Source organism: Centruroides sculpturatus, unplaced genomic scaffold (assembly GCF_000671375.1).
Source record: "Centruroides sculpturatus isolate CEXI.00-Female unplaced genomic scaffold, Cexi_2.0 scaffold95, whole genome shotgun sequence".
NCBI lineage: Eukaryota > Metazoa > Arthropoda > Arachnida > Scorpiones > Buthidae > Centruroides > Centruroides sculpturatus.
In genome coordinates this window covers 996,000-1,068,088 of record NW_019384621.1, presented here as the reverse complement: position 1 = coordinate 1,068,088, position 72,089 = coordinate 996,000, and the positions used below count along the sequence as shown (strand labels likewise).

Below are 72,089 nucleotides of genomic sequence, written 5' to 3'. Positions count from 1 at the left end.
ATTTTCAAAAAAATATACGTATTTTGGAAATGTTGAGTCGAATTAGTCTAGAATCGATTAATTTTATGAAAGAAAACCTTTCAAACAGCCGTAGTCCGTAAACTATGATTCCTACAAAATTGATTCATAAAGAACGGAACGTATCTACCGTCTTATAGGGGGATCTACTGTATAAAAATTGTTTTGGTGTTGTTTCACACAAAAGATAATCAAATTTATTTTTATTTTTTAGTAATGTAATTAATTTTTTTTAAATTTACAGCTTTTTAATTTTTAAATTTTAATTATAAGCAAGTTAACATTGGTTAAACTATCGGATTACCTGTTGATTTTCGAAAATGTAACTACAGAATATTTATTTCAAGTATGATCAATCTTGCAGTTTTTAAGCCCTAAATTTGCCAAAATCAGTGATATTTGTTACCCAACGTCATTTCAGTTAAACTAATTATTAAACTATGTATCGATGTATCGATGTTGCAGAAAAAACGGAAGAGAGGGGAAAAATATGCTTGTAGCACAGTACATTCAAGGAAAATCATAACAACAAATATAAAAAGCTTGTGACAACAACAAGTCAGCGCCAGTATTTTACTGTAAACGTCGGGTAACTATTTACAATTTTTTTATGTTGTGTAGTAATGTTTTAAACATGAAAAACGATTAAATTACAGATTTTTACTGATCTATTTAGCTATTTTGAAATGAACATTCTAATAAATTACGATTTCAACTTTTAAAAGTTTGCAAACAAATTTTTAATTAGTTATTTTTTATTCTAATAAACAATTTCATATTTTTATAATTACTGAATTATTAAAATTAAAAATTAAACATTATTACATAAAAGTAGTTTATCCTGTTATTAATCCACAACTGTAAAATTATATGGTTTCAGAATGGTGAAAAAAACCATTTCAAAATGGATTCTGGTGTATTTTCTTACATAAAAGTAGTTTATCCTGTTATTAATCCACAACTGTAAAATTATATGGTTTCAGAATGGTGAAAAAAACCATTTCAAAATGGATTCTGGTGTATTTTCTTATTAAAGATTACAGCATTACTTCTTGCATAGCCTGCAGATGGCTATGATTGATCATTCATATTCAGCAAACAAGATCAACAATGCAGTTAAGGAGACAAATTCCTTGACTTTCCCTGACTTCTTCCAAACACTAATGAAAATCCCTGACTTTCCCTGATTTTCCAGGTGCATAGGAACCTTGTGTATAAACAATCTTAACATTAAAGAAACAACAAACAAGTTTAAGAATTAAACCAGGTATGTGGCCTTATTAATATGGAACATATTATACACATTTAACTCAGAATTTTTATTATCTCCATGTCTTATTATTTATGAAAAGAAAAGAAGAATTAAGAACATTGATACAAAGTCAAGTATCAGCAGTGCATCTTCCCTTTGGGTGAATGAATAATAAATACTGAACTTAAAGGAACAACACGCGACAGTATGTTAAAAAATGTGTTTAAGAGTTAAATTAATACGAATACTGATAAATATTTGTTTATTAGAAAGTGAAGATGATTATTTCTGTAAATTATACACTGGTTACACAAATGTTTAAAGTAGACTTTTTAAAAAGTGATTCAGATTTTGAGGTATGTGTAGTTTGATATCTAAAATGTCTATATATGTATATTACATTTTATGATTTGTGTACATTTTATTAATTTTAGTTGACTGAGGAGGGGCTATTAAGCCCGAACATGTACAGTACAAATAACTTATACGCATATCAACTAAATAAAAGTTAATGATAAAAAATGCCAAGTGGTCGAGCAATTGCACTACATCGTGTTTGAACAAAGGGAAAAAAAAAAAAAAAATCACTTTCAGCATTCCAAGAGTATTTTACATCATTAGAAAGAAGACAAAATGCAGAAAATAAACATAGTTTTTGATGTGATGCTGACAGTTTCACAGTTTTAAAATAAAAACTCATTATTTTTTTTACAAGCCTTCTAGAGAGGGATATATAACCTCAATTAAACCACATGCCAGCATTCCCCAGGATGAATTGGCAGGCCAGTTTTTATCATAAGGAAATATCTGATTTTGTAATCTCCCCTGAATAGACAGACATGCTGGACAATCTGAAAATTACCAAAATGAAATGAAATGAAAAGATTGCCACTATAGGACAAAAATGTTCTACAAATATATAAAAAAAAAATTAATAACTGTCAGCTGAAACTTAAGAAATAAGTTCAACTTTACTGCCAGAAGATTGTTACACTGAAAATCTTTTTGCTGATTGAATAGTGCAGGAAAACTATCTCCAGGGTGGTGTCAAATCATCTGGAGCCCAAGTCTTAACCATTTTCAATAATATTGAAGATTTAATATCCAAGAGGAATGAAACACTTACATTGCATATTCAAAGTCATACCATGAGTAAATTTATTGGATGTTAGTCTCTTAAATGTTTACATGCAATTTGATGCGTCCTTTGGTATTGGATACCAAACCTTCAGTATTATCTAAAGTCACATTTAAAGGTGATATAGACAGGATGATTAAAGTGCTTGCAATCTGTCATGGAATACTATGGCATTTTTGTAAACACATCTCAAATTGTTTTATGCTCCATTTCCCTCCCACTAATTTTCAATCCCTCAGCAATTACTGTTTTCCCATCTGGTCCTTGGCCGCACCTATCCTTCTTGATAAAATTTATTTGATGCTAAACAAATGTTGCTAAACCTTTCAGTCATACCAAATTTTGCTAGGATCAGACAGCCTTTTCATATTTAATGTGACCATATTGCTGACAATATGAATAATATTGAACACATGTTCCACATTGAATAATCATGTTATAAAAAAAAATAAACATATTCTTTAGTTTTTAATTTTTTTGAAATCATTTTATTTTTGCTGCTGTAAATTTTTAGTATTTTATGAATATAGTATTATAATAATCCAACGATCGCCTAAATATTCGAGCTATAATATGGCTATAATCAAATAATTAATACAAATAAATTTGGTACTAGACGTGCCATCTCTTATCTAAATTAATAATTATAATTTAAATAATTTATTAAATAATTTAGAATCATCTGGANTTTTTTTTATTTATAATAAATAATTTAGTGATAAATAAAGATTTAAATAGTAATACACATACCAATAGTACAATTTTTGTAATTCCACTGGGAGAAAGCTAGCTAATATTTAAACAATACTTAGAATTGTCAACTTATTTTTAATATACTTTTGATAAATGGCTAATTCTAAAACATTTGTTTCTAATGTTTCTTACTGCAGTTACTGCAGTAATTGATTGTACCAAAACATACATTATTGAGACTTCTTAGGTCAAAAGCCTTGTGTACTACAAGGATTTGGATTAATTCTTTTGTACAGGAAAGCTGCCATTCTTGGTTCATGTTTCAGTCAGATAGTAAGAGGTTTACTTGTGTGTTAATTGTTCATTTTGACAGTTTAAATTGATAGTTTCTAAAAATAACTCAACTATAGTGTTGATTTATAACTCTCATTTTACTTTAATGTTTTATGCTCCAATACTTTTTTAACATTAAATGTCCTACATTCTATGTTTCCTATCAGAACTAATTCCCAGAAACTTTTCATGTTATCTTAAAACTAAACATTCTTATATAATCACTATGTCAGGTAAAGGCGGAGCTTTTCTTTAATAATTCTTCTTTGGTTATCTAATAAATGCAATTCCTTGTTTTTTTTAAGAATATGAGCAATTTAGGATGGAGATGAGATAGGGGAAGATAGTGTCCCTTGGAGAGTCAATTTAAGTACTGCATTTTAAAATCTCATGACTTAGTACTCACTTTTGACATGCTTGATGTTAATCAAATGATCTCAAATTCGATTCTTGATTCCTTGATATCATGTGATGAGATTAATGAGTCAATAAAACATTAATTAACATTTTGAGAAAAAGCTCGCATTTTACGCGTCCCTTTTAGCGTCTTTATATGAATACCGTCGCAATTTTTTCGCTGTGTTATAGGAATCCGCATTATAGGAACCCGCGTTATAGAGGGTCTACTGTAATAGTTATAATTTTCATTGTGAGCACCTCTTGCCTCATACATCAACAAAATAGAGCTGTAACCACTATGCCTATTCTCTTTTTATGAGATCTGGATATCTGTCTTAATAGTTTCCTTGCTTTTCTTAACCTTGAATACATGCCTTTGTGGACTCTTTCTTCAATTTTTACAATTTGTTCACAAGATAACACTCCACATCTTTAATATAATCCATTTTTAATTAGTCTTCTCTTGTCATTCTCTTTTAATTACCTTCTCTAACTATTGCTTTATTTCTCTTATTGCACTTCTTATTTCTCTCAAATTCTAACCAATAGATGTAGGAAATGATAAATCAAATTACAAATGATGCATGTTTTACTTCCATAGTTTAAGCAGAATTCTGTAAAAAATCTAGAAATTGAACAATGTTTTCAGGAAAGTGATGCATCCAGAAAAATAGATCAAGGTTTCACTATATATAGTAGTCCTTATTACTAACTAGCAAAACATGAGACATTTTTGGAGTAAAGCAACTTTGGAGTACTCCTAAGTGTGTATTATGTAATAAATAAACAAATGACAGATATGTAGTTAAAGATGATTTTATAGTCATAACACCAATCAAATTTTTCCAAAATAAGAGCATTGATACATCTTATCTATTTGGCCAAGAATATGTTAAAGTAACAGCCATGAGTGGAAAAATGTATGGAATTCAAGCCTACATTTAAGCAGTCCTCTAAGTTTTGTGTGCCTCTTGTAGCCTTAACCTTTTCTAGTATGCTTTCCGTAAATCAATATCATAAAATCATGCTCTCTCATTTCATTAAAAATGCCTAATTTTTTATAATAGCATACTTTTTGAATGATTCTTTTATCAATAATACAGTAGAACCTGGTTAACTCAAGTCAGTCAAAAGGAAAAAAAAAATTGGATTTAGAGTTAAAAAGTTGAGAAATTCGAATTAACCAGTTTCATTTAACATGTTATGCTAGATGATTGGGAAAAGAAAATGACTGAGTAAATGCAACTTTGAGTTATCCAGGTTCCACTGTAATAAAATTATACTTGTTATATATAACAACTCAATTATTTTATATGATTAGTAGTCCAATAATTTTGGCAAGATCGTTTGGCTTTAATTGACTAAAAAAAATTAAGCAGTTTTTAATGGTGTGAAAAAGTGTGACCTGATGACCTATATTTAGAAAGTATTACTGGAAAAAGTTAACATATTAATTTATGAAAATAATATATTACACATATTCTTGTAAAATTGATCATATTGAAATGGAATGTTCCAGATGTAGTCAAGAGAGAATACAGTAAAATCTGGTTAAAACAAGCCAGGGTTACAATATATTTTCCAATTTTTCAAATTTTTCTTTACCCCACCATTGGCCAAGCAGTCTTCATACCCTGAACACTGGGAGTTCAGTTGTGGGTTCGCGCAGGTTTGGCCACGTGGAGTTTTCCGGATTTTCTCCATGTCTATAACTAAATAAGGGAAACTGGCCTAAACAGGGGGCCAGTTTTCCTTAAAAAGACCTTTCAAAAGGCATCCCCTAGGCAGATCAAACACAAATTTTATTTCATATGATTATTTGCATTTAAAACTTTGATATTAAATACCCTTGATACATCACACATTTTGGTATAAACATACATCTCTCTCTTTCCTGGAGATAAAAACTTTGAATGTAATGTACTATTCTGCTGAACTCAAGTATTTTACCCTTTTATCTGTAAATCTGACAGATGCATTAATAAAAGGCTTTACAATGTTCTTGAAATAAATCACCTCAGAAAATGCAAAATTTGATTCCATCTATAAAATTGTACAAAAGTATTACATTCTAAAAATTTCCTAACAATGGAAGCATTAGCCTATCTAGGAACTCATCAAGCAATTAGGTCAAACGTTAAACAGAATTCCTGCTCAAGGGGCTTCGTGTGCCCAAGTTTGAGAATGCCATCAAAATCCTCTAAGGATGTCTTATAGTAATCTTATTGATTGTTTCCAGCTTTGGAACGAGATGAAAAAGGGAATGGACCAGAGAGCATTACATGCTATGATGAAAGGCAGTGGGATCAATGAGATATCAAATCTGGTTAGTTGACTATATTGGAATTGGCAATAAATCATTTAGGCCTACCTCAACCAAGGAAGATAAGCTAGGAGAAACCTGTAGAACAACAACATAATACTCAATTCTTAAGTACTGCAACAAATTTAGACAGAACAATTACAAAGATAGAATTTTTTCTTTATTTAGAACAATTTATTGCTTTTTTTATGAGGCTATATTTTTCTTTCAACAGCTTGTTTGCCCTATGTCAAAAAGCATTAATTTTATTAAGAAAAATCACCAAATGAAAAGCTGTTTTGCTTGAACAAAAGCTTGCCATTTGTGATATAGTGAAGAACAGAAAGTAATATGTTGGCATTTTCTTTATTAAATTCCTCACTACATGCTTTATTTATAATTTTAAATATTTGCTTCTTAACTTGTTAATTCTATAGCTGGAACTATCTTCTAAACACTAAAATTTATTTATTAGAGGCATATTATTATTTTTATTCATAATTATTCATTTAATCTGTTAAAACTATATTAATCTCTACATAAATATAGTATATTTTAATTCAAAGAATTAAATCAAAGAAAAATGGCATTATCCAAACTTTTATCCTGCTGTAGANTTATGACTGAAAGTGCTTTAAATTATATTTCTAACTTAGATTTACATTTATGATTTGTGTTCTTACTTTTTCTGCTTTCTGTTCTTGTTAACAATTAGATGTGTAGCCATACGCTAAATAAATCAATTTACATTGATGACATAAAGGCATCAGATATTGATTAACAAGCAAATACATTGATTAACATGCAAAAACCATGTTTAAAAACTGCATTTACTCATATCATTAAAACTCACTTTCTACAAAGACAGAGTTGACACCATTCCCTGGGGCAAAAACCAATTTTCTGCACTAGTCGCTGCCTTCTATCTTGAAACCAAAAACGTTTTGCACATGTGCTGTATGAATGTATTAAAAAATAACAACATATTCCAGTTATCGGCTTTTCTCGTCTGTTTTTGAAAATATTTTAACTGAGATTTGTCAGTATCACCAATTATTTCTATCAATTCTTGTCTCCTCTTTTTTTTTCTAGTAACCACGTTGTTATCAAATGGAAGTTGCCAGCATTACTACTTATGAAACAACACCATATCCCTTGGCTGTAAACATGGAAATGCTAATGTTTAATTTGGGAAATTTTCTGTTATAAGATGCTGACAATTAAGAAATATATTTGAAATAAATTCAAATTATATTTAATTTTTAAATTATTTCATTTGTTTATGCTTGAAATAAACACCATTTATAGAGAGTACTTTTTATGTACAGGATAGTAAGAATACATTAAACTGATGATATGTAAAATCCTGTGCAAGCACAGTGTTTTTGGTTTCAAGATACTGTAGCAGGCATTAACTATAGTCACTTAGAAAGGAGTTTGCGGTGAAACTAACTAACTATCAGCAGTGAAGCAAAACTTCAAATTACATATCTTCAATTTTGACTGAATTATTAATTTTTATGCACTTATGAAATTTTTTTGTGTCCTATACTAGTAATATATTTCATTTCTTTTCATTTTTCAAAGTATTATGTAATTAATAAATTTATTTTTTCAAGTGTATGATATATTACATTCTTGTTGCCAATTGATATGACATAGTTACCAATGATTAGCATTTGGCACTAGCCAGCAGAATTTTGTATGCTCCGTCAGTGGACAGACCACTTTTCCCTTTTGTCAGCATTTTTAAAGAATTTGATATTATCACAAACAGTTCATTTAACAAGTCTAAAACCAACATATATGCTGAATACATTCTATATTTTTAATTACAAATGGCTGAAGTGAACCAAGATTGATATTTTTATTTATGTATAAGGGCTATTTTTTAAATAAGGTCCGTTTGTGAATGAGAGTAAGAATGACGCGTGATCACAGCAGTACGTATGTGCGTCTGCTCCAAGCATGCTTTGCGCACATTTAGACACCATTTGCAGCCATATCATCTGTCATGTGTTGAGCTGTAAAAGTTTATAATGTTTAAGAAAATTGAATCGCCTGCAGACTGTGAGATACGATCTGTTATTCAATTCCTGAGTGCAAGAAAGTTGGCAACAGCAGAAATTCATCGTCAGATTTGTGAAGATAATGCTATGAGTGACAGTAAAGTTCGAAAGTGGGAGAGAATGTTAAAGGACAAGCAGGTTAATGTGCAAGATGAACCATGCCCTGGCCGACCTTCTCCGATTTCTGAAAATTTGGTTTGTGATGTGGATAACAAAATTTGAAAGGACAAATGATTCACAATTTCAATGTTACCAATTGAATTTCCACAGGTTTCAAGATCAGTTTTGTTTCTGAGAAACTGAATTATCGAAAATTGTGTTCTCGGTGGGTTCCAAGACTGCTTTCTGACAATCACAAACAAAAAGACTGGGCAGTGCTTTATCTTTTTGACTCGATACGATAAGGAAGGAGATGAATTGTTGGACCATATCGTTATAGATGAGACTTGGATGTCTCACATGACTCCTGAGTCCAAGCAACAGTCAATGGAATGGCGACATACATCTTTGTCAACCAAAGTGAAAGGCAAACAGTCCATTTCAGCACGAAAAATCGTGGCAACTGCCTTTTGGGACAGGAAAGGGATTTTGTTAGTGGATTTTATGCCAAGTGGCACAATAATCAGTTCTGATGCATATTGTGTGATCTTGAGAAAATTTCAGCATGCCATACAAAACAAACGGCATGGTCTACTGTCTTCTGGTGTGATATTGCTCCATGACAATGCAAGTCCACATGTTTCTACACAAACACAAGGACTAATCAGTTCTTTTGGATGGGAACAACTGTATCATCCACCTTACAGTCCAGATCTTCCCAGTGATTTTCATTTGTTTCAATACTTAAAGGAGTTTTTTGGTGGCCAACGGTTCAATGACGATGAAGTGAAAACTGCAGTCGTGGATTCGGCTTTTTCACAGGTGACAGATTTCTTTGAAGTCAGAATTCAAAAAATTGTTGAGCAGTATGACAAATGTTTGAACAAAAATGGAAATTATGTAGAATATTTTTGATATTTACAGTATTTTTCTTCTTATTATAAAATGGACCTTATTTTAAAAATAGCCTTCGTATGTTGATATATATATATGAGAATTTTATTCAAATGTGATAATTTTAAATGGTAGATAAGATAAATTACACCTTCAAGTCTGGCAACATTAGTGCTATTACAGTTAAATCAATTATGGTCGACTCATCAGCTGACGGAAAAAACAAGTTACTTTTACAGTTAGTACAAATTATTGAGCAGTGCTACAGTTTCTCTGCCCAAAATGAAAAAATATCTGATTTGTCACTTAAGAATATACAAGCCGTATGATATGAACTTTCTCAAGAAAAGAAACCAGATGGTTCTTTGAGATTTGTGGGATTTTACAAAGATTACAAATCTTTGTAAAATTACTATTTTACAAAGATTTTACAGTCTTACTATTTTACAAAGATTACAAATCTTTGTAAAATAGTAAGACTGATGATGGTTTCGCCATACAGCAATGTATTAGAAGCCCTGCACTACTGTGTGGAAAAAGGAAAAGATATTCAATATAATAAAAAAAACCAAGATAGGAAATAAAACACAACAAAAAAAATCATTGTCCTTAATAACTGCAGTGAAAGTCAATAAACTGATTGATAGCAACTGTAATGAATACTGTAATAAAAGAAATTATTAGCAATGCAAAACATCGCACAAAGGCCATAACAGCACACACTCGTCATGCAATACCATGACTCATAGACAACAAGATGGAACACAATAAATCTGGGTATAAATTTATGAAAGGTCAAGTATTTTACAAAACACTTTTAAATTGTGATGTTAAAGAGTATAAAGCTTGACATGCTCTTGACAGCTTGAAGTTAATGCCATACTCTTGACAGTGTTTGATAGCTTTGTTAGATATTATATGCAAAGATAATATTAAATTTTGTTAATTAAAGGTATTTAATATAAACATTGTGCAATATCAATGTTAATAAATATATATTTGCTTTTTCTGTTGTCAGTGTTTTTATTCAAAAAACAGCATTTTTCTACCAACATCCTAGCTATTCTTCAATCTAAAGGTTAGCAAATAAGCTATAAGCTAACTTTTGCTTTAGAATACATAAATTTATAACATCTCACAAATAATGCAATTGTTTTCGTTATAATAAATATAAAGCAGGAAAACATCAGAAACTAATACAGACAGTTTCACATTCAAATATTTAGTCTATATCTATAACAGTTTCACTGTTATAGATATAGACTAATATAGATCAATTTCATCTTTAGTAATGCCATCTAGTATCAACAAACTTAAATATTTCACAAGAAATTTTACATTACCCTGACTTCTTGTTCATAAACTCTAACCAATAATAAAAATTTTAAAAAAAATTGTAAAAATGAAATGTTTTTATAATGGCCAAAAACCTATCAGTTGCAAAGATAATTATATTTTAAATAATTAATCATAATTTGATAGAAATGGATGTAATCACTAATAACAATAGAAAAACTGATGATAAACTATTGCAGAAACAGCAATTGGACACAAAGTGAAGTTCTGTCATGAATTCTTGACCACAATGTGAAAAAGATTAAGGTTTCCAAGCGAAGATCTTGCTATGAGGTTTCCAAGCACTTTCAGAAATTGTTTGGAAACCATTGAATCCTTATAAGACTTTTTCAATTTTCCAAATGGCAGACTACTCTGCAAGAATAGTCTGTCATTTGGGAAATTGAAAAAGACTAGATAGCAATCTTTTTGCTGTCAGAAAAATTGTTCTCTATGTCAACTAAAACCATATCTTGGAAATTACAAGTTTGAAGAATGACTGGATAGCTTTGCTTTGTTAAACATCCACAGATATATTAATGTCTAGTAAAAAGATCATAAATAAATTGATACTGTATTCTTAGAGATCCAGGGAACATATCTGGCAGTGCACCACAAGGTAAGCAGAGTATGCGAGTTCAAATCTTGCTCCGTGCCGATTCTTTTCTTCCAGACACACCATTTACTGCTACATAGAAGACAAGATATCAATAACTGTACCCAGATGATGTGGTGTCTTACAAATGTGTTAATTTAATGATATGATGAGTATATTTAAAATAAATGTGTAAATATTTAAATATTTTAAACCTTTTATCCCATTTGAATTTTTATCTCACTTAAACTTTTGTTCCAATTTATCTCAATTGAATTTACAATAACAGACTTCTTCTCAGAAACACTGATGTGAGAAATGAACAGTCACAAACAAAACCTTTCTACCAGTGATGAACTTAAACTTCCAAACATTTTTAGCCTTCACCAAGGCCTGTTTCAGGTGCTTAACTAAACTGGCTTCCCACTTGGACCGTTAGAACGATGCTGTCTGGTTTTTAAACATTGTACACATCAAATTTCACCCTTCTGCCTGACTCCATCCAAATTCCTCAAACAGGTATCTCCACACATGCGCAATGGTGCCCCCAACTTTAAAGATAATGCAGTTGCCGTGTAAAGTATGGTTTAGTACTTTACATGATTTTTAAGATGAACTACAACAAAACAGAATGCACTGTACTGAAGAATGCCTTTCATTGCCTTCTATTCTATTGTAATTCATTCTGTTGTATTTCATTCTATTCTATAGTGCATTCTAACCTAACAACCTTAGGTTAACAACCTAACAACAAGCCTTAGGTTAGGTTAGATTAGGGTAGAATATACCCTAATCTAACCTAACCTAAGGCATAGAATGCACTGTGAAAGGCAAGAAATTCTTAATCTGATACCTAACTTTCTGATAACTTTCTTATCTTTGGTCTCCAGTCCATAAGTAGAGTATTGTTGAACTCGTCTCGGTCCCTGAATTCAGATATATACTCAAAGTCCCAAAATTCAACTGGGAGTAATCTATATAACATCCATTTAAACTACCATGTGAAAATATCAACTAACATTTAAAACACCATTTAAAACCGATAATGATTGCATATCAGCTATACATTGAAGCCAATAACATACAAAGAACTTAAAAGCATACATTTACCCAAAGATAACAACAATAGCCAAACTCTAATTATAACAAGTGAAGTTTTATAAGTTTCAAGCCATGCCTATTTAATAAAATAAACAACTAATAAAAATCTACATAAATACAATAAGTGAATTCTATAGTAATATGTTTATCGTGAAAATTGCTTATGATTAATAAACACAGTCTTATCTTTAATCAGTAAAGTTTATATGTGAAAAATCTAAGCCACAGATTTTATAATACTTAAAAATACTTTAATAGTGCATTCACCCATACACTTCCATTTATGCAAATGTTAGTCGCATCACATATCCCACTTTTATCTCCACATACACCATAGTACATCAGCACGCCACATTATTTATCCACATTCCTCCGAAAAGAATCGGTAACGAAGCCGACAGACCACGTCACTCTTTGCCTTCGGGCAGGATTTAGATCTATAGTCTCTCGTAATCTGGCATTCTCACTAATCCGAGCAAAGAAAGATCGGATTAGCAATCGACAAACATACCGAGACGCAATCGATTTTAACACCAAAAACTTTAGTAATGCCACCGTGACAAATTACTCGGCTTTAAAATAAAGTAAAATCGACATCACGCCACAGCTCTATGGCGACCCGAGCAAATTCGAATTAGAGGGCCCCACGTACTGCATCCACTTCATTTTTCTTCGGGAGAATTTTTCGGCATATTGTTTAAAATACCAAAGATTGGTTTGGGGGCCCCTAAACAATTGCCATTTTTGTCCATAGGCTAACGCGCCAGAGTAAAATATCAGAAAATTGGCAAGATTGGCTCCGAACGAGGAGGGTGGAGACCTCTCAGGTGGTCTCCATTTAAATTTGGAGTATCCTCTTAAATTTCCATTTGAAAGATGAAAAAAAAATTATCATAATTGCTTTATCATTAAATTAATTATGATTTAGAACTTTAATATACTCTAAATAAATACTACATACACAGCTTCAGCAAAACAAATTGACAATTTGAAATATAAAATCACAATTGATTATAAGCCATCAGATAGAAACTTTGGTGATTTTTCTTTTTTTTCTTGAATATCGTAAAGTCCCGTGCATTAAAAACTTCATAAAAACTCAAATAACTGGAAGGGTTAGTAATAAATTAAGAATGTACGTTTAAAGTGCATTTTAAATTTTAAAAAAAATATGAAAACAATCGTTTTACCTCTGCAGCCGATCTTCAGCAGTGCAGACAACTAAACACGCATCAGCGCCACCTCGTTTTCTTTTATTTACTTATTTATTTGTATTTTTGAGAAAAATTGTCGTCTGCTATCGTCCGATATTATTGTGATTTAGCGACTCGTATGTTGTTTATACGAAGAAGATTTAATAAAAATTTTTTAAACTGAAATATAATTTATAATATCATTATTTTAAAATTTTGATTAGTAAAACATTTACATATCGTTATCCTATAGGCAAAACGGAATTTGACGGCCGGATGGCCGAGCGGTTAAGGTTCACCGCATAGAAAGACCCGGGATCAAATTCGGACGGGTGGAAAAATCCCCAGGAATTTTTCGGGGGTGGTTCTTCCGGATATGTCGGATCCCGTCCCTCACCACCTGGCCGTTCCATTGTGGGCCTGGCCGAACCCATAATCAGCTTGCTAAAAGAGGTCCTTAGTGTCCACTGGGCGAAAGAAGTTTAAAAAGAAAAAAAAAAGGCAAAACGGGAAATTGTTTGTGGCCCCACCAAACGTTGGTCCCAAACTTGTCTGTTATAAACTCGTTACTGTAAAAAGATTATTGAAATTTAAATTTGGCGCCATATCTAGCCACTCTAGATTGCAGGTGTGGCGCTAGATTTTTTAAGTTCTGCACTCACCGGTGCTCCCTGCGCCTGGCTCGCCGCTGAACTAAATATACCGGAAGAGTATGGTAACTGTATTATAAATTTACTAAATACCTACTTAGATGACATCGACGGATAAGGGCATACTATTTTTAAGGAAGAATTGACAGTTTATACAATTTGCAAACCAAGAAAATTTAAACTCTCCTTCATTGATAAATAGAGGGATTCGAGGAAGACTAATGTTCTACCTTTCCTAATGTGGACATACAGTAATTTTAAAAAATGTATTAGTCAATTCCTCTTTCCGATGCATCAATGTAGCGATCGTTCAATAACCTGAAAAGAATTAAAAATTATATTCGAAATTAAACCGAACAAGAAAAATTATATAATTTTGCAATGTTATGCATCCAGGAATGAAATTTCAAATAGAGTTGATTACAATGAAATGTTGACAATTTCTTGACTCATAAAGCACGAAAAATAAACATATAATAAATTTTGTTTATTCATTCCTTTATTCTGTCTTGTAAGTTTTCTTTAAACTTTTGTTGTAATTGAAAGTTTTTCATGGACAGTGTTGAATCCAATAGGCTACCGAAGGATCCCCTAAAAAATCCTCGAAGAAAAATGCTTGAAGACGATATTGTACTGTACATGGAATCCCTAATATAAATTTTCCTTGTCTCCGTGAAGTTATAACTCGCCGCTGTTTTTAATTTTTGAAATGGTTCTGTGGATTTCATTAAGGTATGTTGTCACATAACGATACTTTTTAATACAAAACTTTAAAAATAAGGCTTACTTCCCACAAGATACGAAGTAAGCGTTAAAGTATTATTTGTCTTGGAAGCAAAAATTATATATCATTTGATGATAAAAATTTTTAAAGGAATAAATTTTATTTTATTTATGAAAACACTTTATTTTTGTTTAAATACCTTAAATTTGAATGCTAAAATATTATTTTAAAATTAATTCCAATGCATTCCATTGATTTTGAGGAGAAAAGTACTAATATACATATTTAAAATTTTTAATTTATTTATTTGTGAAAGATTAACTGAAGCATATATCATTACATTCTATAAATACAAATTATAATTTCGTCTTGTGGAATCCAAATTCGAATCCTGTCCAGGTCCTCATAATTTTATCATAATTTGTTAGGATCAAGGTGCCATTCTTAATCTTTAATTAATGCTGACAACTGTATTTTGAGAGGTAATCAATCTGGAATATATAGGCTCTCGATCTTCACCACACGATCGCCTCATTGCGAACCTGGCGAATCCATAATGGACATAAAGAAGAAGATGCTCCTAGTGTTTATAGGCGAAAAGGAATAAAAATAAAATTATATTTGGTAGTTATATAGTTTCTTACCATCATGCATTTTATTTGTAATTCGTTTTTTAAAAAATACATAATTGATAGAAATTTCTAAAGCGCATAGAATCATTTGGTGCCGACCATATAAAAAACGCTATAAACAAAAACCGATAGGACAACTTATCGACTCTGCACCGTTCGGGCAGCATTGCCTACGCTCGGTTTCTTCGTAGTTTCAAATATTCCAAATTCTCTGGAATATCAAAATAATGTAAACATAAGCTATAACGTTTCATGTGCGAAAAGTCACGCGATTAGCACTTTGGCGCTTTAAACATTAAGACTTCACATAAATTCAACTTCAAAATACAACCACTTACACCATCACTATTGCCACAATATTTTTTGCAGCAGAAAACATTGCGCTTAGAATTCAGTTCTTCAATAAAACGTATTTAGAGAAAAATGGCATATACGTTATGACATTCGCACGCTTCATATACAGTACAGTATATATATATATATTTATTATTCGAAGATTCATTAATTTATTTAATAAAATTATTAATCTATTAAAACTTTTTAATTTAAAAATTAAAAATCCATTTATTCATTTTTAATGATTTTAATAGTTTAGTTAATTTTTCCGATTTTTTCAGATATTTTTCTTTTTGACCTAAAGGTGGCGTTTTCGCTAAAATGGCGTCTGCGAAGAAGATAGATGAGGGTAACGAGTGCATTAGAGAAGCAGAAAAACAGTAAGATCCGTTTTATATTATTGATTCATCCATATATTTATTTTAAATTGACTATGGTAATAATTTAAATAGATGTATGAACAGAAATGCCAATGTTTAAGCTTAGTTTTGCACTATGAACTTTCATCATTATGTCAACAGTTAGATGAAAGATAAATTGATTCTAAAATAAAATTTGATTGAAAATGATTTTTAAAAAACTCTTTTTGAATCATTTTAAATGATTGAATACGCATTAAACGATAGAAGTTAACTTTAAATAATCTGTATTTACATACATGCATATAGAAATTATCTAAAAGTCACGCCTACTTAATAAAGTAATAAACTGATTTATAAATTTTATTAACTAATTTTCATGCTTTCAGATATTTTTTTACGATTGTAGATCCGAATAACACTGTTTAAACTTTAACGGAGCTGTAGACCATATCTGTAGGAGCAAAGAAGGCAAAGAAACCGTATCTCTGTGCGACCCTGAGTGCGATATGGCTTCCCAAAATTGCCCTGCCTTTGGGGTGAAATTGGGAGTTGTACGGTACCATGCATTCCACTAAGACCGTCACATTTAACTATGTGTCCGCGTGAATGTGCCGGCTTTGAGTGGCCCGCTTAACTGTTTGTGAAATACTTGATGTTATATAGTCTTAGGGAGTGTGGAGACTGGTCCCATTCTTGCAAGATACGAGCGATAGTGAGCACCAAAGTGTGTGAGTGGTGTAGAGCGATGGCGAGCCTTGACCAATACGGACTGTGGAGAATAGACGGTGGTACTGGTTGAAGGTAAAAACAGTTTTCAGTTGGTAGAAGTTAAAGCATTTATTATTTATGTTATAGGTATGGCAACCCGTGCCTGTAACATAAATACCCGTGCTTGTAAGAGTGACGTTTACAAGCAAGATGGCGACTGGATCTGCTGCCACATTTGGAGGCAAATATCTCACGAAGAGTTACATGTAGAAGTGTAGTTCCTTTGACATTTTTGTTTCTTTTGATATGTCTGTATCTCTGTTAAGGTCCCAGTGGTGTCATTCACATGTGAAAGTTTACCAATTTTTCAATAAATTCAAATAATTTTCTGTAAACTTAATTTATTACTTTCCAGGCTGTTATATATATAATGGAAGGAAAGTATGGTAATCAGTAAAAAAAATGACCTCCCCAAGATACTTTGCATTTTTGCACTTGGGAAAACCTGGAAACATCAAGAAATGCAAAAAATTTTCATGGCTTTTGTATGTATGGATGTTAGTATGTGTGGGGGGGGGCATGATTTTGTTTGCCCTCTTCGAAGCTTAATAATTCCTGTGCTTTTTGTCAAAAATTGCTGAAATTTTGCAGGGAGGTTTATGTATTAAGATAATTGATGGTATTAAATTTTGGTAATTCAAGGTCTAAAGAATGGGGAGATAAAGGGGGTTGTGTGTTGTACTTGAGTAGGGTTGGACTTAATGATGATTTTACTTGTTATTAGCATTACAATTTTTTTTATAAAACCCATCCCTATCTTCTAAATTAAACTGCCTAAATTGCCATTTTATAATAATTAAAAGTATAAAAAGTATTTAATAATAAAATAAAATATAACAGGTGGTAGGTGGCACACATAGTGTTAAATTTTTCCAGGAAAGTTAACCAAATAGTTGCTTTGCTTTATTTTTTTCAACATTTAGGTAAGATTTCCAATACCAATGAACTAAAATCATTAGCTCCTCAATAGGTTTTAAGTCTTCTGTAAAATAACTAAACACATTTCACACTTATATATTAGAACACCTTAATTTTGCTGAGAATTATATATTTTAAACACAAACGCTTTCAACCTGATTAACAGGCCATCTTCAGGTCCAAAAAACGAAAATGGAACAGATACGTTCCATGTATAGAATATACATATTTAAATCAAAATTTAGAACAAAAATTTTAAAAAATATACAAGAGAAACGGAATAAAATATAAAAATAACACAAAATAAAATTAAAATATACAAGAGAATATATAAAAATAACACCAAATAAACTAAAAAATAAAAAATATATAATAAATATAATAAATCTTCCAATAAACTAATTCTAGCTTGAGTTTTCAGTGAACTTTTTAATCATGTATTTCCACGCCGACGACAGGCTCTCAGCATCTCTCGCATTTAAACATCCCTCACGTAGCCTACTCCTATATATTTCAATCTTCTCCGCCGTCATTGATAAAGTGGGGGAAGACACTGGTTTTATAATTGTTGCCTCGTCCCATTTCACCACCGAACCTTGGACTTGCGACATTTGTGACAAAACCGTGGCATTGGATCCTTTTTTTACGTTATACCGATGTTCTTTTAGTCTTACTCCTAAGCTCCTGTTGGTGACGCCGATGTAGTCTTTCTTAACATCTAGTTGGATGTTTTCATAAGGAACTTTATAGACACCTGGTTTTTCTTCTGTCTTTATTCTATCCTTATCATTTCTCAATATCTTATATAAATTTGGGGCTCTTTTTAAAACTATTCTTGCTTGTTTCTTATTAGCAACTTCTTTCATAATACTGTTCAAATTACTNCAAGTCCAAGGTTCGGTGGTGAAATGGGACGAGGCAACAATTATAAAACCAGTGTCTTCCCCCACTTTATCAATGACGGCGGAGAAGATTGAAATATATAGGAGTAGGCTACGTGAGGGATGTTTAAATGCGAGAGATGCTGAGAGCCTGTCGTCGGCGTGGAAATACATGATTAAAAAGTTCACTGAAAACTCAAGCTAGAATTAGTTTATTGGAAGATTTATTATATTTATTATATATTTTTTATTTTTTAGTTTATTTGGTGTTATTTTTATATATTCTCTTGTATATTTTAATTTTATTTTGTGTTATTTTTATATTTTATTCCGTTTCTCTTGTATATTTTTTAAAATTTTTGTTCTAAATTTTGATTTAAATATGTATATTCTATACATGGAACGTATCTGTTCCATTTTCGTTTTTTGGACCTGAAGATGGCCTGTTAATCAGGTTGAAAGCGTTTGTGTTTAAAATATATAATTCTCAGCAAAATTAAGGTGTTCTAATATATATGTTTACTTGCTGAGCACGTTTAAGGTCACATTTCACACTGCTTTCCAACATAGAATTTTAATGAAACAAATGTTTTTGGTTCTTTTTAAATTTGTTTTGTAATGGTAAATCTGAAGATGGCCAGAAGCAAGTCAAAAGCATTTGTTTGTTTATTAAATTTTCATACTGGAAAGGTGTGAAAAGTGTGTTTTGGTGTTTTCTTGATCTGGAGCAGTTCCAGCTTGGACAATTAATGATATTAAAAAAAAATTGAAGCATATATAGGTTTAGGAAATAATGCCTTAAAATGCTGTTAATCAGTAACAAATGTGAATAATATGTCTTACTTATAGAAGATAGTGTGTTAAAATTTTTCTTTTATTAGTTTTTTATTGTAGTAGAGTATTATTTTTGTGATGACTCATTTGTATCAATACAATATTAAATTGTTTTCAAGTAGATAAAGACTGAATGTCTAGAATTTAACTTTGTTTTGTTTGAAGTATAGGCTTCCTTCCTATATGTTTTGCGCAACTGATGGAGACCTCTTGCGATAAAATAGTGAACTTTGTAGTTGCAAACAACAGAGATATGACTGAGCTAACATGACAAATTTGGTGAATTTTTTTTCTGGAATAAAGAGACAAGATATTTGTAGCATGGTAGGATGTAATACTTCTTACAGTAATACCACAGTAGTAGTTTTTATTTTTCAGAATGAAAAAAGACCCAGTTAGAAGAAAGGCAAAAATTAATGCTGTACAGATGCTTTTTTTTATGTTTGTCTTCATTAATTATAAAAGCATTCCTAAGTATATAAGAAATAAACAATAATGTCTGTCACTGTCTCTGATAATGCCATCTGGAGAACAGCATCAGCCATGGCATTTCTAGGCAGTGCACTCTTTATTGACCATATAATATATATAGAGTTTTCTATCAGTATATTATATTTGAATCAGCTAGAGATATGTATTGGTTTGTTTTCCTGCAGCTTCTTCTTGTCCCAAAAACTCTGGTTAAGTCTTATTGCTTGTTTGTATTCTTCTTTTTTTAAAGTTGCTGGTTTATTCCAAGTTTGCGGTAAACTACTTCTTGGTTCTATTTTTTCTTCACTAATAAAAAAAGTAAGACGTGCTGCATGCTTGCATCTACCAAGAAGACCAGCCCTGCATGAGCAAAAGGCGTTAATCATTTTCCATTGGTCATTAACCTGAAAAAATAATATATGGCCATTGACTTAATATGTTTATGTTGATTCTTTTATCAGTTCCCTTACGTTATATGTTAATGACAGCAAATCTTTCTTCTTTTGCAATAAACATTAAAGAGATTTTTAAAATTTTTGCATTAATATTTTTATTTTAAACATAAAACCCATTTTTATAAAAATGTATCAGTACAAATACATTTTTATAAAATTAAATTTTAATTATATTTTAATTAAAAAATGACTAAAAGAGATGTAATATAGATGATTAGCTTTCCTTTGGGCAACTTGTACTAGAATTTGTTATCTAGATTTATGTACAGTATGTGCATGCGTGGAATACATTTACCAAAAACTGTATATTTTTAATATTTTGAGTAACTTTATGAAAATGGCCTGTTTATTTTAATTTTTTCCCTGCTCTAATGTATTTTCTACATTTTGTACAAAAAAAATTATCTTGAAAAGTGACAGGAAATAAAATTATTTCTTAAAACTATGTTCATTGCACTATGTAAGTACTTGTTTGTAACTACATTTTTCAAATTTCTACCACACAAAGAGTATTGCACTTAATTTTTTAATTGAATTTTCTAATTATTTATTATAAATTTTCTCAAAATTTGACTCTTTTGTATCTTTCATTCAGTTAATGTGTTTTGAACTTTTTAATGAAATTTTAGAATTAAAAAAATTTTCAAAAAATATAGCAGTTTTATTAATTTCATGTAATTAAGGATTATTCTTGGAGCCAGAATTATAAAGCTCCTGTTATGATATGCTCCTGCCAGAGTGAAACATCAAGCTAATGTGTTATAAAAGAGAAAATTGGCAAAGTTAAGTTTAACTTAAAAATGAAAAATAATATTAAAAAAATGTTGAGAGCATTGATCATCTTATTGTAGAAATTTGAATTATTTCCAAGTTTTCTTCCCTGGAATGTTAGATGTCAAAATTTTGAATTTTCCAAAATATTTGTTATACTATCAAGAAAGAAATTGATATAAGTAAAGAATTAATCCAAATAAATGAGGATAAAATCAGCAGAATAAGTGAAATAAAGTATCTGGGAATAGTTATGGATGGAAATCTCTGCTGGAAAAGACAGATAGATAATATTGCCTTGTCTCTTGCCAGGTTCACTGGAATAATAAAAAATTCAGGTATCAAATGTGATCAATGCTGTTGATGGACTGATAATAGGCAAATAGACAGCAAGTGTACAGTTGAAGAGAAGTAAGTCATGTCCACAATCTAACATTCACCAATTCCTTGACTATTTGTTAGATACAGTTTAGGTTAAAAGTATTACAGTATTTGTATGTGTTGAATATATATAGCAAAGCTTCTATGAATTACTAGAGGGGCTTTGCTCCCCTGGCTGCCTAAAGTGACTAAACTCCCTGCTCACTTTGTCCACTTGTTTCCAATAGAGACTATTTATAAAGTTTAAAAAATGTATATATCTTCATTTGCTTAATGCCAAGTGAAAATTCCATAAAAGTTCTAACAAAACTATTAATACTAAATTCTGCTATATAGTTACAGTAATTAGGTATAGGTTTTGCTTGTAGATTACTGTACAATGCCTGGTAGAAAAAGGACAAAAAAATAAGGATGTCACAAAGGATAAAGCAGAGTTTTTACTTACCCTAAAGCTACCGATTGCTTGTTTAATCTGTGGTTAAAGTGTGATTGTTTAAGATAAGAAGTCATATTTTATACTATGTATAGACTAATAGTTTTAATTTTTGCTTGTGTTGTATGTTGTTAATTTTTAGTAATTTTTGTTTTTACTTACCATATACTATTTTCAAACATCAATTATTGAAATGTTCTAATTCAGTTATTAACCCAAGGAAAACCAGTTAATGAGTCCAAAAACTCTAATTAAAAAGTGTTGCTGGGAAATAAAGATATTAGTCTTCAAAGAAATAACACGTAAATGTAATTTTTAGTGAACAACAGGTACTGGTTCAACATTTTCAGCCACAATTTATCGGCCTTTATCAGCAAGAATACAAAAACAGTTCTATTAATCAAACATTGCAGTGTTCCAATGTTTGAACAAGACAGTGACACATAGTTACATTGTAAAGTACTATATTATTTTTCCGACTTTTCCAACGATTATCGACACTACTGTGTGCCGGAAATAGCCATTCCCTAATGGGTACTTTACGCGGATTCGCGTTAGTGTGCCAGGCCTGGACTTTAAGCGTGCACCGAATTAAATAATGACAAAGTTTGTCAATAACAAAAATCAAATATTTAATTAAACTTCTAGTAATAAACTATATACAGTATTTAGTAAAAATCAAACAATAATTTATTCAATGAAATTCAACAAGAATCAACCCGACAAAACTCAAATCAATCTATTTCTAACTTAATTCTATTCCCCTTTGGAAAACACGTACACTGAACCAATATAATGTGTGGTACGATCGACCTCTTCTAGATTCTAGAAGAAGTTCGAAAACGTTTGTTTTTTGTTTCGTCGATCGTACCACACATTATATTGGTTCAGTGTACGTGTTTGATATATAAGTGTGGTGAGTTGTGAGTTTTTTATCCCCTTTGGAATTTGACAAAAATCAAAGACTTAAATTTATAAACAATATTTCTTATAAATTAAAGATCCTAATCGTCACCTCAATATACTAGGAACCTATTTTTTCAGACTCTCAAGACTTTCTATAATCGTCGATCCATAAATCGAATAACTTCAAAATCGCCTTGGAACTATTTGATCCTATCGGACACCTCTCTCAATCACTGCTACGAAGCTCACCAAAGCTCGTCGCTATCAGGAATTCACCTCGTTCATCTTCACTTGAGACTTGGGATTCATAGTGTGAGGTGACGTCACAATTCTGAATGAGATCACTCTCCTCATTTACATACTTAACGCTAACAATAAACTTTTTTCGTTTCTCTGGCAGCCTATTTACGACAATTACTCGTTAACCTTTTACATTATTCTTTTTCACAATTTTCGGGACGTTTTTATTCTTTAAAGTTTAGCGAGTCCCTAATTCGTGCTTGTGGGGTCTCCCCCCTTTTCTCGGTGCGGACTTACTTTTTTCCGCTCGGGAAGCGCAAGTGTGCGCGAGTTTTTCTACGGCGCTTTTCTTTCGTCGGTGAGTTGGTTTTTCTTTTATTTTTAAGTTACTAAGGTGAATGGTGAGGAAACCTTTGTCCTAACAAAACATAAGCCCCAAACAAAAATAGAATAATAAGCAAAATAAAAGTAAATAAAAATAACGCTCGGACTTTGGTTCCTTACAACATCATAAATAAATAAGCAATATTTTTACAAGGTATAATTTAAAAATAAAATTAAATTTTGTGGAAGTCTAAATAATATTTCCAGGCTTGTGGTACTGGAATACAATCTTGAGTTGATGCAATTTTCATTCTTGTCAGCTCTATAAATTTCTAAGGCCTCTAATGATTGTATGTCATGTCAGTCAACATTGCAATAAAGAAAATAAATATAACAGATTTGCAGTTATTTCTTAGTTGACTGACTACTAAACATCTTTTATGATAAGCTGTTACAGAAGCTGAAGTATTTTTGACAGTTTTTAGGAATTTTTGAATATATTTTTAAGTCTTTGAGAATAATTGACCACTTTATTTTTTTACAACATGTAAACTTTTAGTTTGGTAACTTTTGAGTTAAAGAAGCAGCACCTGCAAATGTAATACTCTGACTTTTGTATCAGGCTATAATAAAAGGTGTGGAAAATTAGGAAAGTTTCTGTAAGTGAGGTCATTAAATTTCATTGTATTTATGCTACTTTATTTTTATGATTTCACAATACTAAATAATCTATCAAACAAAATTTATGTTTACAAAATATTAATAATATATGTATTTTTCTTTTTATTTAAATAGTGTAATGATCGAAATTTTCATTTAGTATCAGAATAATAATAATATCAAAATAGTAATTTTAATTTAATTATTATTTATATGAAGTATTTTGATCAAGTTTAATGATTTTAAAAATTCTTTTGACAGTTTAAAAACTTCTCTTTTTAAATGGAAGCCTGATTATGACAGTGCTGCAAATGAATATTCAAAAGCAGGTAAGAATTATATTTGAAATAAGTCAAGTCTTGATAATAAAAAAAATAGTAAATTTTATGAATTTAGTTCATAGAGAATATTAATAAAATACTGCATTTCTTCGGATCTAAGCCAATGTAATTCCATTTGCTTTGCTCACATTATCTGTTTGCCCAAGTGTGCATTTACCTTGCAGATGCACATGACTGAAGTGAGAATAACAAGATCAGATAAGCCTAAAGTTTGTTAATTTACAGATAATCAGTTATTCACTGCTTACTATTCTGCAATTTGGCACACTGGCAAGCTTTTTTGTCAAACATAAGACTTAGAAACATTAAAATGTGAATAAATGTGCATTTTTGAATTATGGAAATACAGTATTGCATATTTACTGAACTTTATACAGTCGACCCCATTATAACACTGTTGATAATTCCGTTTTATATGAATTCCATGTTGTACGAGTCACTTAGATTTTACAAATATGTGAGCCATTCACAGCCCGGCGCACGTATTTGTAAAATCTAAGTGACTCGTACAACATGGAATTCATATAAAACAGAATTATCAACAGTGTTGTTGGGGGGTCGACTCTATATTATTTATTTTATTTTTTTCCTCTATTAATAAATACAATAAGTACATAAATATTTAAATCATTAAGCATCATTAAACAAAGCCAACTCTTCTGGTATTAAAAACATTTTTACTTATCATAGTTTATAAATTTCTGTTCAACTTCAGCTAAATTAAATAAATTTTGTACCATTTTAGAATAATAGAATAAATACAAAATAATATAATTGAAACTGGAATTTATGTAATATTTCGGAATTGTTTTATTAAAATAAAGAAAGAAATGTGTTGTGCTTCATAACAAATAAAAATTTATAATTAACTGTGGAGCTCTTACTTACCATTATGTAAATATTCTTGTCCATGTGCAGTACTTTCAGGATTTAAATGTTTAATATAATTCTGCAAAATAACATGTGCTTGGAGCAGATTACAAGTAAATAAAAAGAATCTGCAATTATTGCATTTAGTTTTATATCTGTAAATACACAACACTTGGTCACAGAAAAGTTTCTACTCTTATATGGTGTTAAATGAGTATGAATTGAATTTAGATGATTATTTTATAAGTTGAAAGTTTAATAAGACAAACTAGTAAAGTCTTCTTGCTTGTGCCAGCATATTATTGTCTTTAAAATTGATTGCAATGCCTTTCTTGTACACACTATAAATTTTTAGCTTTTTCAGATTTCAAACATTTACTCAGTTTTTTTGAACAAAATAATAGAGAGGCTTGGTAAAAGAGTGGATGTTTTTCATGCTTTATTCCTGGACTAAAGTAAATGCTTCATAATATGGCTTCCTATGACCCCATGATTGTATGCATATTCTGCTGCACTATTGGTAATGTTATAGGATGTGTTAATCAATTTTAAAGACAATAATATGCTGGCAAAAGCATGGAAGACTTTACAAGAAGTCCACCAATAATCCAGCAATAAAGTTAACAGTCATAAATTCTGTCGAATCAAGAGAAGACAACTGTAAAATTTAAAAAACTTCCATTTCGGCAGTTGATTTCATTTCCAAATGTAACCTGTTGATGGTAATTTATGATTACAAAAAACATTAGTTTATCTTTAATAAAATATAAACTATTTTATTTTTAACTCCGTGATTGTAATTTTTGTGGACTGTCAACTGGAGCGAACGACGGATGAACAAACGGAAACAAAGTATTGTTAAACGTTGTAATTTTATATTTTTATATTTTATTAAATGTAATACCGTCGGCCATGTTAATATTTATTATTTTCTTCAAAAAATTAGTTTATCTTGTTAAACTTCCAACTTTACTTTTAAAATTGCTGGAGTTTGGTTTTGTAATTTAGTATTTTAGTAAATTTCATTGGGAATTAATAGATTGCAAAAGAAAATTTAGTTCAAAAACTTCTGCTAGGGGATGCTGATATCATGACATTCTCTAACTTTAGCGACAGTGTCTTGTGTTTGCAACATTTATGCAGGATGGTATGCCCCTCCCCATATTGGCTACAATGCAAAGTAGGTTTTGTGCCAACATTTCACCCATTGCTGGATGATTAATTGCTTGTTTCCAATTACCTATCTACCATGTTATCCAGATCTGAATTTATATGATTTCTTATTGTAGAATCATTCAAAGAATATGGTTTATCATGGAAATGTTACAACTTTGGCAGGCTTAAAGAATCATATTACACTGCACATGCAAAGCATTACTTGAGAGTAATTCAGCTGTAGAACAAATGTTCATTGTCTTTGAATTTTACACCTGAAAAATGGGGTAGACATTGAGTAACATTCCTTACATCAGTAAACAGCCTCTACAGAAGGCATATCCCTTGCAGAATGAATAAATGCATTTTTGTTGTTTTGTTTTTCATATTTTCTTGCAAATTTCCCCTAGCAGAAGTTTTTGAACAAATTTCTTTTGTAAAATCATTTTCCACACCCATTGCTTAGTCTGTATACAAATTTTGATGTCAGTCATAAAGCAGCTAACATACTAAGAAACTTTTTAATGAAATAATAATTAATTTTTATTCTAAAATGTAATGAATGAATAAAGTGCTTTCATTGAACTTTGAATTTCTTTTAATAGATTATAATTACATTAATTATCTAGTTGTGAATTGATACAGTCATTATTTATAGAATTTAAGCAAACATTGTTTAATACTTTAATTATATCTATTCATAGCAACTTGTTTCAAGACCGTCAAGGCATACGAGCAGTGTAAAGACGCATTAATGAGAGCTGCTGATTGCTATGCAAAAAACAGATCGTATCCTTCTTACAAGGGTTTATGTGCATTTAAAAATTCTTTTATTTCAGATTATTTCTTAACTAAATGAAAGATATTTTTCTGCTGCTAAGTAAGTAGATTTTATTAAATAAATTTTAAAAACTGTCTTGCTTTTTACTATATCGGCACCTTCTTTTTAATAGGAGTTATGAACAAGCAGCATTCGTCTGTAAAGACATGGAAGATTATCCAACAGTGATTCACCTGATTCAGAGGGCATGTCAATTATTTCGTGAACATGGAACTCCCGACACTGCTGCTATAGTGTTAGAAAAAGGTGCTAAGTAAGTTTCTCCATAATGATGATTATATAATCTACTTAAATATATATAGTTCTGCAAATTTTAAATGTTTAATATTTTTAGAATGGTGGAGAATAAATTACCTGATAGAGCTATTGACCTTTATAATAAAGCAGCCGAAGTAGCTATGGTAAATTCATTAAATTTTAAGATCTTATTTTCTACAGTGAAACCTGCTAGATTATCTCTTTTACTAAATAAAAAATTTAAGTTTTAAGCATGTTTTTTATAATATTTTTTAATAAAAAATAGTTACGTAACAATTTTGAAAGTGCACTGTTTGCAACTCTGCTTCTTTCTTTTATGATATTTATGCTGTTGTTTGCAATATAAAAGTTTACCTTAACTTTGGACAATGTAAAAGCTACAGATTACTGAATACTAATAAGTAATTCACAACAAAATATAGTCCGAAGATAGGCATAACATGTTACAACCTTAATTTAATTACTCTTACAAAATTATTATTATATACAGTCGACCCCCCTATAACGTACGTTCCTATAATGACAATTCCTATAACGTAGCGAAAAAATTGTAGCAACTTTCGTATAACGTACCTCCTATAACGTCGTTTCGCGACAAGATTGATAGAGTCTGGACCAATAGTGGATGAGCAGCCGAACTACTTTCCTCCGACCCTGCGCCACGCTACGGAGCGGCTAAATTGAGTTTGCTATCGTCTGTTTAGTATTATATATAAATTATATATAAATTAGGTACTGTACATATAATTATATATTAATTATATATAAATTAGGTACTGTATATATAATTATATATTAACTTAATTTATTGTAACTTTATTATAATTATATATATGCTTTCTGCCGCCTGGCAACACGCTACGGAGATTTTAGGCTAGTAAGTTGAGTTTATTATCGTCTGTACAGTATGTAAATTAGGTACCGTAAGTCTAATACAGCACTAATTTTATACATTTCTTGTGAAAGAAACACTTCTTATTCAACGGCCATAAAAATTATTTATATTAATGATGTCTCCAAAGGTCAAGTTATTTTTATGCAAAAAATTCGTTATTAGAAATTGCAGCCACCGTTTAATGTGCTGTTCCGCGATGAAAACCAGCTTTAAGCAACGGCGTAGTCGAATGGTAATTTTTTGTTTATAGCATAGTTTATACGGATTACTCCCAAAAAATTATAAGTGTTTTGGAAATGTTGAGTCGAATTAGTCTAGAATCGGTTAATTTTATAGAAGAAAACCTTTTGAACAGCCTTAGTCCGTAAAGTTCCCACCTCGGCTGGGATTGGATATCGGGCTGCGATTGGATCATGTATTTAATCATTCCTATAACGTAAAATTCGATTAGCGTGGAACGTATCTAAGCGTTATAGGGGGGTCTACTGTATTACAATAATTCATGTTAGAAGGTTGCTTAGCTTTGGCAATAATTCAAAGTTATGGTGAACTGAACTATTTGTGTAGTGTAATTGTGCATGCTTATGATTTATAGTTTGTAATATTTTTGTAAATATAAAATTAAATCTATCTCATATAACAAAGCATATCTTTGAACGACTGGTTCCATTAAAAATTAGAAAATTCTTGAATCTTTGCTATTTTTATTACCCACCAAAAGCATGAAAATTATCATAAATTTATTATTGTTTTATTTATTATTGAAAATATAAATGTTTTGAAGGGACTTGGCTCTAGCTTTGGATGAAATTTAAATTATACAGTATAAAATATAACATAAAATTCATTAGCTTGAAGAATAGCAATACTTGCTCAGATTTAGAAGTACAATTTTTTTTCTTTTGTGAGAAAAATATTTCATTTATTGAATACTTTTATTGCATTTTATTTTACTTGATCTATCAAATATTTCAATTATTAAAATGTTCAATTAAATTGAAAAAAACACATGAAATTTGTAATTTTATGTTGTTGTGAATGAGATTTTTTCCTAAAACATTAAAGTTTAAACGAAACGTCTTTTGATATTTAAATGATGAGAATGATTCTTTAGAGTTTTTCTAACAAGTTAGATTGCCATTTGTCTAAATTCTCTCCATTAATATTCAATTATTGTCACACTAATCTTTCAAAGTTCAAATAATTGTTCCTGACTTTGAAGGATTAGTTTATTACTTATGTAGAGAAATAAGTAATATTTTTAAAATGTTATACATGGTTTCTTTAGAGAATTTAAAGTATCTCTTAATCAAGTAATCATTGACAAGGGTGAGGATATTGTTGAACGTTTTTCTGTAATATACTATACTTCGCCTTACTTAGTTATCATCATCTAAACTTAAGTTACAGACATTTGAGCATGACTGTTATACACAATATGTAAAATGTTCATTTCATTATTTCTTTATCAGATAATTTTGAGATATTCTTAAGTAAGTTTCACTGTACCACAAACAATTGTACTGTTTTTTTTTTTTTTTTTTTACCAATAGCTAGAAGATCGCCCTCGTCAAGCTGCCGAATATTTATGTAAATCTTCAAGATTATTATTAAAGTATAGACGGTGAGAAATATTTTAAATAAATACACTTGAAGCATTAAAAATAGGAAATCTGTATAAATAACTATTTCATTCTAGTTATGATGAAGCAGCAGAAAACATGACAAGGGAATATGAATATAATCTGCAAGGAGACAATCCGGCCGCAGCTGGAAGATTAATAGTTGCTCTTGTGTTAGTCCACTTGACAAGAGAAGATTATGTTGCTGCCAGTAAAATCTACAAAGAAGGAGGAGGGTAATTTATTTTTCAATATTAAGTTTAGGCACAGATTGATATATATGCTGATGTCATCATTTAGCACAGGATAAAATTTTAATTAATTTAATTACATTTTATAAAGAAAGTTTTTGTTTATAACACTTCTAGAGAATTTAATAACTTGAGTGGTAATCACACTTTACTTTTGCATTTGTAAGTTATGATTGGTATTGTGTGCAACTTAATGACAATTTTACTTGTTATTAGCATTTACAATTTTTTATAAAACCCATCACAACCCTCAAAATTCAGCTTTTTGCCATTTTATAATAATTAAAAATATAAAAGATTTTTAATAATAAAATATCATAACAGATGCCACCACACATGGAGTTTTAAATGTTGCCAATTAAGTTAAGCAACTCATTGCTGGGTTTTTTCATAATGTTGATACTGTGAAAGATGACAAAGAAAACTTTCTATACACTTTGACATTTTTAGCACCACATTCTGACTTGCAAATAATTTCTACTTTTTTGTAAACTGAGAGGCATTTTCTTTTCTTTATACACATCTTTCTTATAGAAGGGTTTGTTTCTAACTAAAGTATACAGTAATTTTACGATCATAGTGGTGATTAGGTAAATTGGCAGAATAGGGCAGAAGCTGGTCAACAAAGAGAGGAACGATCTCCACAAAAAAAGTTAAGTGATAAATAAGCTTGTAATCCATGCAGGTCATAAAACTANATTTTTAATAATAAAATATCATAACAGATGCCACCACACATGGAGTTTTAAATGTTGCCAATTAAGTTAAGCAACTCATTGCTGGGTTTTTTCATAATGTTGATACTGTGAAAGATGACAAAGAAAACTTTCTATACACTTTGACATTTTTAGCACCACATTCTGACTTGCAAATAATTTCTACTTTTTTGTAAACTGAGAGGCATTTTCTTTTCTTTATACACATCTTTCTTATAGAAGGGTTTGTTTCTAACTAAAGTATACAGTAATTTTACGATCATAGTGGTGATTAGGTAAATTGGCAGAATAGGGCAGAAGCTGGTCAACAAAGAGAGGAACGATCTCCACAAAAAAAGTTAAGTGATAAATAAGCTTGTAATCCATGCAGGTCATAAAACTAAATAACCCTTTCTGTTTTATCTTTTTTCCAAGAATTTCTTACTACTTGAACAATTAAGAATGTTTGTGTGTTTGCCTAGCTACTGAAAATCTGCTTGGTATATCTGCGAAGTACTCTTGTTATAATTGTGAGAAAATGAATGGAAATATGCATAAATTAAAATTCTTATGGCATTTTGCTTATTATAACTGTGAACTCATTACTGTATATCTGTGTTTGACTGTATTTGCTTATTAATAGCAATTAGTACAAGAAATTTTTTATTTTCACACAGTATGTCAGAGTAAGTTTTCTAGTTTAAGACAACAGTCATAGCAGCTGCTGTTGCTTGTCTGGCTAAAAATTAAAAAGTAAAATTTCATTTTATAGACAATGTTTGTTTTTCAAATTGACAAGAGGTGAAAACAAGCAACAGTAGATTGAGTTATGATTGTTTAGACTATGCATTACAAGAATATGTAATATAAGTAAATACAGTCAAACCTCAGTTTATGAACTTAATTCATTCTGAAAGGTGATCGGAAACCTATTTGTTCCAAACCGAAACAAATTTTCTTATAAGAAACATTGTAAAAGGGATTAATTCATTCCCGACCTACAAAACCTTTTCTTACGTTTTTGCTGTATATGCCTAAAGATGCAATATAATAATATATTATCTAAATAACCATCCTTGATGAACCTTTATGTTTGACTGGGTCCTTTTGTAGGCTAATTTGGTGCCTGTTAGACCCGCTATTTCCAGTCAATATATATGTTATTACAAAATGGGAAAGATAAATCTGACGATCTTGGAGCCCCGGGTGTGTACAGTGTTCAAGTGAGGGGTAACAGGTTCTGGGAGAGACTTGGTATACATCGGTTCCACCAAACTTTCAGTTCAACAAAGGGTCTGGGAGTACGACATTGACAACAAATGGCACACCACCGCCCTATCCACTTATGCCACTGACCCAGAAGTGCATGCTGACCTTCCTAGCACCAGGCTGATAAAAAGGGACTTTCACACCAACCACATCAGGGTCCTGCAGGTCCTAGAAATATATAAGGCTGGCTTGACAAGCAGCTGCATCAATTTTAAGGATGTTAACTCATTATCGTACGCCTGGCGTTACTTGTGTTTGAAATTTTGATTGCTAATGCACTTTGATTGTATATCATTTACTTTTATACTGGTCCCACAAATAATAGACATACGTGTTGCCCTATGTGTATATTTTGGATTTCATGCATTCCCGCCGACACTTAAATTTTGGTTGGTTGTTATGTTTCAAAAGTTTTTAAATTTAACATTTTAGAATCTGTTCTATTCCAACCATCAAATTTTGGAATTCGTTCTTACTCTAACCTGAAGCAGACCTTGAGTAAGGTCGAAAAGATTCATTGAACGATTTATTAAATAATTTTTGTTACCGAACATAAAGGTTCATCAAGGATGGGCTGATAATTAGTTGGAAGATAACTCGATATTATTTATATCTATTTTATATACTGTATATATATTAAAAGCAAAATGTTCTATTACTATCATGAGGATGTATGTTTGTTTGTTTGCTATACACTCCTATGCTGTTGACCAATTGCTATGAAGCTCTGTAGTTATGTTCAAATACTTCTAATTTAAATAATGACATTCACACACCTTAAAATATTGATTGCATTTATATAAATCAATTAATTTTTATTTACATTTGATTTTCTGAGTTATGTATAGCATCATCTATTGGCAAAAAAGTTAATTAAATATATTCTTACAATAAAAGGATATAATTGTAAAATATATATATTATATCACTGAATTACTGTGACAGGTAGCATGTAGCATTTGGCTGTGTGGAGTGTAGTAGTGTTTTGCCTCTGTACATCATACTTTTCCTGTTAGCAATAGAGTTGTTCCAATTATGTGTGTAACTCTGTTCAGGGGAATTTTCATACTGAAATAGCATTACTTATGGTACAAATTGGAAGTTCATATGTGGTTAATTTGGTTTTCTTTCTCTTATGATTTCCATGTTTGGTCCTGACTCATCTGTCTAACTCTGTTTTTAAGGTTTCTAACCTTTGTAGAGACGGTTAGTCAGATATGGCTCTATCACGATGTAGTGGAGAATAAACGTGGGAAATTTTTTAAGAATTTTCCCACGCATTTTTCTTGTTTCCATTTCGGAAAAAAAATTTTTAAACAGTTATGTCTAGTAAAGAAAAAGTTTACTTTATTGTCACATAATTCCTTTTTTGTGTGAATTTTTTTCATGGTAATTTTTGGCGATATTCGCAAAAAAATTTTGTGGATATAGATGTCGTTCTGCAGTGCCATGTGATCACCCTTGATGGGTATATCCATTGATCATTGCAGAGTGGTTAAGGATGGTCAGAGATGGACATACGACTGGGAATTTATAGGTCTACAGTTTTTCCAAATTACAGCCCAATAAGTATACTCCAGTAACTGAGTGGATAAAACCACCAAACACCATTAGTTGGTCGTGGATTGGTATGTGGCCAACAGACTGGCCAAATGGAGTTTTCTAGGTTTTCTTTGCATTAGTAACACTTCAATCACAACTCTACATAAACATCTTTCCAATATGGCTCCTTGGCAGATCACTTGTGTCATGTTGTCATAACCAAATAAACCAAACTAATTCTAATGAGCGATCATTTATTGTAACGTCATCATAATGCCAGGCTGCAACTTTTTGCCTCAATGTTCTCAATTTTTTTAATGATAATTTTGTCCCTGTACGTCATACTTTTCCTGTTAGCAAGGAAGTCATGTCAGTCATATATCTAACTCCGTTCGGGGAAAAATTTTGAATCAAAGTAATGTTACTTCCATTCTAAACTAGAAGTTTGTATATAGTTAATCTGGGCCTCTTATCCTAAGCTTTCCATGTCTGTCGTAAGCTTTCATCTATCTTAAGGCTGTTATACACGGTAAGGAAATCCTTTGAGGATTAACCGTGATTTTTTTTCTATCTATCCATTTTTAAATAAAAATAATTCGTTATACGTTGGGAGATATTTTAATAAGTTTTGTAAATTACTATGTTTGATCCAGCCAGTTATATCCGAGTTTTTTTCGTCTGTTAAGCACATCCTTTGAGGATTTCCTTACCGTGTATAACAGCCTTAACTCCTTTCTCAAGATTAATTAAGGAAGGACAGAATAGATAGGTGATGTCAGTGGGAATATATAGGTCTACAATTTTTTTCAAATTGCAGCCAAATAATTTTTCATAAACGCAATATTTATGAGAACACACTTTTCAAGTGTATTTTCTGAAGAAATAGTTTGTATATTAATATGGAATTTTTTAAGTTTATAACTACAGAATGATTAAATGAAAGCAGAACTTCACAATGTTGTAAACTGTTTGTAGCATTGCCAAACTCTTTAAGCTATTGCTTCTGGGTTTTATTTCTTCTTGATAACCCATTATTTTTACAGTTATTTAAAATTATGTCAAATAAAAACAATGGTTAAAAGTTTTTTTCTTGTTTAGTTATGTTGAGCGTGAAGAAACCATGGTGTTGAACAGTTTATTAGATGGTTACGATCAAGGAGATGCTGAACAAATGTATTATGCTTTAAATCATCCTTTCATTAAACATATGGATGTTGAGGTAAATTTTATAAACATAAGTTTATTACATAAATAAATCTTAATTTGAATATATTCAGTAAAGAGATTGCATTTGATGTAAATAATAGAACCTTCTTTAATTGTACAGTACTAAATTTATAACTTGAGAGTAAAAATTACATATTTGGGAACTGTAATATATATATTTTGATGGTTTTATTTTACTAATTAGTATGCAAAGCTTGCTCGTTGTCTTCAGGCAAGTTGCATGAGTAATCAGTCGACCACCAAAGCACAGGACAGTGCCGTCACAGAAGTTGGTGGATCACAAGACGACCGACATTCGGATGAAGAATTTTCTGGAGGATTACTGTAAATTCTTAAAACTGTAAACATCTTCACTTCATTCTAATAATATTGACTAATATATATTTGACCTGAAGTATTCTACTTAGTGAATCGATCGTCTTACGATTAACTTATCAAAAATGCATACAGTACGACAATACTTTTATAATGTATTCCTACTGAGTTTGTCAAAATGACTTTCTGACAAATTTCTATGATTGAGAGGCAATCAAGATTCCATTTTAACAAAATTGTTTTATGTTACATAGCTCTCTATTTGTTGTTTATATAATTATTATTGCAACATTTTTGTTGCTTTGTATGATTATTGTATATTATATAGAGAAGTAAATGTATTAAATTAAAGTTATTTATTAAATATAAAAAAATTATTGTACTAAATGAATTGTATGTTTTATGCAGGTCATTTTATCAATTTTTAGGAATGATATTATTTTCCAAATTAGTTCTGACATTAGATATTGTTCATTGTAAAGAAATTGAGAGATGTATTTATCTTAAATAAATAGTAATTATTGTTGAAGAAAAATTCTGTGAGCAGTTAGTTCTGTTATGCACAGTCCCAATAGAGGGTTCTTGCACAATTAGGAAATATCCTGTTTTGAATTTGGTCTGGATTTTCACTGATACTTTGAGCCATACTTCATTTATTTTTATCCAAATAAATATATTTAACTCTTGTAAAACTATTTTTATTGGTTTTGTTAAAAGAGTTAAATATATATATTTGAAATACAAGTCTAAGAGGAATAATTTTTAATGTATTGTTCTATACTTTACATAAAAATGTTAGTTTTGCCACACAATGTAAATCCAGTTTGGAACAATTTTGCATCACTCAAAGGGTAGTTTTGTCCAACTTGGAGCAGCAATTGAAAGAATTCTTAGCAATTTTCCAGTCACAATTATTATTCAAGTGATATGTAATCGTGTGAAACTGTAAGAGAAATCTTGTTGACAATATGAAAAATGAGAATCTGTTCTTAGATGGAATGTATTGTGCTCTGTAAATGCATGATGCAGAGTAAACTTTAGGATGTACAAAAAAACTAAGAAGGGTTGGTTACAACATGGTTGTCAGATTTCGATAATATTGTGCGTGACAAGCCTTGGTATGAATATTAAGTATAGGAATGAAGCACATTTCTCAAACATTTTAAAGAAAATTAAAGTTAAAAATTTCCGAGACTTATGCACAAGTTTTGCAGAACATATCATCAAAGACTGTGTGGTTCAGTGGGAGTGCCTTATATTTGTGAGCTTTCTGGTTTATTTTCACAAGCAAGATTTTTTCAAATCAATGCAATTTTTACATAAAATAATTGTAATTTACACAGATTTATACAGTAGCTATTTATTTTCTACTAAGAACGTGCATTTTTCACTTTTAGACAATTCATTTTCAAAATTGCTATGTTAAAAATAATGCTTATTTTTAAAACGCAAATAATTATTTTGTAGTTTATGATTTTATTATTATTATTAAGTTATAACTTTATGTCTACTATCCGCTTGCTTTTTTAGTCATACATTGTTTATATCATACAGTATGATATAAACAATAAGAAACTTAAGAAGTGACATTGAATGGTGATTGTTTACCATCACATGTAACAATTCAATATGATACAGAGCTTTAGTAACAACTAATAACTTTTTGAATTTATGTAATTGCTTAAAAAGCCCAATTGTTTGATATTCCTCCTAAATATATCATAAAATATTTCAAATTTATTTTTAACAGAAGCAATTCTAAAATGGAAATTTCAAAGGATGAAAAATGCATGTTTTTAATAGAAAATAAATAGCTACTGTATAAATCCACGTAAATTACTCTTCCACATGAAATAGTTTACAAACAGTGTACTCTTTCTTAACTCTTACTTTATCGCTCGGCAGATTCATTGCCATTATCTAGATACAGCTACAGTACCACCATTTATTTGTACTGTTGTATTTAAGCATATTTAAACACGAATTATTGAACGCCAATTATATTATGTAAATGCCAATTAACGCGGTTTTTATTTATTAATCTGATTTAAATTTGACTGGGCGTACCGAAAAACAAATATCATCTTTCCGGCATGTGCATCGAAATGTAATTCAAATAGCAACGTCTTCGATGATTCGTTACATGACGCGATGAGATCTTGGCGCTACTAACTACCAAACCTGTCGATCGGACTTTCTTTGTCACAGGAAATATAGAGAGAGGGCTTGTTCGGTAACCGGAGCAAATATGATGTTCAAAGTTGTGTTCATAACCCGAGGTTTGACTGTACAATTATATTATTTCTTATTAACACAAAATATCACACTTATTTTTTTTACTTTGTATTTTTAATTAATCACACACAATTTTTGTTTATATTTTTTTATTTTACTTGTATAGTAACATAATTATGTTGTAAGTTTTTTTATATTGTAAACCTTCATATTTTTAGTTTTCTTTGATATTCAATGTTGATCCATTCTCTGATGATTTGTGAAATAAGTTGAAAACATTAATGAAAATTTAAAGTTCTTTGGTAGATGACAGTTTATTCTATTAATTAGTTACAATTGAGATAGTTTCCTAGCATTTTTATTGGCCACTGTTACTTATAGACTTATTAACTTCTCTTGTGAAAAAAATGAATTTTTGTGGTTACAAAAAATTCAATTATGTGTGATAATAATTGCACATAATTTACATCCTCATGTAATTAAAGTCAAGTTGCAATCTGTTACAATATCAAATATTCTAACAACAACAAATTTCTTATCTTCTACATACTGAAAAATGTGTTTTTACATGACAGAAGTAAATTCAGCAGCTGTTTGGAAGGATGCAGGGGTCTTCCATGGCATTTGGTTATGGTCGGCCCTGCAATTTTCTCTCTTGGGAAATATAGTAGGAATTGAATTCTGTCTTAGTGTTGGTTGTAAACGCTTCTTCGTATATTTACCCTGTTAATAATTTCATCGTATGTTCTTATAATGTAACAACTATCGAAAAAACAACTCAACTAAAGGTAAGACTGCAGATGTGAATGACGCTGTTGGGATCTTAACAGAGATGTAGAGCATGTCCATAGGAGCCATACCGCTAAATGTGGCCTTCGCGAGATACTGTATAGCCCTCCGAAATAAGCCTAAAGCCTACTTCCAGGCGCTATGGGTAGTCACTCTGCGCGCTCTCCTAAGCTTATTACGTGTTTAACAGACAGTACAACACAGCCATCAGACATTCTGATCATATCTATCGGCAATGAATAAAGAAAAGTCCGACACCCGACCCTTCGTGAGATATTTGCCTCCAAATGTGATATCATCGGCGTCAATAACGTCGCCATCTTGCTTGCAGATGTCATGCAAGTAAGTTAAATGCATTAAGTTTTACTGGCCGAAAACAGTTTTTCTCGTGTACTAGTACTAGTACCTATTCTCCATGCTCCGAGCCAAAGCTCAGTATCGCGCACCTTGACTGACGCTCCGCACGTGGTCGTGCGCTTAGGTGCAGAGCCCGATTTGTGCCAATCGGGCCCCGCGGCACATCAAAATTTATATATTTAAAAATAGTACATGATACAAAAATAAATATCTAGGTATATTATTATTAAAAATATAACAACATATTTCAATATGTAAATTAACTGTTAATTAATTTTGTTATTTAAAGTTTGAGGGGCCCCGCAAAAAAAAAAAAAATCAATCGGCCTCGCACCTATTGGATCCGGCGTTGCTTAGATGCGAGCACCTAAACGTCCGGGTGAAGACTCGACTCACCCCCCCTAAAATTATATACAGTACCATCAAGTACTCCACGAACAGTCAAGTGGGCTACTCGAAGCCAGCAAAGTAGCATGGACTAAATAGTTAAAAGCAATTTTTTTAGCGGTGCGACTCGTGATTTCGGGGTGCTATATCTCGCGAAGGGTCACATTTAGAAGTGTGGTTCCTTTGACGTTTTTGATCCTATAAACATGCTCTATAATTCTGCTGCGGTCCTAACAGCGTCTTTCACATTTGCAATTGTATCCGAAGGAGTTCTTGGTGATTTCGAAGTCTCTTGGTATATTCCTTCTGCACGCATTTTGTAATTCCGGATCTCTTGGAAACGAAAACATAGCGCGTTTTTCTTTACAAGAGGCATAGCCAGTTTTACATCCCGGAACACGGCACTTAGAAGGCATTATTACATCAAAACCAAACGATTTGCGAGCAATTATTTATTGTGACATGGTAACAATGCCGAACTGCAATTTTTAATCATATTTTCAATTTATTTTATTTAAAAGATATGCTCTCCACCTCAAATTAGTACTGTAGTGTCTTTCCCCTGTACAGTATCCTTTTCCTTTAACAATAGAGTCGTGCTGGTCATCTATTAACTGTTTCCATATCTGGTCTCGTCTTTCATCTATATTATGTAATTGCGTTCTCGAGGTTAAGGAAAGACTGACGACAGTGGGTATTTATACGTCTACAATTTTTTCAAATTTAATTTGAAAAAAATTGAACTAATTAATAAATGGGATTCTTTTATTGAACTCTCGATAAACATTGCGATACAAAAAATCTAAGTGACTCGTATAACATGGAATTCATATAAAACGGAATAATCAACAGTGTTATAGGTGGGTCGACTGGTATAGTAGTACTGTTTTTATTATTATTATTTCTGAGCTACTTATTATAAGTAACCTTACTGCTATCAGGACCTGTTGCTAGGATAAATCATTTATTTATCGAATAATTATATATATATTACAGACCAAAAAACGATATGATATACTTATATACACTTTTTTTTTACTCTTTTCGCCCTGTGGGCACTAAGAGGGCCTCTTTTAGCAAGCCCGCAATGGGGCGACCGGATGGTGAGGGACGGAGCTCGAGACATAAATTTATTTAAATATTTACGTATTAAAGCTCTTAGGTACTGTGCGTAAACAGCCGTTGAAACCTAGCAAAAAAGGCGATCTGGGCGCCATCAGCGGGAGTGAAAGGCGTTAGTAAAATTTTAACACGGCTTGGGGGTTGCGCGACCTTACGTTATAGTAATCGTGGCCGCACTGCGGAATAAACGAACGCGCCCATGTAAATAACCGGATAATTTCGTTTCCCAATTAATTAACGCAATGATATAATTTTAATATTAATTACGTACGAGAAAACGTTTTAATCGACGGCAATCTTTTAATTGCAAAACGTAATTAAAACGCATCGGGAACCAGATTAGGCGACGGAAGGTAACCTCGAAGAAGGATTTCGCGTCGTCGACGTCGGAAGTTTTTCGCATGGAGTAGTGAAACGATCTCCATCTAATTTCATCCGGATTCTTATTAATCGTTTTATCGAGAATAAATTAGGAAAATGTTGGGAAGAAGCTGGATATTGTTACTACTAATTTTGCCTTGGACGTTTCTACTCGGACGAGGAGGTAAGCAAATGTGGGAAAATACATCGACGTGGCAATGATCCCGTCCTTCTTATCCGGCATATTTCTTCGCTAAAGCCTCGGTTACGTCTATAATTTACTTAATTATCCTCACCTTCGCCAAAATAAAGCGACCAGCGCCGGTTTGCCGGCTCCTCGTTCGTAATCGTGGCCACAGCTGTTGGCAGATTCCACGTTTTTCCTACGGACGAGTCGGAAAATGCTTACGTCGTTGCTGCTTTTCCCGGATACTAACGTCCAAGAGCGGTAATGTTAGTCTGTGGCCTCCTCCGTCTGCCTGCGGCATTTCTACGGTGTAATGATCGTCTTGTCGAATACCGTGTGAATATTTGTCAGAAGATATGCCGTTCTAGGAATGTGCGTAGCTTCATGCAGACTAGAAACTCGACATGATTCGAGAGCGTGCGAAATATAAAATTTCGTGTGTAGAGATCTGTTCCTCCGGAGTTTCTCCGCCCTCTTCGGCCACGTGCGGCGGCGGTCTCAAGTTGCCGTCTTCCCGCTTGGCGCGTTGAAAATTCTACGACCCTTGGACGGTGGGGCTGCCTTTCTGCACCCGTCCGGCTCGGACTACCCGCGAAATTTCGGTTTGCCGCTCGGATGAGAATTCTGCCGCCGCCGACCGACGGTTTTGCGGCATCGGTCATTTGGTGCGACGTTGATTTTTTTTTTTTTTTCTGTTTGCAAATGCCATTTTATAATGAGATAAAAATTGCGAGGGTGTTACGAAAACTTAACTTGTCTTTGCATGTTCGAAGACAGAATGATACTTTTATAAATGTCTCGTTTGTAAGTTCTCGAGTTGTTTAATAATGTGTATTTTTCTAGTTATACGATATTTGTGTTTCTCCAATAACTAGTTATGTATTTATTTGGATATAATAATTTTTTATGACTTCTTTTACAATTTAATTTTTCAAACGGAGATAGCTCATCCAAATATATTTAATATAAAATGTACTCTTACAAATAAATGGCAGTTGGTGTACATATGTGGCTATTAAATAATTTATGGGCGTTTGGTCTCGTTGCGTGGTTATGCGTCGTCGTCGGGTAGGTTATCTCTGTTGCCATAATGCTTTTATTTTCTCATTACTTGCAACAATCTCGTCGTCGACGAGCGTTAAGTCGGAACAATTTAAAATTGGAAAACTTTTCTTTATAAATGTCAATTAATTCTTACTTTTATACTAAAAATATGAAAATTGCACGTTGATTCTGTATTAAACTTCTACAATTAGTGTACTGCAAGAAAATTCTTGGGTGACGTTAATGCGGACATTCTATATGTTATGTACATACACTTGGCAAGAACTAAACAATGAATATTTTTAAAATTTATTTGTAAGGTGAAGTTTATTAGGCTGAGATTAGAAAATTCTGAAAAGATTTGTAAAAATGTATCGTATAACTTTAACATTATCTAAATTATATTAAGATTTATCCTTATCTCGATGGATATCGGTTTGTTATAAACACTGATTATGGTAAATAAATCAATGCGATGTCGGCAGACTAGTTTGGATAATTTCTTTGCAAAACTGATCAGAAAATTGTAATGATAAGTTGTGAGTTATAAATTGTCTTCCTTAACATTGCTTTAACCAAAATACATGTTTTCTAAACGTTGATCTTATTTATAAAATCTCTTAATTTTTCAATTGGACAGTTTTCTTCTAAAAATTTACTTCATTACAAATAAAATATTTTATTTCTTTTTGCTTTGTTACACACACATTTAAATTTTTCTTTATACTTTCTCAAACATTTGAGCTTTATTTAAATCAGTGTTTTTCAACCTGTGGGTCGTGACCCCCAGGGGGGTCGTGAAGCCTTACACGGGGGGGTCGCGGGTAAAAGAAAAAAACAAGTGTTTGTAGGTCCTACACTACATTAAAAAAACTACAATTTCAGCGAGAAGGCTGTACCTGTTTATTATACAGTACAGTTGGTTTTTTGATTGACATTTAGGTCCGAATGATGGGTGTCGCCTGGGAGGGGTCTGGATGGGTACGGCCCACCCCAGAAAATGATTGCTGAAAAAGTGTTGAGCTGACTTGTAAAAAGAAGTAATAAACAGGTCAACAGCACGCCGAACCCATTGTTATTATAAGAAGGAAGTAACATACTGTACGTGTCTTAAGTTATTGTCGATTCTCCTTAAATTCTCATTTTAGTCAACAGTAATTTCTCTCAACAGAAAGAAAATTAAATACATAATTTTTTAAATCACTGATATAGTTTTAATATGGCCCTAGGGGGGTCGCCAGAATTTTTTAACTTGTAAAGGGGTCACGTATTCAAAAAGGTTGAAAAACACTGATTTAAATGATTAAATAATGGAATTTTGTATGCTTAAATATCAAATCTTTAATGTAATTTATATTAAATTTTATTATGCAAACTATTTTTTTTAAATGTGTGCATGATGTATTTCCAAACTCAACTGAAATGAAATATCCAATGCTCTGTTTTGTAATTTTGAATCACATTATGAGTGACAATTAAAATGTTATTTATTTTCTTAATTTTCAGCATTTGAGAGGTGTTGCATTAGTAAAAAGAAAAAAATGCAATAAATTTATATTTTTTATTAGGTCGCGGTGCGCCGGGTTTTGCTTTAGCGGACGACGTGGACGTGGCCGAAGGAGAAGACGAGGAGGAAATTCAAGTGGAAAACGAACCGGAAACTACTCCCGAAACCGAAGATTCTGTGATATCTACGGGTGTAAGTTTTTTCATATATTAGTTAAAATTTATATCTTTATCAAAGAAATATTTAAAAACTTGTGGAAATGTTGACACAAATTTTTCCACATAAAATATACAAAGCCATCCTCTTACAACTCCTTTTCAAAGGTTTAGAAACTTTGTCATTAAAAGTATGATATTGATATTTACAAGCAAAATACTATTTATACAGAAATCTAACTTTCTATATGTATAAATAGTATTTCTCTTGTAAATAGCATATAAATGTCTTTTAGTGGTTGTAGATTATTTTATATTATAATTTAAAGTTATNTTTTTGTTAAAAAATTAACATTGTGATCAGTGCTACTCAAACCACTACTACCAGTAAGACGACTGACTTTTTTTTTCTTTTCATTTCTATTACTATATTAATAAGTTGCAGGAGGGATGCTCTGTACTCTATACTACAGCATTATTTATCAAATACCACTATATATTAAATTTATCTTAAATACTCAAGGTTTCTTCTCTTATTTGTCTTTTGGGAAAAAACCTTGAAGTTTTTGAAGTTATAATAAACACTTCATTGTGATGTGAAGTAAAAGAGGGAATTGTCACTAATAGAAAAATAAACTTAAATAATTTTTGATACACTTATCATATTATAAATGAACGCAAATGAATTAATTATATGGAAAATAGAAATATATTATAATTAACTATTTCCTATTGTAAAAAACCTGGCAAATAATTCGTTCGATTTAAACTTACATTTTTTAAAAATTAATCGAAATTTCGTTATTCTTTGCTGCAAATAAAATACCTCTTACATTATTCTCAGTGAATTCCAGTATATAAATCTTTTTATATATTGGGTACGAATACTCCCAACTTATAATCTATTTGGAGCGTATTTGTTATCATTAACTATATCAAGTGTTGAAAGCTACTTATTATACTCGTAACGATTGTTTAAATTAACAGAAAAAAAGAATTACTTTAATAATTTTTATATAAAATCAGACTTACATAAATAGGTCAAACTGTAGTTGTAAAAGTAACGTTTAGATATAAATTATTCAATGTTTTTAAATCAGATAAATGAGCGGTTTCTTGCGAAAAATAAATTATATATAATACAAAATTTTAATTATTTTAAAAACTCTATTTTGCCATTCCATCTGTTCTTAATCTAATTTATTCGTTGAACCTTACAAATAATTCTCTAAGTGAAAAATAAAATTTGGTTTCTTGCCATGATCACTAGAATGATATGTTACTTGATAAAAGCGCAATAAATCTGCATGAAAAAAACAATTAACGCCTACGAGCGATGCTTTGTGTTCTATCTTTCTGTATTGATGCAATATTGCATTCTACAGTCTACTCGAAAAAATTGAATAGTAATATAAAAGTTATCTACGTCATTTCCTGTCTCAAATTTTTGCCCCTTAAAATGTGAAATCTCTAAAGAGATGATTCGAACAATGAAAATATACTACTAAATAAATGAATTTACTTTGCATTCTTCAATATAACTTAAAATTATTAGTGAAGATTATTTAAACTTCAGATATTTAAGGTTTGTGAGAAATAAATATGTTTATATGAAAAATATTTTTACAATACAAAGTATTTAAAAATATTATATTAATTAACACGTGTAATTAACGATATTTAAATTTTCCTACGTGTACTTTTAAAAAGTATTTTTTTAGAACAATTAACCTTAATCCAACACGCACATTTCAAAAAGAACTCTGACGTAATATGCGAATATTATATTTTCTTCTCTTATCGTAGAATTATTCGTGTTTCGAATAAATAAACCCTTTCAACAAACTTATATCAACACAATGATATTAGTATTTTTTTAAAGTATATGTATTATATCATAGAATTATATATTTACTTAATGAGATATGAAAGTATGTCATTTTATTGAGTGTTATTAAGTTTTACGTTAATATTTGTTTTTTGTATGACGTCAAATATACAATGTTAAATAAAGAGAAAAATAAACTTAATAATTACATTTTGCATAATATAAATAAATGCAAATAAAACACACATCGAATACACATTACACTGCGTGTTTGAGAAAAAATTACTTTTCCTAAATCCCTTTAATTTATCTTAAAAATCTATAAATAAACTGGCTATCAATATACACTGTAAATTTCAAAAAATGTTTACACAAAAAGTTATGCTATAATCAGAAAATTACAAAATGAATAATATAAAATATGCGTATATCTTATATAAAATATAATGATGTTATTATAAAATTGTAGTTTTGCTTGCGAAGATTACACCGTGAACAGAAAATTTTAATAATTATTTATATTAAAAAATGTCAGTTATTAACAAGAAAAAACTAATAATTTTCACTAGATACATATAAGATAAAGATTCACGGTTTATTACATCTTGACAAAACTTCAAGGTTTACTGAACACTAATAACTAGCTAGACCTCTACACTTTAAACTAAACATTATATAATATCTGATATATGCTCTGATATATTTGATGAGTTGTATTAAATACGCAGTATTTAATACTATCCATCAAATATATCAGATTTGTTGAGGATGGAGAGAAAAGAAAAAACCAAACCATTCGATTAAGTGGGTGTTTTTTCTTGTATATTTTTCTGGTATGTATTATTATATTCATTCGTTAATAATTGACGTTTTCTAATATAAATAACTATCAACATTTTATGTTCGCGGTGTAATCTTCGCAAGGAAAACTACAATTTTTTATAATAATAATATTATATTTTACAATATAGAATATATGCGGATTTTATATTATTGTTTTTTATAATTTTCTGATTATAGCATAACTTTCTGTGTAACTATTTTTTGAAATTTACAGTGTATATTGATAGCCAGTTTATTTATAGATTCTTAAGATAAATAAAAAGGGATTTACAAAAAGTAATTTTCTCTCAAACACGCAGTATACTGGGTATTCGATGTGTGTTTTATTTGCATTTATTTATATTATGCAAAATGTAATTATCAAGTTTATTCTTTTCTTTATTCAACATTGTATATTTGACGCCATATAAAAACAAATTTTTACCTATATCTTAATAGCCCTCAGTAAAATGACACAGTTTTATATCTCATTAAGTAAATATTTAATTCTACGATATAATGCATATACTTAAAAAAATACTGATATCCTTGTGTTGATATATGTTTGTTTAAATGATTTATTTATTACTAAACACGAATAATTTTACGATAAGAAAAAAAAATTTAATATTCGTATTTTATGGTACAGGTCTTCCTGTAATGTACTGTACGTGTTGAATTTGTTCGGAAAAGAATTCACGTAATGAAAGTATTCGTTCCATAATTTCAATATCATTCATAACACGTAACAATTAATATGCTATTTTTTAAATATTTTGTATTGAGAGAATATTTGTCATATAAACATATTTATTTTTCACAAACCTTAAATATCTGAACTTTAAATATATTAAACTTCAGTAATAATTTTACATTATATTGAAGAATAAAAGTAAATTTATTTATTTGGTAATTTATTTTTATTGTTCAAAAATTTATACTCTCTTCGTTTCATACTACGTTTCTTTTCTTTCTCTGTATATAGAGAGAATACGTTTTTCAAAAAAAAAAATTTGAGACATATAATGACACAGGTAACTTTTATTTTAATATTTAACTTTTCTACGAGTAGATTGTAGAATACAATATTGCATCAAACCATAAAGATAGAAGAGACAAAAATTGCATACTAAAGAGCGTTAAATTTGCTTAATACAGATTATTCGAGTATATATCAAGTAAAGTACTATGGCATAAGACGAAAAGTGAAATTTCATTTAAATGCTTTAAAAATCAATTATCAAGTTTCAACTAACTCTCTCTTGACCTCCAATTCGAAAGCCGATTAAGTAGTAAACTAGTGAACTGCGTGCCCCTCTCAAGCAAACTTCCATGGCATTAGGTTCTTGTCTATTCATGTCTTTTACACAAATTAGTTACTTAAGCAGAAAATGGCTACATATAATTTTTTTATCATTAAAATCACCTTTCTTATAAAATTAATTTTACAAGAAAACAGCTATTCTANATACATTTTTCGGAGAAGAAATTTGAGAAATATAATGACACAAGTAACTTTTATTTTAATATTTAACTTTTCTACGAGTAGATTGTAGAATAGAATATTGCATAAATACAGAAAGATAGAAGAGAAAACATCGCATGCAAAATAGCGTTAATTTTGCTTAATACAGACTATTTGACTGTATATCAAGTAAACTGTCATCCTATGTCATAAGACAAAAGGTGAAAATTTCTTAAAATGCTTTAGAAATCAATTATCAAGTTCCAACTAACTTTCTCTCTCTTGACCTCCAGTTCGAAAAAGCCGATTAAGTAGTAAGCTAGTGAACTGCGTGCCACTCTCAAGCAAACTTCCATGGCATTAGGCTCTTGTCTATTCATGTCTTTAACACGAATTAGTTACTTAAGCAGAAAATGGCTACATATCATTTTTTTAATCATTTAAATTACCTTTCTTATAGAATTAATTTCACAAGAAAACAGCTATTTTAACTAATATTAGAAACATTGAATTACTTTTATATAAACAATACTTTTACAACTACAGTTTGACCTATTTAAGTAAATCATATATTATAGTAATTTCTAATACATTGTATACGTTAGCAATGTTCGTTCTAATGTATTTCCATTTTGTAATAAACAAAGTTGTCTAATATAATACATAAATGCAAAGTTTATAAAATTATTTCCCTTTTAGGTAAACAATCATCGTAGCTTTAGTAAATGGTTTTAAAAAATTTCATATAGTTAATTATAATCAAGTCGTTTCCAATAAATTATTCATATGGTATATATACCCAGTGCACTGAAAAATTTATGAAATTCACTGAATAAAAATTTAACTTCAAATCGAAGTGACTCGTTTCCAGGTTTTTGAAATACGAAAAATAATTAATTTACATGTATTTATTAATCTTCATAGAATTAACCCCTTTCAAATATGAGTAAGATTACAAGTATATTGAATAATACTTAAATTTATTTTTATATCAATGACAAATTGCTTTTTAGTTTACATTAGAATTAAACAGTTTATTATAACTTTAGGAACTTCAAGGTTTTATGAAAACAGATAAGAGAATAAACCATTAGTTTTTTTTATCAAACATTTAATAAGTAATACTATAGATGTAGTGTATAGAACATCACAAATGCGATTTATTAATATAATAACAGAAATACAGAATGTAAGTTCGCTGACTTAGTGGATATTGGGGACTTAAAATTCTACTTCTATCACCAGTGTAAGTTTGCCGACTTTTAGGAAAGGATCGTTAATCCCCTGTCAAGATTATCTCGCGATGTTCGCGTGCGAGTGTGGCAGAGGCGACAGAGATGACAAGTGTGAGAATACGGACGAGGGTCCAGGCCCTCTAATCGTCAGATCTGTTAGACCTGCTCACCTTGTCACTGGATGGCTTAATTTTTAACAGAACCCGAGTGGTAAGATTCTGTGTGAATTGTACATAAGTAACAAATACCAGACTACGAAGGTTATATAATATAAAATCAACAATTTAATTATAGAAGAACAAAATAACAAATACAAATAATAGTACAACAAAACATAAAACATCTGTCTAACTTAAGACTAGGAAGGTTCTTATATATAAGTTGATAATTTGATTATAATTAACAATAATACTAGCAAATAATATAAATACAGTAGACCCCCCTATAACGCTTAGATACGTTCCACGCTAACCGAAAATTACGTTGTAGGAATGACTAAATACATGAGCCAATCGCAGCCCGATAGGTAGGAACTTTACGGACTAAGGCTGTTTGAAAGGTTTTCTTCTATAAAATTAACCGATTCTAGACTAATTCCACTCAACATTTCCAAAATACGTATAATTTTTTGGGAATAATCTGTATAAACTATGCTATAAACAAAAAATTATAGGATTACTTACCGAGTGTTTACCGTTCGACTACGCCCGTTGTTCAAAGCTTGTCTTCGTCGCGGAACAGCACACAAAACGGCGGCCGCGATATCTGATAAATAATTTATCGCAGAAAGATAACTTGACCTTTGGAGACATCATCAATATAAATAATTTTTATGGCCGTTGAATAAGAAGTGTTTCTTTCACAAGAAATGTATAAAATTAGTGCTGTATTAGACTTACGGTACCTAATTTACATACTGTGCAGACGATAATAAACTCAACTTACTAGCCTAAAATCTCCGTAGCGTGTTGCCAGGCGGCAGAAAGCATATATATAATTATAATAAAGTTACAATAAATTAAGTTAATATATAATTATATATACAGTACCTAAAAAAATTTATATATAATACTAAACAGACGATAGCAAACTCAATTTAGCCGCTCCGTAGCGTGGCGCAGGGTCGGAGGTAAGTAGTTCGGCTGCTCATCCACTATTGGTCCAGACTCTATCAATCTTCTCGCGAAACGACGTTATAGGAGGTACGTTATACGAAAGTTTCTACAATTTTTTCGCTACGTTATAGGAACGTACGTTATACAAGGGTCGACTGTACAGATGTAAAACATGAAAAATACATGACTTATATCCTATCGCGAGACTAGGATCTATCCTTTCTACTGAGAGAGAGAGATTTACAATAATCATATTATTTAGTTGTTCATGTTGAAGATAGCTTGTTGTTCTCTTCCTGTAGAGTGGAGTCGGGACAGGTTCGGTAGTTAGAGTCGGAGCGCTCACTATGGCAATTCTGAACGAACTCCCTATGGCAGGTCTGGGGGAACTGCCCCGAGTACCTGAAAACCTGCCTTTTTATCCACATTATCTACACCATCATGATTATCTGAAATGATGTGTCATTAGACCAGATGGGGTGCAAAATTCTAAGATACGAGGCGTGGAGGAAGGATACAAAACATCCTCATTTCTGGTTAAACTGCTGAGTAATCTAGCAGTTTTGCAGGATGTAAAAGTTTTATATCCTTATTAGGTTATGTTTTATTAATTATTCCAAATTTTATCATTTTTAAATATTTCTAAGTGAAATTAAAGTAAATTATTTAATTAAGTTTGTTTAGAGTGAAAAATTATGTAACTCTTTTTAAGAGTACTTCCGGAGTATCACACAAGTATCTTACAAAAAAACCCGTTTATTTTAGCTTAAAAATAAACTTATACTAAAAAACAAATATTTTCTAAACACAATCGACTGGTCAGAAGTCGATGGCTCTTCTAGTTGTTTGTTGTATAGGTGGCTCTGGGGCANTTTATAACAATGTCTGAAATGTTATTAATTTAATACACTTAAGTACTTAATGAAGACTAAACGTAACAAAAAAATCGCATCTAAAATAGTACAGTAGAAGCCGTTTTTCCGGTTAAGACTTGATCCTCTTCCTCTCCCCACGCGGGGGAATTTCGAAAAATCCCTTTTTAGTGTGCATTCCCATGGTATACCCTACTAAAACGCAGATAAAAACAATCGCATCTAAAATAGTACAGTAGAAGCTGTTTTTCCGGTTAAGACTTAATCCTCTCCCTCTCCCCCCGCGGGGGAATTTCGAAAAATCCCTTCTTAGTGAGCGTTTTCATGACGTAACCTAACTGTGTACCAAATTTCACCTCTTTAGGTTCAGAGGTTTGCTCTGGGCGATGATGAATCAGTGAGTGAATGAGTCAGTCAGGACAAGCAATTTTATATATATAGATTAATTAATTATTTTATTAAATATAAATTACCAACAAATCGAAAACATAATTATTGTTATCAAATCATAAATATAAGTCTCGAAATTAATAAATAAAAAAGATTTTAAATCATAATAAACAATAGCTGAATAAGATGTATAAAGCGAATTAGGACTGGTGTATGCGAATGAATTTATTTTCAATGCTTTATTATAAAATATGTAACACTAAAATTATTTTTGTTTTTTATTTATTTTTAGGTACGTAGAAATATTTACATTACAGTTTATTTAAGTTTTTTCCAGTTTTTCCTTCAATTTATCTATACCAATGCACATTTCTCCCATTAAGGACAGGAATAAATTTTTACGATTGCAAACGATGTACTCTCGATTTAATTTTTGATATTTTATAATGTGACACCAAGAAAGTTGACATTGGAATTCGTCAATAAATTGTTCGTCAAGTTTTTGATAACGAGAAACGTAATTCCAGTTTTTATATTCTTGTATTTGGCTTAAAGTTGTGGTTTTTAATTGTTGGTATTTTAAAACTTTTTATATCAAAATTATTTCTGGAGAGGATAATAAAATCATCCGAAAGAGGTTGGAATTCAGCGACTTTATTCCAATCAAAATGAGCGGAAAACTTGTTATGAATCGTTCATCTAATGGCTGATATTGGCAATTTAAATCCCATTTTGCATATTTAATATGTTGCATAATAAATACCATTAGAAATCTGTAATTTTTCCACATGTATTCCCAGTTTAAATTATCTGCGAATTCCAAAATAAACGCGTTACATAAATCGTGTCGTTTACTGATTGTATCCCAATAAATATAATTTTTAAATTGACGAATAGTTTGTTTTTCTAGGGGTGAAGACAAGAAACTTGTCCAGTCAATGGGGGTTGTGCTTTGTCTACAAAAAAGACAAACATTGTTTTTAAATATTATTTGAATTTTTACTTGAGTACATATACTAAATAATATTTGAGTACATTATAATATGAGTACATAATACTTGAGTAAAGTCAATACTCTAGATAGCAATCAGAAACAATAAAAGTTTAGCAAAAGGTTTTCTAAGAGTTTCTCTATATCATCAAAACAGATTAATAAAAAACAGCTATGATTTGGAAAATTATCAGAAGGAAATAAAGCCTATTCTCTCCACCAATCCAAAAGAAAGACAGAACTTCAATCACCTTATGGTGTCACTGAAGCCCAAACTAATAAACGTTATCATGGACCTCAACAAGGTATCAATAAACTGGAGCTCTATTAAGGCTGACAACTATATCCCTATAATCAGATGCCAAGACATATATCTAAGGATTGTTCTGAGTGCCAACGATGTAGCCATTGCTCGAAAAAACATACATACAAAGAATGCGACCAACTAAATTTAGAACCTACGTGTATTAATTTCTATAAGGAAAATAAGTCCCTGCCAGAACACAAAAAACTGAAAACAGATCATAAAACCTTTTGTGATCCGTGACTCTGTTAAAAAAAAAATACAAGATTAATCAAATTTTAGCTTCTCTTTACGAAAAACCTGTTGTTCCTCTTTTAATTTCCACACTCTTCTGTTCATTCTGACTAGCATAATGGACCCAACACAATAAAAGGTGAAAAATAATCTCTGAATCCTGCAGATCAACCTGCCGAGATCCCAAGTGGCTACCTCTGAATCGCTTTATACTTCAATGAAATTTGACATTGATATCATTGCCTTCCAGGAGCCATATCTGGTCAATAACTAGATTGTTTTGTTCGACAACTCACGGATTATTACTCCTCTGAATGTCTCCCCAAATAAACTANTTGGTCCAGACTCTATCAATCTTCTCGCGAAACGACGTTATAGGAGGTACGTTATACGAAAGTTTCTACAATTTTTTCGCTACGTTATAGGAACGTATGTTATAGGGGGGTCGACTGTATTTTAAACAGATTTTAGTTTTATCCTTTGGTGCAGCAACTTAATGAGATCTGCAGACTCTTTTAAACATCAGAAAATGCTTAAAAGTCTATATATACATACAAACTCATATATTTAATAAATAATAAAAATTCTGTTGTAAATGCATCAAATTGTGTTGAAGGTTTGCTTTCACCCATAACCTGTTTTCCAATATTTGAACCCTTAAATGATTCAAAAATCTATATACATGTAAATGTGAGTTAGTAATGTATAGATTAATTGACAGACAATTTGTATTTGGCCACATTGGCTCCTTTATTTGTTTTGCAATTTTACAACTTAGGTGTGTTTTACAGTATTTATATGTTCTACCAGAAGAAGGGAAATGATAGAGGTTCTTAATAAGGTATGGCAGCATAGCCTCATTTAGGAGAACAAAAATAAAAAGAATGTATAGAGAGTATTTCTTGTGATATAGATGCACTACTGGTTGTTAAAGATGGTCATTCAAAATACTAATTTTTAACTTGTATTAAACTTTTACTAGGATTCAGTATGGTACTCTATAGTTCTGTATTTCAGGTTTTTAAGTGGTTAGAAATTGTATATCCCAGAGATGGCCACATAAGTGAGATTTTACTGTACTTGAATAAAATTATTATTAAAATAGCAGATTATGGATTATTCAGATTTTAAATACAAATATGTAACATAAATAAATAAATTTTGTTGGCATTTTAGGAAGAAACAGAGGAAGAGGAGGAGGAAGCTCAGTTGAAGCCTTCGCCAGATGCAGATACATTTTTTCTCTTCACCAAACCGTCTCGAGCAACGTTAGGTAAGACAAGCAAAATTAAATTACTTTGTTTTTTTTTCTTTTTTACATTAAGTTCAAAATTTACAAATTACATAAATTGCACATCAAAATGAAATAAAGAACTATAGTAAAACTCAATTAAGAAGTTTAATTCCAAAACTTTCAATTTTTTCCTATAAGAGATGTATAAAGTTTCCCATTTAAGAAAATTTCTCCTGTACGTAAGAAAAAAATTTTACACATTCAATTGCATTTGAAAAAAATCAAAATAATTGCATTGGGAAATGCACAGTTTTGCATATCAGTTTGCATGTGTCTTTGGGCTACTTTAAACATGGATTTTACAATTTTCTTATGCAGTTATCTGCAACAAGTAGCAGGTTCTAAAAACACTATTACTACATGGGTTTACTGTAAGTCTTAAATCAAGTTTAGTACATGGACTATTTGTAGATCTGAGGCTTTGTGGGAATCACAATATGGATGAAGCAACTATATTAGACAAATACAATATAATCTCTCTGATTCACACTTGTCAGTCTGAAATGTTCAGTAATCCAACACTCCACAGGGTGGCACATGTATAAAATTTTTGTGTCGATGTATGTGACCAAGAGAGACTGATGTACACTACGTGTATACTGTTGGTTGCTAGTTGTTTATGGGGTTGGCAAAACGGTCACAGTTGTGATTAATACAATAAACTAACCCCTGAATCAAGTGCATTTTTTTTTGTAACTTGGTATGTACATTACATACTATACTGTAATCTGGTAATCCACTTGCCAGTCCAATATATGTTAGATTAGAGAGACAGCTGATAAATATATATTGTATAAGCCTAATTTACTGTTATGTAGTAGAACATTGTTTTAAAAAAATATGGAGTATTGAATGAAAAGTTATTTTATTTTCATTTCTGCTTAAGTTTTTTTTTAAATTGGTCCCACAAAAAACTTTCTGAGTGAATTTTACTATGTTATGTTTAGTTATAATCTATACCTTCTTTATGAAATGCACTTGTTTCAAAGTTACCTATTGTAATTTAATTTCACATATAATATTTGAATAACAAATTACAGTAAAACTAATCTAACTCAAATGTCTTTTACTTGAAGAAAACGAAGCGCACTGTACGTCTCAATGGAGTAGCATAGGTCAAAAAACTTCTGTTACAGATGTTTATTACAAAAAACTAATTCAAAACTTATTTACAGTAAGAATAAGTCTGTTGTTCATAATAATCTGAATTTTATTTTTAATCAGTGCACATTCATTTGTATAAAGAAATGCAGGAATTTTTTTAAAGATCAAACTGAATTCTGTTTGAATTTTGCATAAATTAATAGAATCAGTTTCTTTAACTTTTCTTCAAACAAAATTACAATTTAATGTTTTATAGATCAGTGGTTCTCAATATTTCTTGTGTCATGGATCCCTAGAGGTCTCTAATGGTTGAGGAAGCACAGATATAGATGACAAAGGAATAAGTTTCTGAAGCTTTACCATGGCCATTATGTGAGAAACCTGCCTAAAGTGTCATTGTAAAGCAGCAACCTTTTCTACAGTATTTCTCCCTCATCAGAACTCTTATGCAATGGCACCTCTCCCAGCATACACATAAGTGTTTATTACTCTGTATTTAGTATTTATTTTCTTTTATTACTAATTAAGTGATACTGGTAAGGTTTGATTGAAAATATGAAGCAAAAATACAGGTGCATTACTACAAATATAGATATACCTACCTACAGATTTTGCACAAATAAAATTTGTAATGTCTGTACAACCAGGAGTTTATTCCTTCTGAATAAAGTTATAATAATATAAATTAAAAAAATGTTTTGTAGATTTTCATAAACTGTAAACATCAATGTGAAATTTCAGTTTATTTTGAATTGCACAAATGATCAAAGTGTGTTTCTAATTCTGTCAATCCCACATGCAGTCATTCTCCACATTAAGTCAATTTCTGTACGTTGTTTTAATTGCTGCCATTACTGAACATATAACTTTGCACAGGTAGCTCATTGGAAATTGAAAGAGCACATTTTGTAATTTCTGTTTAAGTGCTTTGAACTGAAAGTCAAAAGTCTATAAGTGAAATTTCCCTTGACCAATCATGCTTAATTCTGGAATATCACTCACTGATACGAAGAATGGATCTTGAATCCAATCTTGGGTGTGGCTGTCAATCCAAGGAAAATAGTCTTCAAACTGGTTTTTCAGTGCAGACAGGTGCACCACTACTCTTTTTACAACAGAATTTATAGTAGAGGTATTGTCAGCTTCTTGTGCTATGATTTTTGTAAGCAATGGAAACATTTTAATAACCCCACAGTAAATGCAAGTTTTCTGAAAATTAACTTCTTCACAAAACCTTCAATTTTTGTCCTGCATAGCCAGAATATTTGAGTTCTTTTCTTTCAGTGACATGTTCAAGCTGTTTAGTTTTTCAAAAATGTATACTAGATAGGCCAGTGTTGCTAAAAATTTGACATTACACAAATGTTCTGCAATTTCATTTTTCCATGTGACAGTCACCTGACTTCACTATGAAAAAGTAGATGCTTATGTTCAGCCATTATACCATTTCTTCACAAAGTTCAGTAAAGCAATGAGCCTGTATTGACTGAGATTTGACATAATTAGCAATTTTAACAGCATTCATATGAACACCATATATATTTGACTGCATTTTTTGGCAGCCAAAACTTTTCGATGTATCATACAATGCATCCATTTTATTGTCAGAGCTACAGCTTTCACTGGAGTTACAAGACCACTGTTCTTCTTTGTCATAGCTGCCATACCATTGGTGCATAAACCTATTCAATCAATTTCAGTCAAGCCGTCGGCACATACAAATTCATTAAGTAAGCAAATATGTTTTCACCTGAAGTTGTTGGAATCAGTTTACAAAATGTAATTCTCTTATATTTCCTTTTGTGGCATATCTTGGGAAACAAATAAGCTGAGCCTGTGATGAAATATAGGTTGATTCAAAGAGCTGCAATGCAAATATTTGACTTTTTTACATGTTGAATTAACTATGTTTTTAAATTCATTGTCAAGTCATCGATTTTCTGTGGAATTGTATTATTTGACAGTGGAATAGTTCATAATGCCTTTGCAACTGTCACTCCGTTCATAATGCAACACATTTCTACAGCTGCCAGAAGCAACAAATTCTCGACAATCGTGTGGGATTTCTTATATTTAGCAATTTTTATATCCACTACATAAGAAGCTTTTGACACTTTGTACAATATCACGGTTTAACATTACAGTTTTCTGTCATTTCAATTCCTTTTTTTTTTTTTTTTTCAAACAAAAAATCTCACAATCCTTGTATACATAATCTTCACATAGTGTTTTCCCATGTCTTTAAAGCTTCGTAGGTCTAAGACTGTCATTGGTGAGAACTTAAAAACAAATGACATGCTGGGGCTGTTGAATGCCAAATTTGCTATGAAAACAAGAAAATTCGAACTTGATATAACTTTCGTCGTATTGCTTGCACTTTTTCTTTTTTTTATCAGTGACTATACTTATGTTGTCAGTAGTAATCCTGCTACTATTACTAGTTCCACTTTGGTCTGTAGATTTTGCGTTATTCACATTTCTCTTCAAATATCAGTGTATTCTAAATGTCAAGATGATTGGTTTACTTTAGTTAGTGGATTAATTAAGTAGAATTTATGGCGACGGTCCTAAGGAACATTATTTGTGTGACAATAGAAAACAAATTAGAGTGATGGAAAAACATGTGCATGTGGAAGGTTATCACATTGTGTTTGGAGGAGAGTCCATTTTTATCCACATACACTCGCTCGTCAGTCATACACTGAATAGTATTGCGCACATTGGCTCATACCTCACCAGTTGGAAATTGCTGTTCTATAGTATTTACAGTATAAGTAATATTTATTGTTGTGGCTTGTGCCACAATAAGTACTAATGATATTGGCTTCAATCTAAACTGCTGGTCATCATTGTGATGAATAGCTTCTTGTCAAGTTTTCAAATAGTTATTTTCGAGCAAATATTATCTATAAAAATGTGTATCTTTTTGTATGTTTTTAAAATTCATATGTGTAATAGATAAAATATGGATATTTTTTAATATATACAGGTGTGTAATTAAATAAATCATACTTTAAAAGAGGTTTATTTAGTTACACTTGACTTTTGGATTTAGATGTATAACTAGTTTCAAGTTCTGCTGTATACCTAATTTGGTTAACAATATTATCATTTAACTGCATTATATTTTGTAAATAATTATCTTACTTTATGAGAGTCAATATTCTTTCCTCGCAGTAAAAAGAATGTCAACTGTCATCTGTATTTTCAGCCAGTTTATCTTTTCTTCATTAGTATTTTTTCTTATGCGTTTTTGAGTTGTGTTTTGTAGATTTTTTGTTGGAACGAAATTCTCTTGTTTCATTTTGTGTAAAATAAATTTATTATTTTGCTACGTTGTTTTATAACATAAATATAATCTTGTGGTGTGTACAAGAAATTTTTTTTAATGCCATTCCTGTAATACGAAAATCTGCAGTGTTTGGAAGATATGAATGCCTGGAGAGTAAAAACTTATGATCAGTTACTATGGTGTTATTTTCCAAAGACTGAACAACTCTCAACCACATCAATGCCATTTGTATATTTCGATTTTGCTCAGTACACATATCACTGTATGCAATAACATGACTTTGAATCGTTAAATTTTGTAAATGTTTTAGACAGCAAGAAGCTATTTCTACAATCCCTTGGAAGCAATAGTTTCGTCCCACACATACATACTAACTTCATTGTCGTGGAAATTTGTAACCCCTCATTTAAAAGATACATATTTCACTTATAATATGCAATTGAAACAGATAACTTTTGGATAGGGTAAGGCTTTTTGTAAATCAAAAGAAAAGGCAAAATATTTATCGGGATTTTTTGATGCCAGAATTTTATCTTCTTGTAATGCTTTTCTTTCTAATTCAGCATTTTTCAAGTGAACACCGTGGCTTTGTACAAGAGTCACTTTTTCTTCATCATTATTTGTTGTCTGAATTTTTGTGTTGAAGAAATTGCATCTTGAAAGGTATCTTTACATGGCAGATGGAAATGTAACTTGAAATTTCATTTAAAGATATTCATTAACTGAACTTAAGTTATTTTCCTTACATTTTTCTTATGTTTAATTCAGGATTCAAAAACATTCGTTCTGGATTTTGTAGTCGAGTATAATGACTTTCAAATGCCAGAAAACTTTTTGTTTGTTTTATCACTATATTTGGCACTAGTTCACTAGTTCTTCTGCAAGAGCAATCCATTTGTCCACGCGTGTCTTTCGGAATAACGTGCGCTTTTAAGACACAATCAATTCATCCAGTAGATATATTAAAAGTATTAATGAAAAACTTCTTACATACTAAAATGTTTCCACGAGAAGTGACCAAATAAAATTTATAAGCATAAGTCCTCAAAGTGCCCGAATAATTTCTTCGTTTTCTTCTATTTACAGTTTTACGATGAACATTACAATAGAGAGATATATTTTGCTTATTAAAATTATCTATATTCCAGAATTGATCAAAAATTGTTTTACATTCTGCTTGATTAACATGTTCTATACATTTCTTCGAGCAGTTACAATTTTTAGATTCAAATTTTTTTGCTGGAATAAATTTACCTTTTCTCATATAATTCTCTTGTCCAGCATTTTACTTAATTCTGCTTATTTATTGCATATATTTTCCTTTAATTTCTTTTGCAGAATCAAAGTTCTGACTAACAATATCCTCATCTGATGAAGATTCTACCTCTGTAATTCTTCTCTTTTTATGTTTCAGTGAAGATCTTATTGCCGTTCCTTCCCAACTCCGTTTCGTTGAGTTGTTTTCTTGTGTTTCACGACTCGGTGTAATGAATCAGGTTCATTGTAAAGCACACCTCCACACTCAAATTGAATATATTTACAGTTTATTTACAGTAGTAAAAAGTACAAGTTAGAAAACATAGTATATGTACAAGATGACCATGCGTGGTGAATTCACGTGCCAGGTTTGCGTCTGGGAACTAATAATCTTTGGAGAGACCTCAGTCAGCTTGTGGAGTCGGCTCAACTGCGCGGTCGGTCCGGTCTCAGCACTAACCCGTCTCTGAGAAGATCAACAGAGGAGAACACTCTCTCTTAACGCTCAGCGGGCTTCCCAAGTGCCTGAGACAACCGTGTATCAGTCTCTTGCCCTTCTCTCCTTGACTCTCGTTCGCCCCGCAATTTAAGGGATTTTGGAACGGGAACTTCCGACCAATCACAACCCTTTTTTATGCCCGAACAGCTTACACTCAGGTCCGCCGTCATCCGACGAGAGTGAAGCTTACACAAACGTCCGCCACTTGTTTACGTTCGTTTGCTTACCATTACCGTCTGACTGCAGGTGGGTCCAATTAACAAAGCTGGCGCTTCCTTTGTTTACCCTTGTTTACAAGTCAATACTTTACAAGTGGTATTACCCGACCGCACGTGGGTCCAATTGACAAGATCGCGCCTCTTTTGTCCCCACTCTGCTAAAAGGTCACTGCTTTACAGTTTCATTAAATGTGTTTTTTTTTTTAGTGGAATTGTCTTCATCCTCCAATTCTAAGATTCTTCTTTTGTTTACATTCATGGGTTTTATTTCTGTGTGAATTTATTTATAATTAAATAAAATAAATATTTTTATAATCAATTCCTATGCAGTTTCTTATATTGGCCAATTTTAAATTGAACAAAGCATTAGCATTTTTTAAGATATTAAATATTAACTAGTTATAAATAAAAACCTTACAGTAAATTAATTACAAATTATGTGATATTTTTTTTTATGGACTTACACCACTTTCAAAATAAATGGTCCAATTTATCTTAATGTCATTGGTGTTCAACTTGAATATATGAATATAGGTACATAAAAATACTTTCTATAGTTGAAGTTTTTGATCTTTTCTGGTGATAGAATGCAGATGGCATAATGCTCTGGAGACCGTCGGGTTTCAATCCCGGTCAAACTTTCATGAGCCTCGTCTCTTGCCAGTGTCCATTATTTCGTTTGCTGTTTACTCTAATTTTTAAAGTGTGGATATGAATAATACATATTTTCATTTTGAATATGAATTGCAACAGTTATTGAATTAAGTAAATTATTATTTAATATTTAAGAATTATTAAATGAATTTAAGAATTTATTTATATTTCTTTGTAACAATTCCTCAAAATTACATTTTTTTTAATTAATTAATTAATTTATTTATTATTCAGACTATTATATATTTATATGTTGTAGAACTTCCTGCTGGAAGAGATGTTCAGTTTTTGGTGGGATTTACAAATAAAGGTGAAAAGGAATTTGTTTTGGAGACGATGGATGCCTCTTTCAGATATTCGATGGACTTCAGTTTCTACATTCAAAATGTTAGTATAGAATTTGTCTTATTTTATTATTTTAGTTGCTATACTACATGGTTTTCAACCGGGGTGCCATGCTGTCACTTGGCGGCATTTCAAAACGATGCTTACCAGTGCCGTAACACTTATGTGTATTACTAAAAGTACAAAGAGCACAACTCTTCATTCATAAAGAAGTAGAGGTGCTCCATGTAAGAAAAATTACCAGGTTGGGGTGCATCATTAGAAAATAGGTTGAAAAAAAATTTCTTAACTATTTTATAATAATATACAGTAGTATGTAACTTGAGCTCTTTGTGTGTCACAGATTTGGTATCATAAAATGAGATTCTATATACATATTTAATTGAATGGAAAATGCTTTAATGAAGCATAAAAATTTTAAACAAAAATAAATAAATGCTCTAGCACTTCCAAGCTTGGCTTAATGTTTCTTCTGAGGTATGTGATAGAAAAATGTTAGTACTATAGTCTATTCCATTTTGTTGCTGGGAAATGTTTTCATCCTGGTTTTCATAACATTATAAAATAACAATGTATAGAAAATCTTTCAGTTAACTCAAATATTTTAATCTGTATTCTTTATCTGTACATGTTTTATCAATGCTGTTCTTACTATTCAATTTACTAAAAGCACGGAAAAAATAAAATATTCACGTATGATATGGCATGATATTGATTTTTCAAAGTAAAGGAAAATAAAACATTTCAGTTTTAATTTTTTTTACTTTAAAAATAGCCAAAGACAACATTTGACGTCAAACTTTTTTATTCTTATTCAGTTAAAGCAAATATAANTATAAAATATGAAATATATTTATTTATATTTTACGCAGGCCGCAAAAAATATTACCGCGGGTTTCCCATCCCTGTTAAGGAGTCTCATTCTTGCCCTCTTCGTTTTCTTCAGAACGTAATAACTTTGCAAAAACGTAAAGTTCGTTTGCATGCATTCCTTGGTACTCTACATATACTCTACATATACTGTAGCTCGGAGGCAAAAGGGCAGCGAGATTGAGGCTTTCTCCACTGCAGCAGACCGAATCGAGAGGGAGCTTCCGGTGCAAAACAATGCGTTTGAAGAGCTGTTTATAGGCCATTATCGAATCATTTGTTCAATCCGTTGTTCACGCGTTGGAGCAAAGATACATGGAATGCCGTTTTGGGGTAGCGTGCGAAGGCTTCCGGTGCTTCCTAAGATGGCGTTGGGACATTAAGTATTAAACGGGATCGGTCGAACGATAAATTTGCAATTTCTAACAGTTTATTGCCACGCAAGTGAAATGTGTTAAGATTTTTTAAGGATAGAAGCAGAAATTAGAGTATGCAAGAAGGCTTGGAAGTATATTCGGGAGATAATTATATTACGGAAGAAACAACTCTTAACAGATCCATTTGGTGAAATTCTTATGGATCCAGAACCAGTTCGGGAATTGTTTGTACAGGGCAAACAACGGTAGCTGCGAAATATATGCAGAATCCAACCGAAGAAATTTGGCAAAGTAATCGAGGTGAAAACCAGAAATATTTTAACAGATATTTAATCTTTGTAGAAAAGGGCTGGCAGAATTACTATTTAATAAAAAGTAAAATACATCTGGATATGAGTCCAATTTTGCTTGCCACGTCCAATCACCAGGAACAACTATTTCCATTGCAGAGACAACCTTTAGAGGCTATGCCTCTGCACAAATATGTAAAACAGTTTAAAATGTCCACAGGTGACAATCCCAACACAGTTAAAAATATAATATTTCTTTGTAGAAAAGCCCTATGTATTCTGCCAGCCCTTTTCTACAAAGAAATATGTTTTTAGTTGTGTTGAGATTGTCACCTGTGAACATTTTAAACTGTTTTACATATTTGTGCTGAGGCATAGCCTCTAAAGAAAGGTTGTCTCTGCAATGGATAATAGTTGTTCCTGGTGATTGGACGTGGCAAGCAAAATTGGACTCGTATCCAGATGTATTTTACTTTTTATTTAAAAAATATTTAATCGTTGCAGCGCGTTCTCGATAATACAATTAAACTGGATAAAATGGTTTCTACGAGATTAATTGGCATATCGATTACGTATACCAGCGTTATCGGCATGTTCATTGATTGAGAGTACAAATTGGTTGGTATTTGCTGCAATTTTATACGACGTACGGATGATAACTTGCCTGTCAAATCATTAATTATCGCCAGTGGCCAGTGCACGTTCGGTAGGCCTACTGGCTTACGGAAACGAAACTTGTATTCACGTCGCCTTTCCATTGTCGATACTCCAAAAACCAACTTGGGGATGATGTTGGAAGTAATGAAATGAGCAATCCGCTTCGTCATTCCTGTCCTAATTAATTAGGAAGGGGGAATATTTGGGATCGCTCTCCGGATTCGATAGTAGTAGGCCTATTTGAGTTTTTTTCTTGAGTAAAAATGAAATTCGAGAACAATGTTTTCAAATTATTCTACGTTATAATTATGAAATTCTGGTGACTGGAATGAATTTTAAGCCTGCTGTATTGGGATTTATATTTAAAACTACACAGAAATTGAAATTTCTTCTTCCTTTGTCGACACGCACCGAGGTACAGACATTAAACACTTAGAATATACCGTGTCAAGAATCCTGTTCTCTCGTCAATAATTAAGACGAAAATGCTCAAATAATTACTAGAACAGTAGAAACTTTTCCTACTGGTTACTGTATTGCTCGGTGTTCTCGAATGGAAACATTGGAAGGTGGGCGTTAGTAGTGTGTAATATGTAATTTAGGAAGAATTGGCAATTGTGGCGCGAGAAAAGGAAACGAAAATTGATCTGAGAAAGTATCTATTTTAATTGGCACTCGTTAAATATGCATTTGTGGGATGAGAATGCCAGTTAACCTAGGCCCAATTAATGGAAATTTAATTACTCGCAATAAAATAGTAACTTGAAATTAAAAGGATGTAACGTTTGGAAGCCTTCGTCGGCCTGGCGCCAGATTTCGTTAACGATAAAATAACTGCCATTTACACCAAGTCCCTCGTTTGCTCGTAGAACTTTCGGTTTCTTTTAATTAAGTTCTCGTCAAAGAAATTTAATATTTTGACACGCCTACCGACAAAGTACTATGCAACTTACTCGGTCAATTATACATGCCAACAGTTATTAATTTAGAGTTATTGAAAACAGTTAACGCCGGGCACAACCAAATTGATGTGGCCAGACATCCGAACCATCGAGAGAGCGCGTTACGGGGCCCCGAAATCGAGATTTATCGTTTGCGTATCACGATGCAAATGGACAAATTTAGGATTAACTGGTGTTTTGCAAAATTAACTTCCCAGGTATGCAAATAAGCCGTAGACACGTAATTTTTCACTCGCGCTAATCAACATAGGAGGCTTGCTTAAACCAAAATGTACGGTACATCGGAACATTTTGTACAGGTGCAGCAAATAAATGGACAAATCAGGAGGAGCAAAACGATGGTGTCGTTTCTATTGTCTGAAACTGGTTTCCCGGTCAGACGTCACAAAAGGAAGTGTTAGTTAGCTGACATTCGACCGATAGCTCTCGTACAATACACTATACGGATGTTATGGATTTTGATGACGTGTTGCCCCACATCGGCGATTATGGATTCTATCAGAAACTAATGTTTTGCATTCTGGCCGTACCGGCCAACATACCCGCTGCCTTTTCTGTCTTCAATATCGTGTTCATATCGGCCGTACCCGATCACTGGTGCCGAGTGCCGGAACTCGAAGAGCAAAACTTAAGTTTGCAGTTTATCAAAAACGTCAGCATTCCACTAGAGCTGAAGGACGGAAAATGGAAACACAGTAAATGTAAGATGTACGACATCAACTATACGCAATTAATCGAAGATATTGTTAACGGATACACCCCGATTAAGGAAGATTGGGCAGAAACCGATTGTAAATATGGATGGAACTACGATAGATCTTTGTACCATCGTACCTTACCTACAGAGGTAAGTTATTAACAAATTTTAAAGCGTTAAAATTTAGTGATGTAGACTTAAGAAACTTTAAAGGTTAATTCGGTTACACCAAAAGAGTTCGAAATTAGAAGGAAACCGTATTTTAAAAAAGCACTAGGGACAATTTGGACTCGTAAATTTCCGTTAAGAAGTGGGCATTGCGTAGAATATCCGGTTTAATTTAGATACTCGAAAATTCATTCGACTGCGAGTAGTTGTTTAGATGGCATTTTTCTTATTTATGAGGCTATAGACTTCTTTAATACAGAAAGCAACGATATAGATACAATGTAGGTTAATGGACAAAAGAGGTTTTCTGTGATGCAACACGTCGATTTTCAAGGACGCAAACACAATCGAACAATGATTACTTCTTACTCGTAAGAATGTCTCAGATTAATCACTAAACTGTGTCATTTAGAAATAACAATTTAAGTATAAATTAATTTATAAATGCAAAAATCGAGATAATTGTACTTCAAAAAATCGATAGTTGTCCATCGTGACATTGCAAATATGCAAATTAATTAGTTGTTGAAGTTAATACAAAAGGGATGTAATTTACAATTAGGGAAAAAGATTTTTCTATGCAAAAAGAAACGAACCGATCTCGCTTTTGTTCATTATATTCATTCAGAACATTAGTTTCCTGATTAGACCGGGCTTCACAGGCTTTGCAGGAAATTTAATTAACTTGTATCCTCCGCATTAGTTGGCATTAAATTGTCTTTGTGTCTAAATCATTCCTAATTACGGTATTTTAAATGATCGCACATGTTTAAAGATGAAGACTTACGACCTCGCTCCTCGACTCGACTTTTTAATGATTTCTTTTAAATATATCGTCTTAACGTAATCAATTTTAATGCAATTCGTGTTATTTTATAAACATTTTAAGGCATATTTAAATTTTCTGCAATTCCTTCGTCGATATCGAGCATTGCAATATCCAAACTTTAAAGTTTAGACTTTAAAATTTTGAAAACAGAATTCAGTTTAATAGACAATTGAATGCCTATTGCATAAATGCCATCGATTACCTCGATACCTCTTTAGTTTTCGAGTTATTTATTGGCAGTTAGAGTTGACGATGCCAGCAAGAAAAGACCAAAATGCTGCCTCCCCTCAGCATGTCCTCTGTAACAGATTGGTCAGCTGCGAGAGTAAAGATAGCGTTAAGAATGTATTCCAAACAGAAATGGTCTGTAGCATAAAAGAAATATATTACAGGCCGATTCTGGAAGCCACAATAACATCTGTTTATAAAATGGCAATATATTTTATTAATATATATATATATAATAACAAAGATGTAGAGATATGAAAACATTTTNATTTTAATTCATAAACTTTATACTAGTATATTTTAAAACAAGCCTATTTAAAACATCATGAAAACGTTTTTGTAACCGAAGCAGAAATAAATTATAAGAAAGGTATTCACACTACCGAAGAAGAAGAAAAAAAAAGAAAAGATACGAAAAGATTTTTGCAAACTTGATAAATATTTTTTGAAGGAAAGAAATTGTCATTGCAATTTTAATTCATAAACTTTATACATGTATAATTTAAAACATGATAAAAACAATTTTATAACCGAAGCGGAAATAATTTATAAGAAAGGCTTTAAAAGTAAACAGTTCTGACAAAACTGATTCTTAAATATCAAGTACTGTACAACATTGTTAATTGTTATATACAATTAAACAATAACCTTGACATCTGACCCACTTTTGATAGGGAAGGGAGTTTTTGTTTACAGAGTAATAAGACACTTAGTGCCTTCTTGTCATTAACAACGGGCAGTGGGGCTAACAGAAGCAACTGCCTTTAGTCACTCTGCTATAAGGGACGTGCGTGAGGAGCCAGCTTTTTCTGGTCTTTCTTTTTTTGCACGCATCGTCAACTTTAACTGCCAATATCTCGAAAATTGACGGGTGTTGTGGTAATTAAGGGCATTTTTAGAATAGGCATTCAATTCTCTATTAAGTACAACTGGTCTGGTTTCAAAGTTTGGAGTCGCGGTACAATTCGTTTCTTTGTTAGTACTTTGAGCGCTAAACTTGGCATTTACATATAAAAGTTTTGCTGTACTTTAACCCTGTCTAAATACGGGGACTAAACCTTGATGTTTCCGTACGAGACCTAAACTTATATATGTAGGCCTACATATATAAGTTTAGCGCCTGTAAGTAAGTACCAAAAGACTAACGTTAGTGTTTTAAGCATATGCAAACACGAACATCAACTGTACTGAAACCATGAGGTGATGATGATTTCTACCCAGATTTTAATTTCGTTAATTTTTCTTTCTATCGTGCCAAAGAATATCGATCGTAATCGAACCCAGATCAGGTTAATTAATGAAATTAACAAATTTAAACACCGCAACGATGCAATTTTCTTTCCGTTTTTGTATTTAAAAATATTGAAATCATTTTTAAATTTTTTGAAATACAGTTTACTGGGATATTTATGCCTTTTTAACGATTTCTATACGTCTAAATTTAATTTAACAAATTGATTTTGTATTAAATAAAGTTCGATTTTGCATCACTAGATGGACATAGTATGCGATTACCGATGGATGACGTCGTTCGCCAATTCCATGTTTTACGTGGGAAGTTTGGGAGGAAGTCTAACTTTCGGTTACCTCGGTGACAAGTAAGTGATTATCCCTTTAATTAAAATGACGATGATCTTATTATTCACAGAAGTATTTATTCTTGGAAATAAACGAATAAAATCGAGTCTATAAATAATGTAAACAAATCATCCGCACGCGAGGAACAAATATAAAAATGATGCTTACCCCCCAAAAAATTGAGGTGGTGGAAAGATCACGTGAATCCAAGTAGCCAGTCCGGAAACAATTTTCCTCATTCAGAAGTCAAAAAAAGTTATTCCATTCCAATTTAGTTCTACGACGTAAACAATTCTTTACATTTTCTCCATAACGAATGACACCTTGGAAATGGATACAATTAATTGCAAAAAGTACGATTGGGCATTAAACTTGCCCATTAATGGGTAATTTTTGTTGGCTTTCTTAAAATAACGAGTTAACGTTTAAATATTTTTCGTATACTCAGGATTCTTCGCAGTTTTTGATGGCCCGATAGGACTGGATTGCCGGACTCGAACCCGAATCCTCGAATGGTTTGACCTGTTTTTCAGTTTATATTGCGAGATAATACGATGGTCTTTTCGACATACTAAAAGCAGTGCTTGCTTGTTCGGCCCGATTGTTAAGGATGATAAATCAACGTCAAGCGAATAAAAGGTTTTCCAGCAACAAGACACGCTTCGTTAACGGTTCTCGCTCGTACGAACGTATGGCAATCGATGGCATCAATCGTTACTTATGCAATTTTAAATGTTTCTTTCTGTGGTAACTTAGAAACATTACGATTGATCAACACGAACTTGATTGTAATGCAGTATTTCGACGGGTGGTTTCTCGATTATTTTATTTTAAAATGAGGTACTCTATTCAAATACGTTTGAGGCTCGTGAAAATTAATTAATATATCCTGGAAATTAATACAATAACGTGTGGTTGTCGTTCGTTATGACTAATTAACTAACTATATTCAATTATACGGTATAAATTCTTGTTAAGGAAAATTACAAAATGAAATATATCCGTAAGTTTTCTAGTAAAATACAAAATGGGGTTTATTTATTCGAATATGCTGTATTTATATCACCACAGTTCATATTAAATTGTATATACGCAGTATATTAAATAGAATATAACAGACGTCGTGAGAAAGAAGTTTAATAAGGGAATTTTTTTTTTTTGTTACTCCCCTATTTATGCTACTGGAAAGCGTGTGCTTATCGCTCGATTTCTGGGTTCGTACGTTCGGCCCAACAATGCATATAATAAATACATTTTGAAGTGCAGAATTACAAATTCAAATATAAACTTAATAAAGCATCAGAGTGACGAGAAGCGAGCGTTATATAATGCAAATAGACTTTCATACTTGAGCACCACAAAATGTACGACGACAACAGAGTACTTTCGGGCATTTGATGGCAAATCTACATAAAAAGACAAAAATAATTGGTTCCCGTAAGGATTAGGATTTCAGAGAATGTTCGAAACAGTTTCGATATTTTCATCATTATTCATGAACTTCGAATGCAATTTGCTATTTGCAAATTTATACATATATAATTGTTACAATTGTGAAGATGCTACTAAATTCAATTCATTTCATACAGAAACTTAAGTATGTACCGTCTTTCACGCTTTAACAGAAAGGACTACTGCAGATTTTATGCTTCCATTAACAAAAAATCGGCCATGTCAACGTAAAATGCTTGATATTTCGGCAATATCAAGAATCGCGCAGAAATTTTACATTAATTTATTACAATTAAAATGAGTGGTAAAGAAATTTATCATTATTTATACTTAAATTTATAACAAAATCGATTTTGTTACAGATACGGAAGACGACCGGCCTTCTTTGCCATGTTAATCATTCATTTAATATTCGGAATTCTAGCGTGTTTTCCCCTCAATTACACTTTCTACATAGTCTACAGATTCATGATTGGCACCTGCTACCCTTCTTTGTTTCAACTTCCCTTCATCATGGGTAAGCATTAATGGAAATTGAAAGTTCTCCTTCTGTTCCGGTAATACAGTCTTCCTTGTTTATCAGTTTTAGAACTGATCAGCCCCGGCAAAAGAGCTCAAAGCGGGATGGTACTGTGCATTATTTTCTCTCTAGCGATGGTTTTGTTAGCTGGTCTAGCATACTCTGTCAAAGATTGGTTTTATTTATCCGTCATCTGCTCGTTCCCTTTCGTTTCGTTGCTTTCGTACTGGTGGTAAGTTGTTTAATTCGATAGAACGTGCGCCGTGTTCACGACGCAAATGCCTAACTTTAACTTATAATTCTTGAAATTTTTCAGGTTTCTGCCCGAATCTCCGAGATGGCTGCTGAGTTGCAACAGAATCAAAGAAGCCGAAGTAATCGTTCAGAAGATATCAAAGGCCAACAAGAAAAATATTGCACCGAATTTTCTGAAATCCTTTATGGTTAGTTGCAGTTTGTAGGTACGATGACTTTGGGTAGGAAGATTAAAAAGAGGGTTATTTCAGGAGAAGAAAGGGGTGTTGGTAGAAGACAAGACACCCGATCCTTCCATATTCGATCTATTAAGGTACCCAAATATTCGCAAGAAATTTTTAATCGTCAGTTTCGGGTGGATCGTCAATTCCATCGTGTACACGGGCCTGTCTTTGGGAGCCACTCTCCTAGGAGTCAACGATTATTTGGGCTTTGCAATTTCGGGATTAGTAGAGATACCTGGACTTCTGATATCTTGGTTCGCAATGGAGCGATTAGGAAGATGTTGGGTCATTTGCTTAACCATGGTTATTGGTGGTTTAGCGTGCATGGGTACAGCTTTCGTACCAACAGGTGAGATCTTTTTCTGAATTCCTGTTTTGGAGGGGTTCGGCTTAACTAATTATAGCCTTAACGACCATTTTAAATGTGTGCATTATAAATCACTTGGCAGTTTTTTTGCACGGTTAGTAATAGAAATGACTTGGTGTATTAATCGAAATGTACTGTACATTACGTAAGAAACAAGGTGCTAAACATATTATACTCTTTCAAATGCAAAATTCTTGAAAATCAGAGAAAATGTCGAGCCAAATTTTCTTTCGTTCGAAATTATTCTTTCTACGAAGTGTGCAATCAGCTAGGAATTTACGCGTTACAACGCGCAAGAAATTTGAAAAATTAGCCTAAAGTAATGATTGGATCTTAATTTGGTCCGACTCGCGAAGGGGTTGCGTAGCGCGTAAGAGGGCGAGGAATACATATTACATAATTCAGTGCAGAAAAGGTAAAATACTAAATCGCTCGAGGTTTCGAGGCTCGTTGATCTTTTATGAATATTATTTTTGGAATATAAATTAAAATTACGTTTATTAAAGCCACATTATTATTTAAGACACATTAAGAGTAAAATACGTGGAAGAATTACTTTTTATACGAGTTGAAAATCCGAGATTTGTTGATCTTTCAATAGAAAATGATGCCGGACAAGTGCCATCTTCTACCGAAGAAAATGCGCTTCTCATCCATTAAGCTTATCTTTTGTTAAAAATAGTGATTTTAATGAAAAATCGATGGTCGACAAGTGCCGCGTAACGAATTGTAATTAGTTACGGCATTTGTTACGTTGTGGCGCGTCGGAATTAAAATTCGGTAAAACCTCCATTTAACGGACGTCCCTCGCCCCCGAATTAGTTCGTTAAATCGAGGTTTTACTTCGTTTATTTTCTCCTCGGAAAGTAACTCGTGTTATTCTCTATCTTGTAATTTTTGTTTGTCAATTAGCATTTCCTGAAGATGCGCTATTGTACTTGTATCGTGTCAAGGATAAAATAGTTTTTCCGTTGGAGGAGTAAAATTGCTTTTTTATAGTAGTGTGTAAAGATTCGAAATTTATTAATGTCTTACACTTTGAAACTTATATTTACTCACTGTATTATAAATATAGACGTCGGATGAATCCCTAAATCAACTAAGT

General features: G+C 31.5%; 3 protein-coding genes across 3 annotated transcripts in view; all 3 read left to right on the top strand.

Annotated features, from left to right (window-relative positions):
- Positions 1-16,067: 16,067 nt before the first annotated feature.
- LOC111625476 (gamma-soluble NSF attachment protein-like) lies at positions 16,068-35,969 on the top strand. Its single transcript, XM_023368629.1, has 10 exons — positions 16,068-16,143; positions 24,429-24,496; positions 27,238-27,322; positions 27,396-27,413; positions 27,487-27,627; positions 27,709-27,775; positions 30,081-30,151; positions 30,227-30,385; positions 35,005-35,125; positions 35,318-35,969. Exons 1-10 carry the CDS (start codon positions 16,085-16,087, stop codon positions 35,459-35,461), a joined length of 933 nt encoding a protein of 310 aa, XP_023224397.1. The 5' UTR covers positions 16,068-16,084; the 3' UTR covers positions 35,462-35,969.
- A 4,703-nt stretch (positions 35,970-40,672) lies between these two features.
- On the top strand, positions 40,673-61,750 carry LOC111625475 (translocon-associated protein subunit alpha-like). The gene is made up of 4 exons (XM_023368628.1): positions 40,673-40,882; positions 43,498-43,628; positions 54,024-54,120; positions 61,425-61,750. The coding sequence occupies exons 1-4, from the start codon at positions 40,816-40,818 to the stop codon at positions 61,685-61,687; spliced, it is 558 nt and encodes a 185-aa protein (XP_023224396.1). The 5' UTR covers positions 40,673-40,815; the 3' UTR covers positions 61,688-61,750.
- A 1,775-nt stretch (positions 61,751-63,525) lies between these two features.
- Positions 63,526-72,089, top strand: part of LOC111625491 — a 23,316-nt gene continuing 14,752 nt past the window's right edge. Inside the window, 5 exon segments of the mRNA XM_023368641.1 lie at positions 63,526-65,513; positions 68,083-68,186; positions 69,981-70,370; positions 70,455-70,581; positions 70,645-70,966. Coding sequence (XP_023224409.1) covers positions 65,118-65,513; positions 68,083-68,186; positions 69,981-70,370; positions 70,455-70,581; positions 70,645-70,966 — 1,339 coding nt within the window. The 5' untranslated portion in view covers positions 63,526-65,117.

Excerpts from the sequence above, each read along its gene's own strand:
- LOC111625476 (XM_023368629.1), top strand. The coding sequence starts at position 16,085 with ATGGCGTCTGCGAAGAAGATAGATGAGGGTAACGAGTGCATTAGAGAA. Across the intron at positions 27,776-30,080 it reads AAGCAGCCGAAGTAGCTATG|CTAGAAGATCGCCCTCGTCA; the intron begins GTAAATTCATTA and ends TTTTACCAATAG. Across the intron at positions 35,126-35,317 it reads TTAAACATATGGATGTTGAG|TATGCAAAGCTTGCTCGTTG; the intron begins GTAAATTTTATA and ends TTTACTAATTAG.
- LOC111625475 (XM_023368628.1), top strand. The coding sequence starts at position 40,816 with ATGTTGGGAAGAAGCTGGATATTGTTACTACTAATTTTGCCTTGGACG. Across the intron at positions 40,883-43,497 it reads GTTTCTACTCGGACGAGGAG|GTCGCGGTGCGCCGGGTTTT; the intron begins GTAAGCAAATGT and ends ATTTTTTATTAG. Across the intron at positions 54,121-61,424 it reads ACCGTCTCGAGCAACGTTAG|AACTTCCTGCTGGAAGAGAT; the intron begins GTAAGACAAGCA and ends TATATGTTGTAG.